This window comes from Bos javanicus, chromosome 4 (genome assembly GCF_032452875.1).
Source record: "Bos javanicus breed banteng chromosome 4, ARS-OSU_banteng_1.0, whole genome shotgun sequence".
In the NCBI taxonomy this organism is placed as follows: Eukaryota; Metazoa; Chordata; class Mammalia; order Artiodactyla; family Bovidae; genus Bos; species Bos javanicus.
Window position 1 is genome coordinate 66,282,868 of NC_083871.1, and position 60,948 is coordinate 66,343,815.

A 60,948-nucleotide genomic window follows, 5' to 3' on the forward strand; every position below is an offset into this window, starting at 1 on the left:
CTGGACCCAGCCCGTGACCTGGACCTCACAGAACAATCCACCCTGAGCCGAGGTACTCTTCTCCTCCTTTCACAGTATCTTTCCTCGGCACCTAATAGATTCAGTGAGCGTTTCCTCTATGAATGGCTAATAACCATATGGAAGTATGCTCAGCCTCATGAGTAATCAAGGAAATGCAAATTAAAGCAAGAATGAGATTCACCTTCCTGTTTATCAGATTGGCAAAATGAAGACGGATATAAAGGCTCTAGACCTGAGTGGAGATATTAGGGGTCTTAGGCAGCGGGAAGCCAGCGATGTAGAGGACAATTTAACAGCATCTATTAAAATAGAAAATGTCTATCCTCCAATTCAGTATTCCCACGTTGGAGCTTGTGCCCCAGTGAAATACTAGCACATGTTACACGAAGAGGCGTGTGCAAAAATGTTCTCTGCAGTGTAGTCAAAAACTGTGAACCTCCGGAAAGGGAGAATGCCTCTATTAACAAGGCACTGTACCCCACTCTGGCACACAAGGCCACCATTACCAGGAATGGTATTTCCTGCCATTTTTCTGCCATAGGATTGATTACACACATATATGACATACACAAGTGACATTTACTACATCAGTGCTGACACCGAAAGACCTCTAAGACATGTGGTTAAATGAGAGTGCATCTTTGCAGTACGACTTTTGTGTAAACGACTTCAAAAGATAGTACAAAAATTCAAACGTAAATGCAGAATTTAAGATGTGAAAAGGAACTCAGAAAACTGACAAAATGTGTTCTCTGGGGATGTGACCTGGGACGGCCAAAGTAGCTGTTTGTCTCTTTTGGTTTTATTTCTTAATAATGGTAATATATTTGAGTGTTTCTTATGTTATGAAACACTTTTTAAAATTAGTGTCTATGAATACCCATGGGTGCAAATTAGAAGAAACCAAGCTGGGGAGAAGAGCCAGGGCTGCAGTCTGAGGCTCAGACTCAGGGGGAGCACAGGAGTGGGGAGATCACTAGGCCCAGGATGGTCAAGGAAGGCAGCTAGGAGGAGGGTGCCCCCAAAGGCTGTACAGTAAAAATAGACTTCGGGGGCTTCCCTGGTGGAAGGTGGTTAAGAGTCTGTCTTGTAATGCTGGTGATGGGGATTTGATTCCTGGTCAGAGAACTAGGATCCCACTTGTTGCAGAGCAATTAAGCCCACGTAGTATGGCTGGAACCTGTGCACTGCGATGAAGGACCCCACAGAGCCACAACTGAGACCTGGCACACCCAAATAAATAAATAATATATTTTTAAAATAAAATAAAAATAGACTTTGAGAAAAAATGAAATAAACCATAAAGATACACAAAATACACATCATATTTTCATTATCAGATTTAGCAACCATAAAATTACTCTGTTAATTGCTGAAAAAATTTCCATACGCTTACTCTCAATTTCTGTACTCACTGCAAGACGATAGTCCAAAGTTTACAAGCTGACAGCATCCATGGACCCCCTCCCCACTTTGAGAAGCCCTAAGATACACCGTCTAACTCTAAGGGCTAGTCCCAGTCAGACGAAGATGACCAACAGCCTAATGCTACCTTCCCCTGGAGAGTCACCTCTCTCTCCTCACTGTGTCTATAGTTTTTAAACCTGGATGAGCATCATATCCTCTTTCCTCTGTCTACAGACTCTATCTTTGATAAGGGCCAGAACTGGGAGATTTTCTGCAATATTTTTTAAAGCATCATTACTGGAACTATCACTTAGAGGGGGCTTGCTAAGAAGCACTATTTTCTTGAGTCAGATTCCTGGTTGGGAAGTTAGAAATTCTGGGTTCTGGTCTTCAACCTATCACCAACTAGCTAAAAGGCAAAAAATATTTCTCTTGGTGTCACCTTCTCCCCCACCCCCATGAGCTGGACAGAAAGGCATCTCTGGACCCTACAATGTCACCACTGTGGTTGCAATGATCTAGAAAATGCATATGGCCCCATAGGTTCAGACCTCAATGGACAGGACAGAAATCATGGTGAGACCCTCTTGGAAAGAAGTCTCTGGTTAACTAGTCACACACACGGGTAATAGGTCTTATTAAACCAATGGCCTCGGTCCCTCCCTAGGTGAATCCTGACACCACTACAGTGCCAAACATGCTAACTTGTGTTTGCCCTTTCCCAAAGGCAATCTGCCAATTCTTTGACCTTCAAACCTCTGATCAGTTCAGAGTCATGGACAGAGAAGTGAATCTGGAGAAGCAGTGCAGCCCCCCATCCAGGGGGACACAAGTTCTGTCTCTAGCAGAGCTTCACTGAGGAGGCTGAGCACACCTCACCCCTCATTGAGCCTCAGGTTCCACATCTACGAGGAAGGGAATCAAAGTAGATGTTCTCTGAAGTGTTGAAAGTGTTAGTCGTTCAGTCATGTCCGACTCTTTTCGGCCCCATGGACTGTAGTCCACCAGGCTCTTCTGTCCATGGGATTCTCCAGGCAAGAATACTGGAGTGGGTAGACATTTGCTTCTCCAAGGGATCTTTCTGATCCAGGGATCAAGCATTGCAGGCAGATTCTTTACAATCTGAACCACCAGGTTAGCCTCTCTATTTTGTATATGAATTTTCCAGTTATCACTAGACTTTCATCATAACAGGAGTCTTTGTAAAAGATCAATGTCACTTCTGGTCTGGATCACCTGGGTGACTTCCTCCATCTTGATCACATTCGAGTTCACTTTCCTATGTAAAGCCTGTCATAGCAGCTAGACTCGTTGAGAGTATACCACAGTTCAGGCACTGAAGTATCTTCTGCTTTGATTAATCCATGTCACCCTCTGAGCCATCCCAGGAGGCAGAGACTCTAATAGGTCCTATTCTGAGCTCCACTGCTGCTGCTGCTAAGTCACTTCAGTCGTGTCCGACTCTGTGCGACCCCATAGATGGCAGCCCACCCTGGGATTCTCCAGGCAAGAACACTGGAGTGGGTTGCCATTTCCTTCTCCAATGCAGGAAAGTGAAAAGTGAAAGTGAAGTCGATCAGTCATGTCCGACTCTTAGCGACCCCATGAACTACAGCCTACCAGGCTCCTTCGTCCATGGGATTTTCCAGGCAAGAGTACTGGAGTGGGGTGCCATTGCCTAGCTCCACTATACAAAGAGAATTGTGACCCAGAGTACTGAAGCAACACACCCACGGTCACACAGCTAGAATACAGTGGACTGTCCAGCTTTAATCAGTGTCTACTGAGCCCCTTTGAGGCACACATAAGACCTTGCACAGAATGAAAGTATGGGGCAGCCTCTGATGGTATTTATGTTATGTTCAAAAATCAATTTCTCCTCCTTCCTGAGCAGCCAAGGGAAATGCAGGACAAATATGAATTTCCTTTGTCAACATTCTATATACACGCCAAAGAGAACATTAGCAGATTGTGCCAAGAGACGCAGTTCTCCGAACAAACACCTCCTATTATCACTGAATAAATGGCTCCAGTGCTCAGTTTGAGAGCACCATCCTTAAGGGAAGAAAAGGCTTTTGAGTGAAATTCCAATTCTCCCTTTACAAGCAGCCTCCTGGTCGGACCAGCCAAGGGGCCAGGTCATTGATGCCCAGGTGGGCCCTGAAATGCAGGAGAGCTGGGTACGGGGAGAGTTCTCACTTCATAGAAAACAAGAGTGACGTTTCTAAAAACCTACAGACCTTAGGTGGCCCTACCTGCAGAAAGACACCTTAGCATGGTAGCTAAGATCATGGCTTCCTGACCCTCACTGCTTGGATCCGACTCCTCGGGCCATTACCTATTGGCCCTGTGACCCTGGGCCCACTGCTTAATCTCTCTGTGCTTCAGTTTCTCCATCCTTAAAACAGAGACAACAGTAAGGTTTTGTGAGAATTATGTAAGTCTATACTGTCTATGCGGAGAAGGCAATGGCACCCCACTCCAGTACTCTTGCCTGGAAAATCCCATGGACGGAGGAGCCTGGTAGGCTGCAGTCCATGAGGTTGCTAAGAATCGGACACGACTGAGCGGCTTCACTTTCACTTTTCACTTTCATGCATTGGAGAAGGAAATGGCAACCCACTCCAGTGTTCTTGCCTGGAGAATCCCAGGGACGGGGAAGCCTGGTGGGCTGCCGTCTATGGGGTCACACAGAGTCGGACACGACTGAAGTGACTTAGCAGCAGCAGCAGCAGCAGCAGCAGCAGCATCATACTGTCTATGTGAAGGGATTAGAGTCATGCCTAGCAGGGAACTCAGCTATGTATGCCTCAGTTGCTATTATTTTAATTTCTGGTAACTCACAAAGTTGACTACTTGGAAATGCAGAAGTCAAGAATTTAAATGTGGGATTTCACTTCCTCATGAAAATACTTCCTTACAAGAAAAGTGTGATTACCTTCCCTGAAGGCAATAGGAATGACTCTTTCCCTTCTTCTCTCCACCGACTACGTGCATGCATCCTTGGGTTCTCATCTCCTCTCCTCTGACTGTTCCAGCACCCATGGCCTCCACCCCTCCTCAACATATTCGCAGCCTCCAATACCCCATTCTGGGCTGTTCCTTGACTGGGGCGGACTCAAAGCCCCAGAAAATGGGGCCTGAATTTTTCCTCTGCTTCTCCTCTCATCCCCCTGGATCAGCCTGGTTCACCTCTTCCCATCCTCCCAGAGACAGGGTGACAGAGGGCTGGGTCCACAGAAAGGGCTGGAGAAGGACTAACTCATACCAAGTGACCACGGGGCAGAGGTTGCTGAGAAGACAGTCTGGGGTGAAATGCTGGCCACAAGCTCATCTGCAAGCTATCTATAGAGCATGGCCTTCAGTAGTCCTAAGGGGCTGGTCTCTTCTCTGACTCCCACCAGGACTCTGCAACGCCTGGCTGGAGTTTATTTGTGCACTGTGTCCTCGTCTGACCCAAAAGCAGCTCTCTCAGTATTCCCTCACCCACCACTCCCTGGGGGTTTGTATGTGGGGTAGGTGGAAGGTCAGGGAAGCCTGTGTGCTGCAGTCCATGGGGTCGCAAAGAGTCAGAAACGACTCAGCAACCGAACAACAATACAGAGGGGGAAACTAGACACCCCAGGCTCCAGGCCTTGAATTAACCCAGGGGTCGCACCCTCCTTGCAGCCCTTGGCCCCCAAATTTCCAACTAGAGCCAGAAACCATGAGCCTGTTCAGTGTGATGGGGGAAGACTCAAGCCTAGGGTTCAGGACCCCTGGGGTCTCCTCCACAGTAGCCTTGCTTAAATGCCCACATGAACCCACCCAACCTGAGAGGTCGAGAGAAACCCTTTCTCATTCCCCAGAACAAGCATAACAAATTCCTACATTTTAAAATAAATTTTTCTTAGTATTAAAAAGGACTGGGCTTCCCTGGTGGCCCAGTGGTTAAGAATCCACTTACAATGCAGGAGACATTGGTTCAAACCCTGGTCCAGGAAGACCCCACATGCTGCCGAGCAACTAAGCCCGTGTGCCACAACCATTTAAGCCCATGCTCTGGAGCTTGTGAGCTGCAACTACTGAGCCCAGGCACAACTCCTGAAGCCTGTGCCCCAGAGCCTGAGCTCCACAGCAGAAGCCACCACAATAAGCCCGCACATGGCAGATAGAGGGTAGCCCCCACTCACCACAGCTAGAGAAAACCTGCGTGCAGCAACTAAGATGAAAGAATTTCCCCAAGTGGGGGTGATGAAAGAACTTTTCCCCAAAGATGAAAGAATTCGGCCTCAAGACTGCCACCTGGAAACCCTGCCTGCATTTCCAGTCTATCTGCCTTGCCTGGCATATTTCAGACTCAAGACTGCAATACAAACTCTCCCCTGAATTTCCAACCTGCCAGTTCATCTATGGATTTCAGACTTTCTAGCTTCCACGTCTGTGTGAGCCAATTTTTCAAAATGAATCTCTTTTTGTGTATACATATCTTACTGGTTCTGTTTCCCTAGAAAGCCCTGATGAACACAGGCAAAGTCAGGTAGCAGAGTAGCTCTGAGACCCATAAGGGTACGTCAGGGTAGACCAGAGGCCAGAGGGAAGGAGTACCCTGAATGCACCATGCTGGTCTCAGTCTCGCCTCTCTGGTGGCTTCTGGGCACACCCACCCATGAAGGGCACTGTCCACTACACACACCCAGGCAGTCAGTCAGTCATTCAGTTGCTCAGTCGTGTCCGACTCCTTGCGACCCCATAAATCACAGCACAGCAGGCCTCCCTGTCCATCACCAACTCCCGGAGTTTACTCACTCATATCCATTGAGTTGGTGATGCCATCCAACCATCTCATCCTCTGTCATCCCCTTCTCCTCCCACCTTCATTCTTTCCTAGCGTTAGGGTCTTTTGCAATGAGTCAGCTCTTCACATCAGGTGGCTAAAGTATTGGAGCTTCAGCATCAGTCCTTCCAGTGAATATTCAGGACTGATTTCCTTTAGGATGGACTGGTTGGATCTCCTTGCTGTCCAAGGGATGCTCAAGAGTCTTCTCTAACACCACAGTTCAAAAGCATCAATTATTCGGTGCTGAGCTTTCTTTATAGTCCAACTCTCACATCCATACATGACTACTGGAAAAACCATAGCTTTGACTATATGGACTTTTGTTGGCAAAGTAATGTCTCTGCCTTTTAATATGCTGTTTAGTTTGGTCATAACTTTTCTTCCAAGGAGCAAGCATCTTTTAATTTCATGGCTGTAGTCACCATCTGCAGTGATTTTGGACCCCCCCAAAATAAAGTGTGCCACTGTTTCCACTGTTTCCCTATCTATTTGCCATGAAGTGATGGGACCAGATGCCATGATCTTAGTTTTCTGAATGCTGAGTTTTAAGCCAACTTTTTCACTCTCCTCTTTCACTTTCATCAAGAGGCTCTTTAGTTCTTCTTCACAGCACCTCCTTTGGGGCTTCTAACAGAAGACTACTCTCCCTCCCTATTTCCCAGCAGACAATGCACTGGGCTCTGCACATCCTCTGTCCCCAGGCAGGGGTGAGTGGGGCCAGGGCCTGGCAGGGGTGAGTTTCAAGGCAGCGGATCCAGGCACAGCCAGCGGGAGCAGGAGGGTCTTGACTTAGCAAGAGGAAGAAGGGTCTCATGGTTGACCTTCCACATAGCTGGAGTAGCGGCACCCGAGTCCATGGTCAAGGGCCCAGGGGGAATGCATGTGTGGGTCTATGTAAGCCAAACAGAGAGACAAGGGCAAGACAAGAGGCCAGCAGAAGCTGGGACTCTGACCAGAGGTGACCATGAGAACATGAGCTCCCTGGAATTCACGACCCCCCAGAGAGGTCACTGAACCTCCCCTGGGATGTGGGATAACGTGCTTACACCAACTTGAGCTAAACCTCCAAGGACAGCTGTTGTCACATGGAAAGAGCTATGGATGGGCAAGGCCCAGGGGAAAGCAGTCCCCTGCCCCTCCACGGTTGGGACGCAAGCATATTGACCGGAAGGCAGGGCCCAGGGAGACCCAGAATCCTGGTTCAGGACTTTCTTAGAGCTCTGACTAAATGTTTCTTGTTTCTGGCCTAGCTCTAGCCTTCGGTACAGCTGATTTTTCTGTGTATCTTGGGAAGATTAAAGGGGGTGAATTAGGAGGTGTAAGTCTTCAGCTGTCATAACCTTCATGGCCTGTAATTTGTCATTGTCAGGTTATGTTCCAGCAAGGGCTGAGGACTGTGGAAAAGAGCTCAAAACGGAAGGAAGCGGACTTTACCCCACAGCACTGACAGACTGGCGCTGGTGGATGAAACAAGGCAGAACCACCACCCCACCTCAACTGTACCCCGGGCCAGGAGAGTGTCTGCCCAGAAGGCCATCAAACAAATCCCACATGGAGAGGGCCCGAGCAGAGACCAGGGACCCTGACAGGGAGACCAGGCCCCTGGGAATCTGAACTTCTCCAGCCTCTTCCATGACCCGGGGTATGATGTAAGGCAGTCTAATCACAGACATCCTTATCCCCATTTGACAGATGAGAAGACTGAGGCCCAGGGGTTGAAGCTTTTTGCCAAGGGCTGACAGCTGGTAAGTTATGCTGCCAAGCTGCCAGTCACTGGGCCTGATATTTTGCCAGCAAAGGGCTGAATCCAGGCCCCACCAGCCTCACAGAATACTCACCTTTTATTGAGCTATGTCTTGGGCTCTTGCCATCTGGGATACCCACATGTTACCCCAAAGCAGAGGGAGTCTGGCCCAGGAGAAGGGAGGGACCAGCCAGAGGTGCAGCCTGGGAGCAGCCTTCAGGAGGGAGGCCTTCCCGCACTGCCTTCACTGGTCTTGGCTTCTCATCTGCAAAGTGGGGTGGGAACTGAGTGACTATTAAGGTCCTTCTAGCCCTGATGTTCTCTGGGGAGCTGCGTCAGGACCAGGACTCCGGCCACTGGCACTTCCGATCCTTAGAGCTTTCTGACTTGTCTCCTGCCTCTGGGGCATGTCCCAGCTAAGCCCCTGACCACTCTGTTCTCTCTGCAGTGCCCATGTGACCCTGTCACTGCCACAGCTAGTTCCTCCACTACCTGCTTTATCCGGCCCACGTGCCCCCTGTTCGGGACTCTGCCCACTGCTCATCCTCACTTCAGTGGTCTCACCACCTCCCCATCCCCAACCACGACTAACTCCACCCCCACCTCCCAGCCATCCCTCCTCCTCCCCCAGACTCTCGCTTTCTCACTTTCTCTGGGAGGCCCTCTGTCCTCTCTGACTGCCCCTCCTCTGGCCTCCACACTTCCACCCTCACCCAGCTGCGCTCTGCTCATCCTCTGACAACCTGGGGGCTAGATGGTATTAGTGACCCACACTCACTGACCCTCACAGCCCTGGCCTGTTCACTAGTCTGTCTCCCCACCACTCTGGGACAACCAGTATGTCTTATCTCCCTGCATCCTGCACTTGGCAGATGCTCCATGACTGCTGAATTCATACTAAGGACAGTCCTCCTCCTTCCTGCCCAGTGTGCTTATGGGAGTCCAGGAAAGGCAGACTTGACTGGAAACATTCAGAGTCTGCCCATTGTGCCAGGGCCTTCTCAAATCCCTCTGTCCCTGACTGCTCCAAGCCTCTTCCTCCAAGACTCCTGTAGTTATCCCCAGTCATCTGCTAGCTTGACAAACACTTGTTAGGAACCTACTCCATTCTAGGCACCCACATTCACGCCTTGCATAGGACCTTGCACATAGTAGGTCCTCAATATTTGTTGATTTTGAACTGAACAAGCAGAGTGACCATAAAGATCTTCCCTTGCGTTTCCAGGAAGTGGTTATGCTCCTCCAATCCTATTGAGAATAGGCGCTACTATTTCATTTTACAGGTATAGCCACTGAGGAGAAAGGTAGAGAGAGTTAAGTCATAGGGGCCACGGCAGACACTGGAGTGGAGCAGACACCAGAGACCAGACCCTTTCCCAGAGGGTAGCAGCAGACTGGCCTGACCCGCACTGCCATCAGCATCCCTTCCATGGGTTTCTGCTCAGTCCAAACCACTGTGCCTGCCCTGGGAGGAGCCTGCACAGGACACAGGGGCAGCTGTGAAACCACAGACACGACAACCAGGAGCCAGACCCCAAGTGCCACTCAGCCCAGGAGTCCAGGCTATTCTGGAAAGTACAAGTCCCACAGCTGTTCTCCAGGCACGAAATTCAAGGCTCTTTGGTGAGTCGGTAAGAACTCTGCCAGAGCTGACTTAATCCCCATTAATCAAACATGAGGACTTGTTTTCCTTTAGAGACGAGTGACAACAAAGCTGATCACAACTCAGACTTGGATCTGGCTTCCCTGAACCAGGATTTGGGAGGGGAAAAAAGACCAAGAGAGAGACCAAAGTAATGGCCCACAGAACCCACAGAAAAAATAAAAGCAAATAGTGAGCAAAATCAATGCCTGTTTTTTCAGCAACGCTATAACACTGTGTTCTGAAATTGCATCACAAAAGCATACTCTGCAGTCTGAGGCTAAATGGGTGTGAGGACAGCTAAAATAAGGAAATAGCGTCATAAATGGCTAGGCGGCAAGATGAGAGATGGTGTCAGGGCAGTGGCCCCACAAGGCAGGACAAGGAGCCTGGCCAACGTCCCCTTCGTGGTGCAGGCCCTGCCTTCCCAACAGACTTGGGACTGAGATGTCCTCTTATCTCTTGCCTGGGCCAATGCCCCCAGCCACTCTGCTTTCTCCTTAACTTCAGACTTGTTGCTCTGACCCAAGACCAACCACCCTGCTGCTCAAGCAAGTGTTCTAGAAGCCCATCCAGCTCTGTCCCTCCCCTGCTCAGAGACACGTGCAACCCAAATGTCCTCCAAAATCACCTTTCCTTTCACAGCCAACACCATGACCTGACTGTCCCTGCCCATTAGACTTACAGAAACTCAGGCTCTCCCTAACAATTCTGGTTCCCAGACATAGGGATGGGGTATTTTCCATTTCCTTTCTCACTTTTGTTCTAAACTCTACTGTTCAATTCTTTTTATTCATTTATCTAGCTGTGTGGATGAGGCCTTAGTTGCGGCATACAAACTCATAGTTGCAATATGTGAGATCTAGTTCTCTGACCAGGGATCAAACCCAGCCCCGCCCCACCCCACCCCATCCACATTGGGAGCTTAGAGTCTTAACCACTGGGCACCCAGGAAAATCTCTATGTTCTGTGTTGATCAGAATTCCTTGGATTGTCAACATAGAAAGACACTTCAGATTAGCTCAGGGTATCAGGGAAGATTTACTGAAAGTTCCTTTCTGGGGGCAGAGGCACAGTGGGTTTCTGGCTGGACTGGAACCAGAGACTCAAAGGTTACCAGGACCTTCTCCCCTCCTCTTTTCTCTGCTCCTCTTTCCTTCAGCTTGGCTTTCCCCAGACAACAGTCAACATCCTGCAGTTGCTGCAGTTTGCATCTGTCAGTTTCTCCAAGAAAGCAGTAGTCTTTCTCTTATATGCAAAGTTCAAAAACCCAAGGGAAGAACTCCGATTGGGTCAGTTCACACCAGCTGCCCACTCTTGCACCAACCAACTGTGCTCAGTGGGGTGAAGCCCTCTTGTCTGTCTGGCCTGATGGATTGCATTGGCCCAATTCAATCACATGGCTGAATTAGAACTTGCACTCTGGGGGAAGGTGGAGGAGAAGAATCATGCTCCTAAGGAAGCAAAAAAGTGGTTCTTGGAAGGCAAGATATTATAAGGGTTGATGGCCCACCAAAGAACTATAGTACATAAACAGACACACAATATGTCTGTGGCATTAAAATTTCATAGCAGGGAGGGAAAATAGGAAAAAAGAAATCTAAAATGGCCTCCTTTCGGAGGGAGGAGTGATAATGAAAAAAGTACATTGAGAAACACTGGGACAGACAATGGAGCATTGCTCAGAAGGACAAGACCATTCCAGACAAAATGTCCAATACCCTCCCACTTCCTGCCTCTGCTGACCCCTCTCCAGCTCTGTCCACACATGGGCCCAGCACCTGGCCTTGTTCTCCAAACACCACTGGCACCTGCTCTCTCGTGGGGTGCACTATTTCTAAAGGTGAGGGTAGCGGAGGAGGAGGGTAATTACAGCCCCGTCGCTAATGTTCACTGACCATTCACACTGCTAGGAGGCCCTTCCAGCCCGCCCCTCCCCAGACCTGCCTTGCCCTGCGGTCCTTGTCCCCCTTTTCTCTCTGAGCCCCTGGGACAACCCTCAGCTCAGATTCCAGCCCTTCTACTCCTTTCACTGTCTCAGATGCCAAACTGAGCTAAATTTCAGAATTTCCACTGCTTTATTTTACAAAGAAATCACCCACCTCCCTTTTAGACCACCCTCAGTTCATCTTTCATAATCAAAAAAGGGCCATATAGGCATTTTCATAAATAAAAGTGTCTTCTGCCCCAGTTTTCCCTTAGGAACAGAAAGCTTATAAATGACACTTTGTATTAGCCTTGCCCAGATCAATAGCTTCAGGCAGGGTCTCTTCTGCCACCAACAATCTCTGAGAGCAGAGAAGAGCTGTCCAGGGGACAATTTAGGGGCTCAAAAATGTGTGTCTTGTATTGTTGTTGCTATATGTTTTTAAGCCATTCCATTTAGGAGGGCCAAGTCCAGACTTTCCTAACCTTCTGGGCTCCTGTAGGTCCCCAGCAATGAGATGAGAATTCCCATACAGCACTCATAAGGGAGGTGCTCCCAGAAGAGACTGGTAAGAGAGAGGGGACAGCAGGACAGAGAGGGGAAGGGAGACCCGCAGCAGTGAGATGCCTGGGAGCCCCAACTGTTAATTACGTCTAGAGTTGGTTCACCTCCAGGCAAAGGAGCACCAGCCAGTCAATGGCAAAGCAAGCCCTTGGGGGTTGGAAGATGTAAACTCCTGGGTTCCTGGGGATCAATTCCTATGTTGGTGCAAAATGTGGCTCTAGTTGTCCAAGAGATGCCCTCCAATGAACATTCAAGGCTGCGGAAGGACACCGATTTTGAAGCACACACAGAATCCCTGGCCAGAGAGGAATCAGGACCCAGCACCCTGTCTGCTCTGCAGACCCTCCTAGGACTAGAGCAGATCTAGCTTCCTTGCGGCCTGTCCTCCACTGCCTGGCCCTCCGCTGTCCCCACCCCAGCCAGACACCCAGGCCAGCCAGCTGTGCTTGCATACCTCCTAGCTTCCGCCCTCCCTAACCCCACTTTAAATCATTCAAAAGTCTCCTGTAGCACATTTTCCCTGGAGTCCTCCATTACTCCCTGAGCTGCCATGCACCTTGTACCATCTCTCAGCTCCCTTCACAGTTACTTACACCCAGATCTCATTGGCTCCACATCTGCTCCCTCTGCTGGCACTCTCTGCACAGGCAACGAGGCTAACCTTGAGGTCAGAGTCTCTGCTCTCTGCTCAACAGCACCCACTGTGAGTCTGGCCGCGGAGGTGCTACTCCAGTAACACGGCTGAAAAGGACTGGTGATACTCATGATGACCCATCAACTCTCTTTCTGAGTCTCCCCACCCTTCAGTCAAAGTCCTGCTGAGTGGTCATCTCCTGCCAGGAGCCCTCTCTGACCAAGCCTATCTGACTGGGTCTGGTAAAGCCATATCCTGTCTCAGGGGTTTCCCCCTGTCACCTTCAAATGAACGGGGAGATCTGGTCGACTCTTGCTTTGCTTTCCCCATAAAGATGTCTCTGCACCACAGGAGCTAGACTTGGACAACAGAGGAGAAAGAGAAGAAGAAATAAAAAGAAGTGCCTCCAGCCTCCCTGCCAAGCTGGTTGGAGACAAACGTCATTCAAGGGCCTTCAGCAAACAATGTACATCAAGGAGGAGCCAGAGGCTCAGATTTAGACCCTAAGATTTCAGGGGAGGGCGATGTGGAAGCTGAAGGCACAGTCAGGAAGGGCTACCTGGAGGAAGAGGGTAGAGGATGGGAGGACTTGAGGGACAGAAAAGTGTCCCAGGCAGAGACCAGCATGAACATAAACGGTCTAAGTTTCTTGAACTTGGGCTGCACCCTCCCAGGAAAGCTCAGTGCCTCACTAATCACATTCCTCAAATGCTTTCCCCTCAGATCCTAACAACATTGGAACTGTTGCTTAAGCTTTTTCAACTCTGCACACCAGGCCCACCTGTTGGGACAGTTCCAGAAGCTGCTTCAAGGGCTCCCAGAGAACTAGTCTCACCTCCAGCCCCAGTCTGGACCTGTCCCTATCTGAGACCAGCATCACTCAGCCCTGCCTGGTATCAGGATCCCTGTAAAATCTACTGAAACATATCAATACCTGGGCCCCATCCCAACCTATAAAAGCAGAGGCTCTGGGCGGGGCCTGGCATCACTGCATTTATTGTCCTTGTTTTTTTAATACAGTTTTTAGCCTTTTATTTCGAATTTACAGAATACTTGGAAGAATGATCCAAAGAATACACATGTAGTTGCTCACAGTTCCCAATTATTTACATTTTGCCTCATTTGGTATATTGTTCTCTTTATCACTATGCATGTATTTATGTGTGCATGTGTATGTGTATTTCTGAAGCATCTGAAAATAAGTTTGAGATATGGTGCCCCTGTAGCCCTAAATATTACTCCATAAGAACAAGACTCCACAGTGCAGTCATCAAAACCAGCAAGTTGAACATTGATACAGAGCTATTATTTAATTTGGCCTCCACATAGGAATTTCAATTGTCCCAATAGCCATAGTGTTAGTCTCTCAGTCATGTCAGACTCTTCGTGACCCCATGGACTGTAGCCCAGGAGTCTCCACTGTCCATGGAATTCTCCAGGCAAGAATACTGGAGTGGGTTGCCTTTCCCTTCTCCAGGGGAATCTTCCCAACCCAAGGATTGAGCTTGGGTCTCCTGTATTGCCGGCAGACCCTTTACTGTCTGAGCCAACAGGGAAGTCTCCAGTAGGCATGGTGCCTGTTAAAAGTTCCCCGGGACAATTAGAAGATGCGGGCAGGGCTAGAAAGCCTAGTGGGGATGCGATCTACCCAGCCTATTCAATGCTCTGGCCACAACCAAGACCCCCTCCTCCCTTTCTCAGTTCCTCTCTCCCCGGAGCAGGGAGCTCCAGCCCTGGCAAAGGTGCCAGGCATTAACCCCTTCTCCGGGGGCAGAGACTGGGCTCTGGCTGCCTAAGCAGAAGCCGCTGCCCGGCGCCGTTATAAATAACCTGGAGGGGGCGGGCCTTGGGGCGGTGTCCCTGCGGGCGGGGGAGGCGGGAGATACCCCCAGTGCCCAGGGCCATACCTCGGCCGCCGGCGCGTTGGGGAGGGAGGGGCCCACTCCGCTCTGGCCGGTAGCGGAGGACGGTGGGAGGCACCGGAGTCAGCGGGCGGGGCGGGACGGCCGCGCTGGGAGGTGGGCTCCTGTCCGCGGCCGCACAGGGCATGGGGGGTCCCGCGGGGCCCCCAAGCCTCCTCTACGTCCCGCACCGTGTCCTCTGTCTGCTCTGCCTTCTCCCGCCACTGCTTAAAGTAAGTGTCGGGTGTGGCGATGGGGGACTGTTCTCCGGGTGGGGGTGCTGGGAGCTGGAGCTCTGTGCTCTCCTGACTGCGAGGGGGCGAGGTGGAGGGTGGGGGCCTCACTGCTTAGTTACTGGGTTTAGTTTCGCTCAGCCCTGTTAGCAGATGGATGGAAAAGGTCTTAGGACTTGGTGGCTGGCATGGAGTTGGGGATCCCTGCATACGGTGATGGGATGGAGATATCCTGCCTAAATGAGGGGGAAGGGGAGGGAGATGAAACTCTTAACACCAGCTAGGATGGGATTTAGCAGCCCTTGTGGATGAGCAGAGCATGCGGGGAGATGCCCTAGTGCGGGGAGATGCCCTAGTGTCTAGGACGTGCCCTTTCCTTAGGTCCAGGAATTCCTAGTCTCTGTCCACTTTGTCCCCTCTTCCATGGATTGCACTCCCCCTTCCTTGTAGGAGCCTCAAGTCCCTTCCTTACCCCATCCCGGTTCTGGTCCTTCCCCGCAAGGGATCCCCAGAGAGCTGTCCCCTATCTCCTGCAGGCAGGCCAGTCCCCACCCTCGTCTCAGTGCCTGAAACCAGGCATCCCTCAGTATCAAATGAGCAATGGAGCAAAGAGGACACCTGGGGGAACCAACCTTGCCAAGCATTTCTCAAAGCTTTAAGTATCTCCCCATGCCCAAAGCTGTGGGTGTGCACACTGGCCAAAGTCAGGGTCTGCAGGTGGGAGCTGGGGGTGTTGAGATGGAAAAGAGCTGCACAGAAAGAGCTGAAGAAGTAGGGGTGAGGTTGGGAGGGAGTGATACCCAGAAATGGATGTGGGAGGAATTGATCTCTAACTCTTTCCCTATTTTACAGATGGGGAAACTGAGGTTCAGAGAGGGAGGGCCACTCTTTTCATGAAGAGCCACGACATTAAAAGTGTTCGAGGCCATGCAGGGCAAGGGTCAGAGCCAGGATGGAGGTCAGGAGGCCTGGTCCCATCCCCATATGTCACAGAGGACTCCTTGAGCGTCCACTGTCTGTGGCAAAGTGGTTTTGCCAACAGACCTGATCAAATCTCTGCTTTGCTGATTAGTGTTGTCACCTTGGGCAGGCTACTCACGTTTCCCCTCAGTTTCCTCCTGGGTAAAATGAGGATGGTTTTGGTGCTTAATGAATAAGGTTGTCATGAGGAATGGTTGTGACTGTGCCTGGCACGGAGTTAGCACTCAGTAAATATAGCTGGGGTTTTGTACCAGGCACTTGAGATGAAGACACGAGGGGCCCTGCCCTTCCAGGGGGTCTGGTTAGGTGGAAGACAGGACGGGGCACTGTGCCAAGTGTGGTCAGGGCCCCAGTGGTCAGATAGTCCCTGGACCTGCCAGGTCCTTTTAACAACATTGCAGGGAGGGGTGGAGGCTGTGGAGTAGATTCACTACTGCCCACAACCTCTCATTCCTACGCCTGATGTCTTCTCTGAGCTCTTTTGCCCCCTAGCACTTGTTCCCTGGGTGGGTGCCTTCTAAGAGAGCTGGTGTTAGGACCAGGGTTGCCCTTTGGCCCTGCCCCTCTGGGAGCCATGATTCCAACTGCCCAAGCTGGTTAGATGGAGAGGGTTGCTGGTTGCTGCCCCAGACTCCAGAGCAGGTGGAAGAGTCTGTGGGAGGTTACCCTGGGTCCCAGGGACGTAAGGACGGGGAACCTCAGAGGCAAGAGTCTGCTCTCCCCTTAGAGTCCACCCAGGCCCTGCCCCTAGCCCCACTGGATGGCCTGAGATTAGAAACTAGTTATCCACCCAAAGTTATCACTGCATAACTGCTAAAGAGCACTGTGGTCTCTCTAGCCCCAAAGAGCAGTCTTCCTTGCTCTGGGTCTTCGTAGTAATGCTATTTATTTCTGGATCCTTTTCCAGCTATTCTGAGATTTCTGTTGTCTATGAAAATAGAGTAAGTGACCTGGAGCAGGTGGTGGGGAAGTAAGGGAACCCAGGAGGGAACTGGCCTCCAGCCCTCTCATTTATTCAGTAATACTTTATTCAACCAGTATTTAAGGAGGATCGTGTGTGGTAAAGACACAAGGGTGAAAACATCAGCCTTTACCCTATGAAGTTGATAGCCTAGAGCAGACATGAGCAGGAAGAAAATAATGGTGAAGAATTGTGTATTTACTACCTGGTCATGGGAACTGATGGCTCAGCAAGTAAAGAATCACCTGCAGTGCTGGAGACACCAGAGACACGGGTTCGTTTCCTGGCTTGGGAAGATCCCCTGGAGGAGGAAATGGCAACCCGCTCCAGTAGTCTTGCCTGGAGAATCCCATGGACAGAGGAGGCTGCTGGGCGACAGTCCAAAGGGTCTTAAAGAGTCTGATGTGACTGAGCGACTAAGCACACACATGGGAGCTAAGAACAAGTGTGTGCAGATATAAGAGCCTCTGCCAGAATTGGGAGGAGATCTAGTGGGAGGTGGGCAGGATGGCGGGGTGGAGATGGGGTGGTCCTAGACAGGGACTGAGAAAAGAGCAAGCTAGAGGGAAGGCTCCAGGGTCCCAGCCCTGAGAAGAGATGGTATGAGGCTCCAGGGAGCATGGTGGTCCTGAGGGGACCGGATTTCTATCCCTGGGGAACTCAGAGCTCGCTGACCTGGGGAGGAGCCTGATCTCACAATTGCAGTTGTGAAAGTTCCAGCAGGCAGTTGAGTAGTGAGGATACCCTGGGCCAGCCCCCACTGCAAGGGCCTGGAGGAGCCAAGCCTTCACTCTGGTGCTGCTGACTGCCCTCTGAGCCCTTGAGAAGCTACTTTGAAAGTAGGGCTGAAATCATACAGCCTTCTTGGGCACCAGACGCCATGCCAAGCCCTTTACTAAAACACTGGGAAGGTGGAGACATTTATTTACAGACGGAAATGGAGGGCAAGTAAGGCTAAGGAATATGCCACTGGATTCCAAAATCCTTGATTAAAACCGCCTCGCCCTCTGTGACACACTGGTAAAGAATCTGCCTGCCAATGAGGGAGACACAGGTTCAATCCCTGGGTCAGGAAGAATCCCTGAAGAAGGAAATGACAACCCACTCCAGTATCCCTGCTTAGAGAATCCCATGAATAGAAGAGCCTGGCAGGCTACAATCCGTGGGGTCACAAAGCCAGACACGACTTAGCGACTAGACAACAACAGCATCGCCCTCTGTGAAGATCCCAAGAGTCTTATTTGGGTCCAGATCCTCAGACATCTGGGCAACAAGACACTCCCTCAGGACCTCAGAACAACTTTTCTTGCTTCCTGTGGGGTCATCTGTCCCAAGAAGGCTCAGCAAAGGGGGAAAACACAGAGTCCAGAAGCCTGGACCCTCCCTAACCTGCACAGCCCTCCCCAAGACCAAGACCAGGGCCCTGCACACCCCCGCCCGCCCCCCATACCCAGGGTCTACAGCATGGGGGTGGGGAAGCTCAGGGGCCATTTACCAGAAGCTAATTTGTCTAATAACTCTTCTCCCAAATTCAAATACTCTCTGAGTGTTTTCTAACCTAATCAGCTAATTTAGTCTCTCCATTTTGGCCATTTTGTTGATGTTTTAGGATGTTTTTAAAAAACCAATTTGTCTGAGGGCAATGCCCATTTAATTTCATATTCCTAGTCAGTCTCAGATTTGCAGCACTTTATGAATTACAGGACTATTCTGTATTCTCTTAACTGTCATTTTCTACTTTATCTAATTTTCAGCATTTTTAGGACTCCTCAGTCAGTTTGTCTCAGGTCATTGTATCCAAAATTTTATTTTTATAAGATGTCATTTCAAATCTTCCAGAGGGAGGGGTATATTATTCCATAAGCTTATTTTGTTTATTCTCTTTAGCATCTGCACCACGCTTACCACATGCTCGGTTCTGTTCTAAGCCCTGACACACATTACTGCTTTTAAGCTTCACAACCACCCTGGGACATAAGATCACCATTTATGCCCATTTGACAGATGAGAAAGCTGAGGCAAGTTCACGCAGTCAGTCATCTACTGGTAGTAGGGCCAGGACTCAAAGGAGATAGACTGACTGAAGATTCAGTTCTATTGATGAAAATGTAAGATATTCAGATACCAACACAATCAGAAAAAGGTGACTCTTAGGCAAACTGGCATTAGATGAGTTGATCATAAGAGATCATTTTAGGCCTTGTGGCCTGTTATGAGACCTCTTCCTGCAGCTCCTGCCTTCCCTCCCCTCCCCCACCCTCTTTATCTCTCCCTGCTGGTCCCTCAGACATCTGTGTGCAGAGCCTGGCATGACACGGGACAGGGAAGAGGGACAGAGGTGAGAGAGGGACCATGAGCTTTCAGAGACCAGGGAGAACACTTGGCAAGGAGAGGCCTGGAAGTTTCTCCAGGCAAGCTGGTGGACTGGATGGGAGAATGGGACATCTTGAGCAGAGGTACCTGCTGAAACATGCGGGGAAGGGAGATCTGGCTGGAAGGCTGCTGTGAACTCCTGGGCTCTTCACTCAGAGGTCTGGGCAGCTGATTTTTTAGAACAGAGCACCTTCCAGAAAGCCTGCCCAGATACTCCAGAAAATAATCACCAGAAAAGAATCACTTCCTTCGTCTGACTGCCAGTCCCTCAGCCTCTGCCTCGGCCAGCCTCAGCTCCAGTATGGCCTCCACTGTGTCTGCTCTCCCCAACCTTTCTTCCCTCCCTTCTGCCCCTCTGTCTCCCTCTAGTCTTCCTCTCCTCCTCTCCCCTTTCTTCCCTCTCTCCTCCTTCCTTCCTCCCCTGTCCCCCAGTGCCCTCATCTCCTCCTCCTTCCCCGGGACAGGGACTGAGCTTCTCCTGCCTCTATTCTTAGCTCAGGCTCAATGAAACCGGTGAATGAAAGAGAACCCTGGGGAGGACTCCTCCCCCTCCCAGAGGAGTCCTCTCTGACCTTGGGCAGAGCGGGAAGAGGCAGGGTGGGAGCTCACCCCGTTCCCCTCCAGTTACTGGCAGCCTGGCTGCAGGACCTGTGGTCCCAAATCTCCCAGGCTTAGACCAGTGGCTAATTTTAGAGGAAGCCTTGTCACCAAGCCAGGAGGGAGCACTAGGCCGGGCCAGACCCCCTGGCTCCAGGGAGATGGCACCTTTCAAGCCCGCCTGACCCCTGGGGCACAGGTTCTGCCTGGACAGGGCCCAAGGGTGGAGAAAGAGCAGCTGGCATCTTGGCTTCAACCCACTGCCTCCTCCCCCTGCCAGGGCGACTCCCTTGCCCTCGTCTAAGGTGAGAGCTTCCGACTCCAGACACACCGAGACTGGGACTAGGACCCCAGCCATTCTCAAAGGGAGAATTCAGAAAGAAGGCTGCCTGGCAAGCAGGAAAACCCCAGAGCCTGAGCTCCCAGAGCTGGGGGTCAGGGTGCCACTCTACCTGGTGGAGGGGGCCGTGGTCTCATCCACACAGACATTTATTGAGCACCTGCTGTGTGCCAGGCTCTGGACTGGGAACTGTGACCTGGATGTGAGTCAAACAGACATGGCCCTGATGTCCGGCAGCCTGTAGCTTCATGGGGCAGGACTGAGGTGTAAGGACAGCTCTCTGCTGCTGTAACAGCCAAGAGCTAATCAGTACAGAAGCCCAAGGTGTCCACCACACAAGAGATAAAGGGGTCTCCAGGGGGCTCAGAGTCAGTTCCAGAAGCCAGACTTCTTGTCTCTCTTGAGCACAGCCCTGCCCAACTGACTGGGTCTGCCTCCTCTCCTGCCATGACCTAGCTCTCTGCCTGAAGCCCCCCACTCCAGTAGTGAGAGCAGCTTCTTACTCACTCTGTTTGGAGCCAGGGTCCTCCCAGCATCCATGGAGCACAGGCCTTTACTTTCTTACCCAGCTCTTCCGTGTGTATCTTAACCTACTAGACTGTCTGTCCAATCCTGCCTCTGCCCCTTACTTACTCATTGTGTGGCCTTGAGCGGTGACTTCACCACTCTGGCCCTCAGTTGCCTGACCTGTAAAATGGGATCATTACAGAGACCTCAGTGGCAGTTGTGAGGATTAAATGGGATTTGCTGAAGCATTCAGAGCTTAATCTAGGACATAGGAAATGCTGACTACACATCAAGGAAGCCTCTTTCCAACCCTCTGCTTTCTTTTTAAATTTTTATTTATTTTTGGCTGCATTGGTCTTCATTACTGGGGTGGGTTTTCTCCAGCTGTGGTGAGCACAGGCTAGTTTCTTGTTGATCTGTGCCGGCTTCTCATCATGGTGGCTTCTCTTGTTGCAGAGCATGGGTGTCTAGGACAGGCAGGCTTCAGTAGTTGTGGCCTGTGGGCTTAAATGCCCCGTAGCATGTGGAATGTTTCTGGGCCAGGGATCGAACCTATGTCCCCTGCATCGGCAGGTGGATTCTTAACCGCCAGACCACCAGGGAAGTCCTGCCCTCTTAATAGCATCCCTAGACCAGAAGCTCGCTGCTTCCTGAGCAGGCCATGTGCTTCCCTGCCTTTCAGCCTTTGCTTGCCCAACTCCTGCCCCTAGAATTTCTTTCTGCTCTTCTTACCCTTCCTCCTCCCTTGGACTCAACTTCCATGCCCAGTTTCCTCACCCAGCATCCACTGAGCACTTCTGAGCAGTGAGCCTGGTGAGGGAGGTGCGGATGTAGTTTCAGGGGCCACTGTCTGTAGAAGGGGCCTGCTGAGAGCTGAGGGGGAGCTGCACTGGCTGGAGAATGTGGAAGGTGGAACACAGGGTTTCCAGGAGGTTTTTCTAGAGGAGAAGGGCTTGATCCAGGCCATGGGACTCCCTCTAATGGGGTTTGAACCCTCTATCTCTGAACTCTCTAACTAGACCCCTCCTAGAGTCCATGGCAAGGGCTACCATGGAACATGTGCCTTCTATGTGCCAGCTCTTGACATTCAGCAATTTGTTTACTGCACACCAAATCCCAGGGGCCTGTATTATCCTCATTTCAAAGGAGGAGGCCAGGACTCAAGGAAGCTAGATAACTTGGCCAAGGCCACAGCGCTGAGGAGCAGCAACCCCAGAGCCCTGAATGTGGGCGTGTTTGCAGTCTGCCGCCTCTGACAGCTCATCACCCAGCCCTTGCGGGTATTTATTTGTGGCTGTGTCTCTGCTCTCCCTGGCCCACTGTGTGCTTTCTGAGGGCACCAGTCTCTTCTTCCTCCTGCCTGCCCACCTACCGCTCACCACCACCCACAGCAGCGGCTGTGTCCAAAATAGGCACCTCCAGAGTATGCTGCAGGTTTGAGCTGAGTCAGATCCACCCAACTGGCTCCTTGAAGAGAATGAATGTCTTTGCCAGCTTAGAAGGAGAGGGAGCCCAGATCTGGGAGTTATTCCAAACCCTTTCTGATCTGCTCACCATTTTGCCCACGCTTGAACAGCACACATCGATACTGAGCATAGCGGCTGTGCCCCGCTCTTTACTCAGCAAGAAGACTCAGCTGTGGCCTCAGATCACAGCGACTGATGCAAGGACAGCCCCACAATGCCCGAATCCCACTGGAGGATGTCCTGCGTCCCTGTCCGTGAGCTTAGCACACGTGTTCAGACTCCCACCTAAAGCTGAACATGAGATGCCTGAGTGACTGGGCCATAGTGTGGCCTTTGGGGGCTTTGAGAGAAGGAGCTTGCATCTAAGATGCAATATCTGGTCGGTCAGAGCCCACCATCAATGCCGAGCACCTCTGCATTGAGCATTGCTCCTCCAGTGACCTCCAGAGGTTGGTGGCTTCCTAGGAACTCACCCCATCCCCCAAATAAACTGTTACCAGCTGCTTCTCAAACAAAGAGAAGGGGGCTGGAAAGGGGTAATGGGTCAGGCCTAGCACCCGCACTTCCCCAGACCAGCTGAGGGTGGGACACCAGAATTCTTGGAGGATGTTGGGACCCAGAGTGTCCCTCCCCAGCCCACCTCACCCCTGGCAGGTGGCTCTCTGGGCAGTTGGGCCTTCCTGATGCCCAAGAAGCTGACACTGGGTAGCTCCTGGCATCCCTGGGATATGTGAACAAGACCATGGTCCCCAGTGTCTGTCCTGCAAGCCAAATGGCCAGAGCTCCTGGCCGACAGCTCAGAGAGCTCCCTATAGTGCACTCACACTATATGCATATTAGTCACATACACAAGCACACACCCTGCACAGACATATACATGCCCCGCACACATACCCCTTATGCACACTAACCTCACACACAGGACTTGTGCTCCCCAGCAGTTCCTTCTGCCCTTAGCCCTGTGGAGCCAGTTGACAGAACCCAGGAGCAGTGAGTGCTTGTGGGTGCTGGCTGTGCCGCCCTCACTCTCCCATCTGACCAAGCGGGGTCATTAATTAGGAGCTCCAGGCCGGTGTGGTGAGGGTGAGCGTGTGGCCTCCAGCCCCAGCACAGGAAATGGACTAAGCCTGATGTGAGGAACGTGATGTTTGAGGGCTGTCCGGCTCTGGTCCTGGGAATATTGTAGGGCAAACATTGACCCAGCTGCCAGGGAGGGAGCATCTGACAGGCAGGAGAAAGGGGAGGGGCTGCCCACTACAGGGGCAGTCCTTTCTAGAATCAGGAATATCAGTGTTGGGGTGGTGCAAAAGTCATCTCATATACACACATGCAAGTGCACACACTCACACACACTGGTCATAGGATAAGAACAGTGGTGGTCTTGGAAAGAATGGGAGACAATGGTTAGAACTGTAGAGGGCATTGCTTTTGTTCAGTCTCACACCATGCATTTCCCAACCTGTTTTTTGCACATGTGTTGTTGTCTATCTATGACACCACCCTTACCCTTACGGCACCACCTCTATCCCAGCACCACCGTTATCAACTGGGCGAACTCCTACTTAACCTTCAAAGCCCACATCAGTGTGACTTCCTCTGTAATGCTACCCCATTCCTTTTAAGCAAATTATAGACACTGTAACAAGTTAGTTATCTATCCATCTTTCCCACCAGAAGATGGTCCCCTCGAGGACAGAGATAACCACATCTACTTTATCCCTCCATATTTAGCATTCCCTCATGACTTTTTCAGGAGATGTGATCCTGGGTGGTTTCTCTTTTGGATGGGATTGCCGTTGTTACAACAACCATATTTGTTCCCAGGCAAGTCTCTACAATGGCACCGTGGTTCCTTCCTTTCCCCCTACTCTTCCTTCTGGCTGCCCCCAACATGCCACCTCTTCCAGGAAGCCTCCCCTGTCTTCCCAAGTTCAAGTTAGGAGTCTCTTCCACATATTAACCTTTGTAAATTTCTGTTTACCTGTGTGACAGGGAAACAAACTATCCACCCTTCTCCCATCTCTTCTGAGCCTCCAAGTCTAGGGGGTCCCTACCTGACCTGGGACTACTTTGAAGACTCCCACTGTGTCCCCCAGCCAGGGCCTGACACATGTCAGGGTTGTACAGTGTTTGCTGGGGGATTAAAGGGCTGGTGGACACCCCCACTCCAGCTTTGCCAACGGAAGAGCACAGGGCACATCCCATCCTGGGGAGGAAACCTTTAAGGGCTGAGGGATGGACAGAGCATGTTCTTCCCTGGGACACCAAGCCTCACTAGACCACCTCTAAGGCTTTTTCAGGGTTCCAGGCCTGGCCAGGCTGCTGGTCTGCTGTGTGGGGCCTTGAACTTTCCCTCCTCTTTTTTTCTCTGTACAATATAAAGGAGTAAGGGACAGGACAGGGCGGGGCAGGGAGCAGGGAGGGGTAGACATATGCTGTCACTGTCTAGCCAGAGCCTGACCTTCATCCCTCTTGTCCTCTAGGTGGGGTCCAACCAGGCACCCAGAGACCAGCCTGTGTGGGCACTGCTGGAACAGTACTGCCACTCCATCAAGACCCTCACCAACCTCTCAGGTATGCCAGCCTCTTGCCACCACCTGCAGCAGACCCTGGGAAATGAGGGCGAGCCTCTGGTCCTGGAGGAGAAGCGGGCCAAGCCAGGCTCAGCAGGTGGTAGATAGAGACAGGCTTCCAGGCCTGGGCCTTGGGTCTGTCCTTGGGCAGCCCCCTTCCCCACTGGGGGCACAGGTCACTGATGAAGAAGGGCTTGGCCGGGAGTCCTCCTCCAGCTCCTGGCTCCCTATGTCTGTGCCTAAGGAAGTGGCTGGGCTGGCATTCAGGTGCCCAAGGAGGGGGCACCTCTCTGCTTCAGACTCCAGCAGAAGGTGTAAAATACATTCCCCGTTGCCGTGGCTACAGGTGTCACCTCCTGGTAAGAACCTGTGAAGTAGCAGCTGGGTCCCTGAGTTCTGACCCCTTAGAGTTTCCTGGCAGCTGATTCAGAGTCAGGGGCAGCCACTGCAGAGCTCAGAAGAGCCCTGGGTCTTCACAGGCTCTGGAAAGACATCCCCAAGGCTCCACCCAATGTCCCAGCCTTCTCGGGGCTGCATCTACAGAGGCAACAAGGAAGGAGGAGGGCTGCAGTGTCCCTGGGATCTGGAGCTACTGCCAGAGCAAAAGGAGACAAGAGTGCTGGCCAGAACTGGGACCCGGCACCAAATGCAGCTCGAGTCACGCATCAAGGGGAAAACCCTGTCACCTGCCCTCCTTACAATGGGGTGGTCAAGAACCCAGGTGCTTGGGTCAGACAGACCCGATCCCATATCTGGATCCTAGCTCCTCCACCTAACAGCTGCGTGACCCTGAACAAGTCACCTGACCCATCGTATTAATTTGCTTGTTAGTCACTCAGTCGTGTTCAACATTTTGTGACCCCACAGACTATAGTCCACCAGGCTCCTCTGTCCATGGAATTCTCCAGACAAGAATGCTGGAGTGGGTTGCCATTTCCTCCTACAGGGGATCTTCCCCATCCAGGGATCAAATCCCGGTCTCCTGTACCGCAGGCAGATTCTTTAGTGTCTGAACCACCAGGGAAGCCCATTAATTTGGGCTGCCGTAAAATACCACAGACTGGTTAGTTTAAACAACGCAATCACAAGGCCTCCCCTGGTTGACTTGTAATATCATTCATCCAATTTATAAATGGAATATGTAATATATGTATATATTTAATTTCGAAAAAGATATTTTTAAAAATCGAAAAGGACTATTAATGCCCATTATCCCACAACCCAGGAATTTTTTAATGTTTCTATCTGCCAGAAGTTTATCACACCATAGAGTCTCATGTTTTTTCTTTTTTCTTTTTCCACAAAACCAGGATGATCCTGTGTCTACAGTTCTGTAACCTGCTTTTTCTTCTTGTAACTCAGAGTGAACATTTCCCTGTGTCATTAATTATTCATCCACCACATTGCTGGTGGTGCTGCCTAGCAGCCACTGTGGGGACGCATCATCCCTCATTAACCACGCCCCTGCAGTGGGCGGTACTGGCTGTTAGGATGCCCTTGAACTTCAGGAATAGTTTCTCTGGTCCCCACATGATAGGTATCTCCTTTTAGGTGTCCACCAATTGAGAAAATGCATATTGACTAACCTAAAGCTCAGAAACAAGTAAAACCAAACAACCTATTGTTTAGATATATGTACATGTGATAAAACTGAAAAAACTAAGAGCAAAGGAATGATAAATGCAACATTCAAAAGAATGTTCCCTCTGAGGAAGGAGTGTATAGATAAATTTGTAAGTGATTGGTAATGATCTAGTTTTGGATTGGGCAATAGATCATTATATGTGCTACTACATACAAACTTCCATAACAGAAAAGACTAAAATGAAATAAAGTTGGGCCATGTATAGGCTAATGATGACAAAGGGTCATGAATCAAAGACTATGATCATTTAAATTGCATGACCCTAAGGTCCAAATAAAGAAAAAAAAACAAATAATCACAAGAGACTTCAGGCAGGCTTTAAATGGATTATTTCTGTTTTATTCATCACAGAGGAATCTAATAGAGCATATACTGTAAGTTGTAAGGCATATTATTTTTTTAGTCCATAGGCAATGTAAGAGTGCAAATGGAATCAAGGATCCTTGGAAATAACTCCCTAATCACTCACACACACACACACACACACACACACTCACACACATACACCAGGACTGGTCATATGTGAAGAGACCCTTGGATCTCAGGAGACAGGGCTTCTGCCAAAGCATCCATTCCTTCAGTGTTGATTTGCTGAGCACAAGCATGAAGCACTCTGATGGGTGCTGGGACTGGTTAGTGAACATGACCAGCCCTGCCTTCCACAATAGAGAAACTAATAACCTTGATGTGATATAGACTAGCCCCCAGCAGACCAAGGCATGGAGAAGAGCCACTCACCCCAGATAAGACAAAGGAGGTGGGGGCTAAGCTGAACATTAGAAGGGCAGATGGGAGTCAGCTGGGTTAACTGGAATAGAGCGGTAAGGGCATTCCTGGCAGAGGGAACAGCACATGTGAAGGAATGGAGGTAGAGAATGTTCCAAGGGAATGGCGAGTGGACCCAAAGGGCATCTCAAGTTAAGCATGAGGAGAGGATGGGGAATAGACAATCATGAAGAGCACTGTTTGCGGTGCTAAAGAGCTGGGCTTCGTCCCAAGGGCAATGGAGAGCTGCTCTTGCAAGAAGTCACACAATCTTAGAAAAATCACTTCCTCTGCCCAGTGGAGGAAGCAGGGAGCCCAGTCTGGCTGCTGTGGAGAGGAGGATGGCCTGGGAGGGGTTGGAGGGGGAAATTCCTTTTCTTCCTCTGGGCCTCCATTTGGCCATCTATAAATGAGAGTGTGGGGTTGGACAGTTGCCAGGGGCTCTTCCTGCTCCTCAGCCTGGTCCTGTGACTCCACTTGAAGACACCAGGCCATCTCCCCTGTGCCAAGGTGAAGTGAGGTGGGATGGAGAAGGAGTGTCTGGCCTGGCCTGGGGCACCATCCCCAGTGCCACAGGGCAAGAGTGGGGCACCTTCTGGCCTCTCCCAAGCCTTCCATGCCCTCAGAAGCCCCACTGTAACCACAGTGAACCCCACAGCCTGTCTCAGTTCTGTATACTCTTCAGCCTGACTGAGCACAGCCCTCAGACATGCAAAGTCTGTCCCCTTAAATCCTGTTTTCTAGCGGATACCTGATGGGTGGTGGGATGAGTGAGAGAAAGTGTGTACTGTGCAGACTCATGACTGTGTGAGATGCCGTGTGTGTTTCCATTATGCTCTGCACACCTATCCGGTGTTCAGCTGAACCCTGGAGCACCTGGATTGCCACTGCAGCTGCCATCAGAGGTGGGCCAGAGGTACCTGCCCCCACGCTGCCCATGACACACAGGTGTCTCCTCCAGCACCTGTCACACTTCCCTATAACTTATTTGCCACCTCTCCCACCAGCCTAGGGGCATACAGACTGTCCCGAATACCTCTGCCCCAGTGCCTGGCCTGGGGGCTCCCCTCCATCCCAGGGACCTCCCACCCACCTCTGCTTCCTTAGCTAGCAAAAAGGCCCAAACTTTAAGGGTAGTTGGAGCTCATCTAGGTGAGGAAAGTTTTTGCTCTTTACAATTTCTTCCTCATTTGCTTATCTGTAAACACTAAAATGAGCTGTAAAATCCATTTGTTCCAAAGCTGATCCTTTTTTCATTTTCCTCTGTCACATCTAGAATAGTAGACAATCGTGCTGGTGATAATAAACTCTACGATGAAATGGCACTGCATTCTGGAGGCCAGGGCCTCTTGGGTCTCTGGGCCTGTGCTCAGGTCCCGACTGTCCCATCAAGATGCAGAATGGTCTTTAGCTCTGCCCCTGAAATGGTCACTTCCCAGAGGAACCTTTATCACATGTGCTCTCCAGTTAAGAGCAGTCCAGGTCACCCAGGCCAACCTTCCATCCTGCATGTGAGACATTAAGTCCTTGGCCTCTGGTCACTGGGCACTCACCTCCCCTTGAGACAGCTGCTTTTCCTGTGCGGTGGCCCTGGTGATGAACAGGTTAATAACTTTAGCTTGGGCTCTCCTTTCCCTCTGTGCTTCGATCACTGTGTGGAGCACCCTCCTTTGTGCATGAATGAGACTACTTCACAATGAAGAAATGGGCTGATCCTGCCAGCCACAGTCTAGCCTATGGGGGACAAGTCCTGTGCAGCAGGGCTTGGTCTGGGACCCAGGCCGAGTCTCAGCCTGGCACTGGCGACAGGACTCTGCCTAGGGTTGGGGTTGGGACCCAACTGATCCTCGCCTGTTCCTGGCACTGGTTATTAGGGACAGTAAGGGATCTCTGCCTCTGCAGCTGCCCAGAGCTGAGCCAAGGGCTCTGTCCATTTAAAAGGCAGAGGATAGACCTGGCTGGCTGATCTGAACCTCGTACCTGCCAATCAGCTGGCCCCAGAGAGATTCCCGAGCTTGCTCCCTGGCTCTGCCTGGGCAATGAGAGCAGCATTAATATGGAGGCTGGTGAGACTGGAGCACACAAACACAGCCCACTCTGCCTCTCCCCTCTCCCTGCTCAGGGAATAATGCTGGCTCAGGATGCTCTCAGCCTTCTCTTGCAGCTTTGTTCCCAGTGAAAGATGGCAGGAAGGACTAGGACTAGCCACCCTGGGGCTTCCAGTCCAGCTGGGACTGGGTCCCAGCTCTCCCTGCCCTCTAAAGATAAAGGCACACACATACAAATTCACACACATGTACATCTCCCTCAGTCTTTGCATCTCATAACTCAGGACCAGAGTCTCAGGGCTGGGAGGGGCCTTTGAGAACATTTCACTGATGGAGAAACTGCCCCAGAAGAGAGGGTGAGAATTGGGGTAACATGCAGGAGAGCAGAGACAAAGGCAGGCCTGAATCCAGCCTGAGTTGAGGTGAACCACATCTCAGGCCCTGTGTCTTGAGCCCAGATCCACCCCCACCCCCCTCAGTAGACCTGAGCAGTGGACCTGCCCTGGCACTCAGAATGGAGCCACAGGGAGTTAAGAAGCAGGCAGTCCTGAGGGGCCTGGGCAAATTCCAGATAAAGGTTTTCAGCTCCTCCACACTTGCTGTGGGGTCTGATCTCCCCTCCACACTTAACTTAAACACACACACACCCTGCTGTGGAAACCAGTTTCAGGTTGTCCTGCCCAAGCCAAGAGGAAAAGAGGTTCTCACTTCTCGTTTTATTCCCTCTGAAACCCAGGGCAGTAAGACCTGGGTGTTTGAGGTTCTTCAGATAATTTCAGTCAGTTTCTCCCCTGGACTTCCCCATTTCAGTGAATGGCAACACAACTCCTGCCCCCAGTCACCCAAGCGGGAGACCTGGCATTACCCCTGCCTCCTGGCTCCTGTTGGAATCCACCCACCCACCCCTCTCTCCAGTCCTGCCTCACCAGGGCTGGTTTTCCCGGAAATCCCTCCCCACCCTAACCCCCATGGGCTGGTACAGGTCTGCACCTATTCAAGCCTCTTGATCTCGCCAGCCTCTTTCGTGGCTCCCTTGATTCCCTCGATGCCCCTCCAATCCACTCCTTTCCCAGAGGCCACGGAGGCTTTTCTAGAGAGCAGATCTGCTCGTGGGCTCTCCACTCCCTGTCATCCCCTCCAGTGTCCTCGCTCAAGGAGAAGAAACAAATGGCGAGACACCGAAGGAGAAGAAACACGAGGCAAGCTTCTGGGGCGGGCGGGCGCGCTTTCCTGCCCCCTGCAGCCCCCGGAACTCGACCCTCGGCCAGATCATTCCGCCACCCAAGGCCCACACTGTCCATTCCCGCCGCCCTCCTCCGGACCTGGTATGAGCCGGAGAAGGCGGATTCCGGGTTGGACTAGTGGGCCGGGGGCGGGAGCCTGGGCCCGGCAGAGAGGAGCCGTCCGGCCCCGCCCCCTGGTGCAGCCATTGGCCGCGACTGAGCGGGTGGACCCGCAGCCGGGTGCGTTCTGCGGCTCCTCTCCGCTAAGGTCCAGACTTGGCAGTTCCCGACGTTCGAGCGCAGTGCCAGGAGGCTGTTGGCAGGTCAGGGCTGGGCGAGAGAAGCCAAGACTCTGCGCTGTCTCAGCCACTCACTCTCGAACCCAGCCCCTGGCAGCCACGCTGGGCGCGCGTGGCTCCGGGGCGCAATGGACGCGGCACTGCTCCACAGCCTGCTGGAGACCAACTGCAGCCTGGAGCTGGCCGAAGAGCTGGTTTTGGACGGCTGGGGGCTGCCCCTGCACCCCGAGGGTAGGCGAGAGCCGAGCAGACCCGGGCGGCGCAGGCTTCTTGCCTGGCGCGTTGGGTGCGCCCGGGTCCCCGCGCTCGAGCGCCTCGCGCCCTGCGGCGCCCCGCGGGCCCCAGCAGCCCCTCTGATCCCCGCTCCGCTCTCTCCCATCACCAGGTCCCTACTCCTACTGCAACACGACCTTGGACCAGATCGGGACGTGCTGGCCCCGGAGCTCGGCCGGAGCCCTGGTGGAGAGGCCGTGCCCCGAGTACTTCAACGGTGTCAAGTACAACACGACCCGTGAGTGTTCCTGGGACCCTCCGCCGTGGGCTCAACACCTGGCTCCCAGGAGGGCGGTTTAGAGGGTAGCGAGGGCTCCGAAGCCAGCGTCGAAGACCTGAGAGCCGCGGCACGGTCATAGCGCCGGCGTTAAAGACATAATATTAGGGGCGCTCCCTCTGCCCTAACCTCGTTAAGCTTCAGACCTCGTTAAGACAGTGATTTGCCCACGATTCCCGTGCTCCATGCGCTGAGAACCCAGAAAGAGGAGAAGGAAATCCTTCCCTTTGAAAACAAATATCTTTCCCACATTATATACTCTGGTGTCTGAAGTTTCTCCGTTAGGGTTTCTCTTTGTTTAGCCGATTTCCGCCCCGCATCTCCCCGGGGCGGTGGGGAGGGATGGGGCGCCCAGGATATGTTCCCAAACCCCAGGGTGAGTGCGGTGGTCAGACTCTGCTGTGGGAGAAGGGGAGAGCAGGAGGCAGGGAAGATGGGGTGAGGCTTGTGTTGGGGCTGGGCATGCAAAGTGTAGCTGTTTCTGGACCAGAGTGTGGGGTGTAGTCTCTTCCCTACCTGGATGCCCTGGGACTGGCTCACTGGGCTGTGAGTCAGGGGCAGTGGTCAGCATTACTCCTGCCACCCAGCGTGGTGTCTCAATCAGGCCCACCCCCCACCTCCTGGGGAGAACAGCCTGTGCCCCTCTTCCTCCTGGCAAATCACTGGCTAGCTTGCCACTCTGGAGGACAGCAGCAGATGCTCCAGGAGTCACACAGCATCCAGGTGGGGTGGTTCTGTATGGGCTCTGGGAGGGGAAGGGGGTGCCTGAGTCTACGCCCTGTGGAAGGTCCAATGGGAGCCAAGTGGCAGTGTCTTGTGAAGCTGTGGGACGCAGCATCACTAGCCCACCCTGAAGGGCCACTCACATCTCCAGCCCCACCCACACCAGCAAAGAGCCTTCTGAGATGCTAGGCAGCAATGGAGGGCACCTGTTTGTCTGAAGCCCCTCATCCTGGAAACATCATAGCAACCTCTGTGTGTCCGAATAGTAGCATAGCTCCCCCACCAGCTCACTCATACACGCTCTCTCGCGCTCTCTCTCTCTCTCTCTCTCACACACACACACACACACACACACGTATGTCTGTCCAAACTCATACCTTCACCCAGAGAGATGGTTAGTGGGCTAGACTGCAGCCTCTGCATCTAGTGCTAAGCAGCATTGCCCTGTCTGCACCAGCGGAGGGCTCTGGTGGGCCCAGAGAGCAGCTTGCTTGGAGGAGTCCAGTGGTAGTGGTGCTCCTAACGGAAGGGGGTGGGAGACCTAGTGGGGCTGCTGAGGAAGATTTCTGAGTCATCTGACCACGCTTCCTACCCATGATTAAGATAGACCTTCCAGGGAGGAGGTGAGGTCCCCGATCCAGGAGATGCACAAGCAGAAGGAACGGCTTCCATGCTTCCAGTCCTGAGATTATAAAACTATGTTTTTAGGATCCTATGAGCTCTGTGGGGTGGGGCAGTGGAAATCAGGGTCCCTGATTCAGTCTGAGCCAGAGATAAATGCTAAGTGAGGTGATGCGGCTCTTTGCCCCTCAGCCTGTGGATCTGAGGCAGCCCTGCTCTGGTTCCCACCCCGGCCTGGGCTGTCCCCTTTCTCTCCAACCCACCTGGAGCCCCCGAGGACAGGGCCTGGGTCTCTTCTCTTCAAACAGTTTATTAAACAGCTACTGTGTGCCAGCCACTGCACTGGCATTGAGGCCCTCACTCACAATTGCAACAGACAAAAGGATACAGAGTAAGAAATGCCATGATAGGGGAATGCAAAGGGACTGTGGATGAGGAGGAACGTGGGAGGGGAGATGGGGAAGGCTTCCCAAAGGGGGTGTTGCAGCACCTCCCACACCACTCACACCATGTCAGATGAGAAGCCAAGAAAAGGTCAGGGTGCCACCAAGGTTGGCACATGTAGTGCCGATTAGCCCCTGGTACTAATGAACCACTGTCTCCATTTGGACCAAGTACTGCCCACAGTCTGACTCCTGGTGAATGGGAGAAGCATGGGGGCAGAAGGAGCATTGCTATTAATCAGTGTGATAGCTGAGGTGTGAAGAGCTGAGGCAGCTAATGTCAATGGCGATGATTGATTTCTCTCCTCCCCTGCTTCCTGGCCACTGCTTCCTTCTGCTCTGCTAAAGTGGGATCTTTCCTGGACAAAGAAGGACACAGGGAGGAAAAGAGGTCCTAGAGAAGCCTGGGGGAAGAGGTACAAGGGTCCTGGCTCTCTTCCTGCCCAATTTTGTTATGCTGCAGCCAGATCCCTGCTGAAGCCTCATAGTTTAGAGGGCAGGCATTGTCCAGGTGGGACAGCAGCTTAGGCATTAGTCCTTGTGAACTTTCACCCACTCAGCTGAGCACAGAGAATCGGCCACCAAACTCCCAAATGTGGACTATGGTCCAGGTGCCAGCTACCACTGAGAGAGCTTGGCATACATGACCTCCCACGTTCCCACCTCCCTAAGGCCCCTGAGGTATGGCCTGCTCTTGTGCCCATATTGCAGATGAGAAAGCTGAGGCTCAGAGATGTGAATGGGATTTTAGCAGGTGAAAGAGTCGTAAGTCTAGGGGAAGAGATGGGAGCATGCTTTGTGCCTCAGGACTGGCTGGTGTTATGTGGAGTACAGGTAGTAGGAGAAAGAAGCAAATGAGAGCAGACTGGTGGGTGTTGGTCAAGTGATGTAGGGCATCGCATAGGACTTCACCTTTGGTGTGGCAGGGAGCCTGGGGCCGCTTATAAAGGGAGGAGTTCAGCTTCAGGGCTCAGAGTCTCTGGCCACAAGAAGAGGGGTTAGGAGCCACTGTAACTGACCTAGGTCAAGTGGAGGCTGCAGAAGCAAAGGAGGACACATCTGTAACTGACAAGACTAGCGTGGGACAGGAAGGGGGAGGAGTCAGGGACCACATCAGGAAATCAATGAGCACAGATAAGTATATGTGGACTCTGGGGAGCTGGAGGGACATCTGAATGAAGATGCAGCGGAGAAGGCAATTGGCTGGACGAGGAAGCCCAGGCAAGTGCCTTGGGCTGGAGACAAGGTATTCGAGAGTTCTTATGTGGTTAGCAAACAGCCACAGCAGTGAGTGTGGGAGGCTTGATCAGAGCCTTGTTATTCTTACCCAGAGACTATTTCTGGATGCAGCAATGGCCAAGGGAAGAGAAGAGACTTGTTCAAGGCCACTTACGGTAGTCTGTGGCAGAACTGAGTTAAGTGTCCGTGTGTCTGAGTCCCCTCCCGTGTTCTCCCCACCTCCACGTCACTGCTTCAGCGGCCCAGGTTCTGCACTGTCGTTTGACCTGTTAACACATTGATCTTTACAATCAGCCAATGGTAGAGACATAGTCTTATCCTCATATTACACATGAGGAAACTGAGGCACCGAGGAGTGACTTTGCCAAAGTCACACAGCTTATAACAGGACAAGGATTCTAGCTAAGGCTCTGCTGCCTCTGAGGAAGCAACTCTGACGGACTAAGCAGAGAAGGGATTTGTTGACAGGATATCGGGAAGTTTATGTAATTATTGGATAGGATGGAAAATCAGATATGGGGTCCCCAGCCAAGAACTGAGAGCAGAGCTGGCCTAGTGAGGGAACCCCCACTCTCTCTGAGTGGGCCTTGACAATGCTGTGAGCCCTGGTCACCAGAGGGGCCTCAGCCCTGCCGTCATCACTGCCTTAGGATCTCCAGCTTCCTGTAGTGGTCCTCAGGAAGCCTTCTCCCCATCTCCATTTTGTGGGCTCCCAGCTCACTGATTTCCTTGGTGCCAGAGCATCTGAGGAAGTAGGGGAAGGGGGGACTGGGGTTCCCCAGTCCAGCTCTGGCTACAGGGGAGCCTAGAAGGGGAGGGCCTTTCATTTCAGCTCTATGGCAGGAGGTGTTCTCTGCACCCCACCTCCCAGGTTCCCTGTGCCCATATGGGAAGCAGGTTCAAATTCTGGGCCACCTGAAACTAACATAATATCCATACACAGTAGAACCTGGAGCAAGCCCCACTGCCTTCTCAGGCCCCAGCGCCCCTGTCCCAGGGAGAAGGCACATGGTTTACTCAGCGGTGGTTTGGCCGGAGGTGGGCACTCTGTTCCATTGTCCTCCCACCTCTCACCTGTGTTCACTCTGGTGCCCATCTCTGTGCACGTGTCTCTCTCAGTGTTTCTCTCTTTGTCTCCATGACTCTGTTTTTGTTTCTATGTTTGGTTCTGTCTCTGGGTGTATATTCTCAATGTCTCTTTCTGTGTGTATGTCTCTGTGTATTTCTCAGTCTCTCTTTTGTTTTCTATCTATGTGGTTCTCTCCCACCTTAGCTCCATCTTCCCTCTCTGTACTCCCCTCCATCTCCCCACATCCTCTGTCTCTCCCTCCTCCCATTGCTCACTCTACCTGCCCTGCTCTGACACCTCCTCTTGCCTGTCACTGTGGTCCTCGTGGCTGCAAAGGAGGGTCCTGCAACCACATGGGCAGGGTCATTTTCCTCCTGTGGAATCTCTAAGCCCAGCCTGGCTCAGCCTCAGCTCCTTGACCTCAGGCTCCCACCAGGTCCTGTTGAGAATGGTAGGCCCATCAATACTGAAGGATCTGCCACGGTGGGGAAGAGACACTCCACCTAATTCAACCCCATGGGGAGGACTGGGGTCCCCACCTCCCAGAACCCCACTCTAGAGACATGCTGAAGACCTGGTTGTATTAAAATGGAAACACATAAACTAGATGGTCTCCAGCCACAGGGGTCTTCCCCCTGGGTCTGCCTGCTTGTACTTGGGAACCAGGGGTGATGAAAAAGGCTAAGCCCTGTCCTCAGAGAGCCCCAGGGTGCTTAAAGACCAAGCTCACCCAAATCAGCCATCAGGGATTGGAAAGATAAGCCTGATGGGCACTGGAGCATTCCTGGAAGGCTTCCTGGAGGTGTGGGGGCGGGGGCAGGACTGGTTCTTGAGATCTTGAAGCAGTGGGGACACCACATTTGCTTGAGAACAGGCCTGGTGCCAGGGTGGACCCTCAGCTCCAGAGTCCCAGGAAGATGGCCCTCTGCATTGAGAAATAGAAGCTGTGACTCCCAGGAACTCATGTCTGCATTCCTAGTCCCCAGTGAGACCCAACCACACCCTGAGCCCTGAAGCCCAAGGGTCAGCAGTCACCCTTTTGAGAACTGTCCCCTGCTGGGAGAGATGGAAAGTTGGATGCCTCATCACTGAGGGTTTGGCTGAGGGAAGGAGGAGGAAAGAAAGATAGCAGAAAAGGACGCCTCTCTGGCCATCCAAACACCTGAGAATTTCTGTGCTGAGTCTAGTACTCCCCTCCCTTGCTGCTTAAGACTGGGAGATGCTTGGTCCAGAGAGTAAAAGATACTTACCCAGGGTTCCACAGAAAGCCAGGGCTCTGAACAGTCTCTGCTGGCTCTAAGAGCTCTTGGCCCACACTCCACATCTGCATGCATGGGGCCTGGACTACTGAGAAGCATTAACAGTGGACTCCCAGCTGTCCCCCTGCCTAAGCACCCTTCATCTCAGGCAAGACCAAAGGTGCGGCCTCCCGTGAAGTTCCTTCACCCCCTCACCAGGAATCCTCCACTTAATATCCTTCACTGGGTTTATATGTTTCCCTTTCTCCACTAGAAACAAGCTCTTCAAAGAGGCATAAGACCTGAGTCAGCCTTCCAGGGTCTCCTGTGTTAGAGAGAGAGATGTTTAAAGAGAACTATTTGGTATTTGCTCTTCAGTGAAATAGCACAGCCAAGGCTGTAGGAATACATGGAAGAAAGTTGATTCCGAAAAAGAAGGGAAAGCAAGTTGGGAAGACTTCATGGAGCAAGTGCTGTGGAGCACACCCTGGATAACTGGGCCAGTGATGTGTCAGGTGGAAGGGAGAGTGGGAACAGAGGGAGAGAGGGAACGGGGCCAGGTCATGGAGGCCTTGAATGCCAGGGCATGGGCTTCAGTTCTGTTCACACTACTCAGACCCCAGATGCTCATCCACAGCGTCATGAGGCAGGACTGGAATACTCCCAAAGGGTGCCGCTTGATGTTCAGGATGTACCTTCTAAATATTAATCCAGATTGGCTGAGAACTTTGAACTTGTCCCTCTCCCTCTCCTCCCTTCCCTCCTGCTGTTAAGTCAGAAGCTGCAGCGTCCCTCACTGTCCACTCTCCCTCCACCCTGGCAACCCCAGCAGGATCGGGAAACGCCACAGCAAATTCCACCCCTGGTGACTCTCAGGGACCACCCCAAAGAACCCTAAAGGCAGCCCACCCACCTCAAACCAGGTGCTCCAGAGTCTGGCCGGAATTTCCCTTTACAGCAGGGGTGGGCCTGGGGATGATGAATAGCAGGAGGAACCCAGACACAGCTTCAGGGGAGCCCACTAAGTCCTGGCTGTGCTGGGATTCACTGAGTGAATGGAGTGGGGGTCCACCCCATCTGAGTCTCAATTTCCTTATCTATGTGAAGGACACAGGAAACATACTGACCTCATGGGCCCCTGTCATGAGCAAGAGACACCACTGGCTGGGACTCCCTGTGCACAGCTAGGCTGTTTCAGCAAGGGGAGTAGAGTGTGGCTTAGGGTCTGGAAGGAGGAGCAATCGTGTCCTTGAGGGTCCCACTCACACTAAGGATGGTTGTCTTCCTACTGGGGTGGTGTGGCCTTCTATTGACCTTGAGAGGCACCAAGCTGTGTGACCTCTGGATGGTGTCTTGGGGCACCAAGAAGGGGCAGTCTGTCTACACTAAGAGGATCTGATCCCCAAAGGTCTCCAGAGAGAAGTGACCCCCTGGCCCCCAGAGACCCCTGTGTTAACAGGAGAACAAAAGACTGCCAGCCAGAGATGCCCTGCCCCCACCCCCCATCAGTTCACAGAAACGATGGTTGGGAGCCAGTTCTAATTCTACTTATCTCACCTTTGGGCAGGTTTTTCTCCTCTTTGAGCCTCAGTTTCTCTGTATGAGGTGGGTGGGGAGCTGGATGAGTTCTCGGGGCCCCCTTCCCCTGACATCCTCCTCTCTACAGCAGCCTCTGCCTCGAGGGTCCTTCTCCCAGCCTCCCTCTGCTGGCCGGCGTCATGGCGACAAGCCGATGGAGCGTTGCTAGGCATGACTGGAAGGAGGGAGCCTGCACAATAGCGGCCCGAACAAGGGTAGGCGCCTCCTCCCACTTGCCCTTCCCTGGAGAGGCCAGTGATCTCACACAGTGAGCTGGATTCTACTCATACCTCTTCCCTTTGTCATGGACCCAGAAGGGTCTGCGTTGTGCCTTCCTGACTCAGTTTCCCCACTCTCTGCTGTAGGTGTGGACATTTACCCCTCCCACACCTACTCAAGGACAGAAGGCAGAAATAGAGAGCTGGGGGTTTGGGGAGGTCCAGAGTGATGGTGGGGTCTGGAGAGCAGTGTCCACACAACACTGAAAAAATGGGAAAGAAGTTCCCTTCCCCTCTGTCACAAGCAGGTGGCCCTGAGAGGCCCTTCCTAACCTGATGACTGGGTTGATGATGGCAGATTCTCAGTCTCTCAGTGCGGCAGGTGGGCTCCGAGTTAGGGTCAACATCACCAGCTGCCCCCACCTCTACCCCCACCAACGTGCAGTAATCAGATCAAGACAGGAAATGTGCAGGCTTAACTCAGGGAGACGCACATTGTTCGGGTAGCTCAGGGAAACTGCTGTTGGCACAGGGCTGATGGTGAACGTGGGATGGGGGTAGGCTTAGGGTTAGATCTTAGGAGCTCTCCAGTTCACTGAAGCTGCATCCAGGGTGAGAAGTAGCGAGTGGTAGCGTTCTGCTATCCGTGGTACTGAAAGTTTCAGTCCCGCACAGTGACCTCATTCCTTCAGTAAATACTGCTTCTGGCCCTTCCCGTCTCCCTGTCAGCACCTTTCCACCCTCACTTCTTGTCATTTTCTTTCCACACAGCCAATGACCACATTGCTGCTCCTCCACCACAGTCTCACTCATCCCACGCCCCGCCTGACTCTTGCACTCTGCTTCATAACTACCACTCAAAAAATGGTCCCTCATGGTCCCCATCTCCCATACACTGCTGGTTCAACTATCAGAGATAGAAGTGCCAACCTCAGGAGTGCTTAAAAGTGACATATGGATGTCTGAGGTTGTTACACTGGCTTGAGGGTACTACTGGCATTTAGCAGATTGAAAAGTCCCATGCAGCAAATGCTTGACCCCCCTGAAATGCCAATATAGCATCACTGAGAAGCAGTTTACATTACTTTGCATGAGTGGGGAAGCTGAGGCTGAAAGGGGTAGGACTTAACCAACATCACTTAATCAGCCAGAGACAAAACTACAGCTAGAATGTAGGCTTCCATCTTCTCCCAACCAGGCTCCTGGACCACTCAGGTGACTGCCCAAACCAGAAACTCTCATCAAAGTGTCGGCATCTGAAAGGGAGACAGCATATTGTAATGAGAGCTTTCAACAGGCCAGGGCCACTCGGGGCAGAGTCCTGTCATGCTGCCAGGGTTAGAGTCCGGGCTTCCCAGACCACAGAGCCCTGGAAGAGAAGACCTTGCCTGCATCATACAGACCCTGATGCCCCTGGAAGACCACACTGCACACCACTGGCATCTGTCTTTGGTGGGGCACCTGTATTGCTGTGGTAACAGGCACCCACCTTTCTGCCTCCATCCCCACAATTCTGTCCTGACCACCTGCCCTCACACTTTCCGTGCCCATCTTCCTCTGGTTCCCAGTGGGGACTCTTCCAGTCTTCCTTTCTTCTGTCTGAGGCTGTGCCTGAGGGCTCAGTGTCCTCATTAGCCAACTCTCCCGAAGTGCTGGGAACATCTGTCTTCCAGCCTCCTGGTACTCATTGTATATAACCAGAGCCTTATTCCCAGGCATGACTGGGTCCCCAGAGGGGAAGCCCCCTCCCACCACTACATCCCACATCTCAGACCCTACTTCCCCAGGTTTGAGTTAATTTGATTCAGCCCACATGTACTCAATGGCTCACCCCCGAGGCAGGATCTGTTGACTCCAACATGGTTTCTGTCTACTTGTCTGTCCCCAGGGAGCTTAAGTTCAGTAGCAAAGAAAAGAAGGATCAATTCTAAAGAGATTAAGCCCATAGTGATGATGTCAAATGCTCTAGAAGATTTTTCTTTTTCAAACTGTGTTGTACCATAGCAGATTGTGAAGTAAATTTAGGGGGTCGTGACTAGCATTTGGGTATAAAATACATATAATTCATTAGAAAAGAATAGAAAGAAACTATTATAGCTGTGGTAAGATAAAATTTGCTTTGTGAAACTGGATTTAGTCATGTGAGGGATATGTGTGTGTGCTGGACTATGATATGAAACGGATGTGCTGCTGTAGTTCAAGGGCAATAGAGTATGAAGACCTATGTTTCAAAAAATGGGAAGACATAAAGGAGGTGTTTAGAGGGAAAAGGAAGAGATTAGTACCCTGGGTACTGGGGAAGCCTCCAGGAGGAGGCGGCATTAGAGCTTGGGGTTAAAAGAGAGGTGGGAGTTTGTCAGTGGGTATTGGGTGAGAGTCTCGAGGGGTGGTGTGTGCCAGGCCTGCTGGTGCAAATATCACCAGCCACGTGGAGAGGTAGTGAGGGGTCAGGCAAGTTCTGCTGGGGCCTGAGTGTCAAGAGCCTTGATTAGCACACCTGGAAAGTTGGACTTTATTCTCCAGAGCAGTAAAAAGCTGTTCATGGCCTTTATTGGGCTTCCTAGGTAGCTCAGTGGTAAAGAATCTGCTTGGCAATGCAGGAGATGTAGGAGATATGGGTTCGATCCCTGGGTTGGGAAGATCCCCTGGAGAAGGAAATGGCAGCCCACTCCAGTATTCTTGCCTGGAGAATCCCCATGGTCTGAGGAGCCTGGTGGGCTACAGTCCATGGGGTCTCAAAGAGTTGACATGACTGAGCATGCACGCAGCAGCAGCAGCAGATGGCTTTTATTTAGATATTAACATGAAATGGGGCTAAAGGACAGAGGTCAAGGGGGACAAGCGATGAGGCAGGGAGGCGAGAGAGGAGGCTGCTGTACCAGTCCAGGCAAGATGACCAGAGAGGAGGTGGGTGGGGGGGACAGGAGAGGGGTGGACTCCGGGGGGCGGCGGAAATAAAGGAGGAGACAGAATTCCATAGAGCTTGGTACCCCAAGGGCATTGATGTAGAGGACCAGAAAGGTCTCAGATCTGCAGCCTCTCTAGCCTGACCCCTCCCATCCTCAAGCCCACCCATGGTCAGTACCACCACAAGATACCGTACTTGGGAGATGAGTGTTCTCAGCTCAGGGGTAGGAATTGATGCCTCGAACTGTGGTCCTGGAGAAGATTCCTGAGAGTCCCTTGGACAGCCTTAAACCAGTCAATCTTAAGGGAAATCAACCCTGAATACTCGTTGGAAAGACTGATGCTGAAACTCCAGTATTTTGGTCATCTGATGTGAACAGCCGATTCATTGGAAAAGTCCCTGATGCTGGGAAAGATGCTGGGAAGAGGAAGAAGGCATCAGAGGATAAGATGGCTGGATGGCATCACTGATGCAATGGACGTGAACTTGGGCAAACTTTGGGAGATGGTGAGGGACAGGGAGCCCTGGCACGCTGCAGTCCATGGGGTCTCAGAGAATCAGACATGACTGGGCAACTGGACAATAACAACATCCTCAGGGAGCCCCACACTGATCTGAGACACCAGACTCATGCACCTGAACAACTCAGGTCCGGGTCATATGTAAGTGCTTAAGTGTGGGGCTCAGGCTGTCAGGACTGAGGAGCATGGAGGTATTGGAAGACGCAGGAGAAAGAGACTGTTTAGATGGAAGCAATCAAAAAGGCCTTCCTGGAGGAAGGAGCTTAGCACTGAACTTCTGAAGCCTGGATAACATCTAAGAACACATCCATAGAAGATAAAATTTTCTGCCTTTTGGACTCTAGCCAGAATCAGAGTCTGTCTTATCTCACCCATGTCTTTTGAGAGGGACTCTAAACCCCTATCAGGGAGGGACTGTTTATTTGATAAAGCACTCACCCTTCCCAAATGCCTTTACATTGGTCCTTTTGGCTTCACCCTTTGCTCTTACTTAGTTCAGTGCCATCACTGATCCTATGCATCACATTCTCTGCACATACAACTCTTCTGTATATAACAAACCTGTAGGGGGAGAGACCCCACTGGGGCTGGGTGCCACAGTGAGGGGCAAGGAGCTGATGTCCTTGCACTGGGTCAGAGTTGGTGTCAGACCAACACTGGCCTAACTGACTCATACCCTGGCCGGGGACCTCGCTGACAGGTGACAGGCCCAGGAGTCAGGAGTAGGCCACTAACAACCCCAAATTTGAAAAACTTATGAGCTCAAATTAAAAAACAATTAGGCTAATAGAATCTCCGCCATTGTTTCTGCTCTTCAGCAAGTATGCCTTCATAATTTCATTGCTTTTAACTCACTGTTAGCTCAGCGGAAGTGGATTTTTAAGGTAACTTAATTATTTCAGAATTCATTGCTTCCAAAAACAATCTAAGGTTCCCCCCTCCAGCTCTGTGACTCTGTGCTCTGTGAACCATTTATTTTAATTAGCTTTGTATTGTGATTCAAACGTAAGCGCAAAAGAAAAATCCACAAACAACTGCCCATTAGCCAGAGAGCAGAACCCTGGTACAAATTACTGCTGAACAACGGGTGGTTTAGAGTTTCTGAGTAAGCGGGGGAGGTAAGGTACAGAAAACAGCAAAATGCCGAGCAGAGGCAGCAGAGGGCTTTGGAGTGATCAGATATGAGAGGTTCCTCCTGGCTGGAGGTGACAGTGGGCTACCTCTGTCGCATGGAGAGGGTGGCTTAGGAGCTAGATCTTGACAGTCAAGCTAGGATTTAAAGAAAATAGGAGCATTCTTTGAACTTTGTGCATCCCCTTTCAATAAAGCCCTCCCTTCTGTGTATCAGACACAGATGTTCTGAAATGTCTTTTTGCACATCACACTCCAACTTGAACACAGAGGCGAGTTCTCAAACATTTAGACATCACGTGGTGGCCTCCCAAGCAGCCGCAGCTCCAGGTCAGCAGCAGTCTTGTTGCCCCACATTGCTGTCGTTCCTGTACCACTGCCCAGTGGCTTAGGGGTTAGGAACATAAGCCCTGAACCGGACCTTCTGGGTTGGAATCTTCTTATCTCTGTATCCTTGGCAAGCTGCTCGATTGCCTTGTGCCTCACTTTTCTCATCTATAAAATGGGTTAATCTTAGGGCTTCCTCCATCGGGTTGCTGTGAGGATCGAATGGGCGCATGTAAATGAAGCAGTTAGAAGAGGAGCTGGCACGGGGCAGACACCTGCGTGTAAATAGTGACTGCGGAGCACATGGAAGTGCCGGTGGGAAAATATGGATCTCAGGAGCATAAAATGACTGTGATAGGTTTGGAAACTATTCATCGTGCTAAAAGTAGTGAATCTTCAGCCACATCCCAGGGCTCACAATGGCGTTCAATCTTTTTTTTTTTTTTTTAATGTTTATTTACTGCGCCGGATCTTAGTTGCAACACACAGGATCTTCACTCTTCACTGAAGCATGTGGGATCTCTAGTAGTGCCATGCAGAATTTTTAGTCGTGGTGTGCAAATTCTTGGTTTCAGTGTGTGGGCTCGACCAGAATCAAACCTGGGCCCACTGCATTGGGAGCGGGGAGGCTTAGTCATTGGACCACCAGGGAAGTCCCTGGGGTTCAGTTTCGAACAAAATTAAAGGAAATGTACAAATTGCTAGTCAAAGATTGTGTCAGAAATGGGTTTTAATCATGCCTTTTAGCTACCCCGGTGGGGGGGGGGTAAGCCTTCTATGCACGTTTCACATTAATGACTTTCACGTGAATGTCAGGCGTGTTGTGTTTGCAGGTCTAGAGAGACTGAAATGTAGGGACCTTAACCTGTGGGTACCAGGGAGCCAGGGAGAGTTCTTGAGGAGAGAAGTGACCGCCGCCCCTGCTTGGTGCTTGACATCTTTTGTAGGGAATGCCTACCGAGAGTGCTTGGAGAATGGGACGTGGGCCTCGCGGATCAACTACTCCCAGTGTGAACCCATTTTGGATGATAAGGTGAGTGTCCCCACCTGCCCCACCCTTGGTCCTTGTGTAAGTAGTAGGACTCAGACTGAGCACAGAGGGTTCCAAGGTGGGCAGAACCAGCCCTGTGGCAACCACCCACCACTTTTTGCCCCTCTTGTCCCCGTCCTGTGCTCAGTGACGTTGTGGTGCGTAGAGAAGGGGACATAGAGCCCCACCTTCAGGAGAGTTCAGCTGGTGAGGGATGCAAGCAAGGTGGCACCGACACAGCAGGGAATGACCATGTGACCAGTGTCCCCACCTCTGACAGGCTGTGTGACGCCCCTCCTCTGGGCCTGTTTCCCCATCCGGCATTCTGATTCTGCGACCCCATGTGGAAACAGGCACAGTGCTCAGAGGGCTATTCCCTGCAGGAAGCTGGGTCCCCTTCAGACTTCACCCCTCCCCTTGCTCTGGAACTGGATTCCCTACTGTCTGTGGTGCCAACCTCCTCCCCTTTGAAGCTACTTCTCACTCCTGACTCCAAAAGACACATCCCACCTCCATCTTCCTCCTCATTCACCCATTACAGCCCCCAGTGAGGCTGTAACTTTTCCCCAAAAGAAGTCCAAGTTCAGAGAAAAAACATTTGTCTACCCTGAGAAAGTGATTCTACAAAATGTGAGCCAAAGGAGGTCTATAGTGAGGCCACAAGAGAGGCAAGCAGGACGGTCGTAAAGGAGAGAAAGTGGTCCCCTCCGGCCCTCCGCCTTCACTCTCCATCTCACAGTGCTTGAGATGTGAACACTGGTGAACCAAAGTGAGGGCGGGGTGTCGGGACAGTCTGCCCTGACAGGAAGGATTATCTTAATCATTGCCTCTGTTTAGAATTGCCAGCGAGTGGTGATAAAGCAGACTGACTTTTATTTGGCCTTGATACTGTTCTTAAAATCTCTACAGACAAGACACCCCCTCACAGCTGTACCCAGAGCAGACTGGTCCCAAGGGACCCCCAGACCTGGTACACAGTTCGCTGCTTCAGAGACGGGAGGGCAGGTTGGCTTCATTACACAGATGCCAAAACCGAGTCCCAGAGGTAGACGTCCGTGCACTCTGAGGCGCATCCCACTAGGGTGTGGGCTGGGACAAGACACAGGTGTAGCTACTTCCATTCCAGAATTACAAATAAAATAGAAGCGATGGGGAGGGAGGTGGGAGTGGGGTTCAGGATGGGGGGACACATGTACGCCCATGGCTGATTCATGTCAATATATGGCAAAAACCACAATATTGTAAAGTAATTAGCCTCCAATTAAAATAAATTAATTACAAAAATAAAATAAAACAGAGTCTACATCCCCACAATTCTGGCGTAGCTCAGAATACGTTGTGTTCAGATCTGCCCCAAAGTGCATGTCGGGACTCCTGACCACAGCCGTTTATACCAAGAGCCACGCAGGGCTGACAGGAGACAGCTGTGGGAGCCAGGTGTGCTGGTGACACTTGGAGCCTCTTCTGCCCCCCGAGGTCAGGACCCACTAGGTGGCCGTCGCTAGAGTAGCCGCGTGCCCCAGGCCTCCAGCTGCCTGTGTGTCTGTCTGTCTGTCCAGCAGAGGAAGTACGACCTGCACTACCGAATTGCACTCATCGTCAACTACCTGGGCCACTGCGTGTCCGTGGCAGCCCTCGTGGGCGCCTTCCTGCTTTTCCTGGCCCTGCGGTGAGTCCACCTCACCCCTGCTTTTTCTCCGCCCTCCCCCCCCACCCCACATGGCATCCCCTTCCCCATCCCAGACATTCTAACCTCCACTCCGGCGACCCTCGGGCCAAAGGACAAAAGAGGCTTGAGGAGGCACCAGAGCACTGACCGCTAGCAGGCATGCAGAATGCAAAAGGGGTGCTGGCCCTGGAAGACTGCCTTGCCTTCATCCCAGGCTAAGTCTCTCCCTCACCTCGGGTCAGAGGGAGGGGCACAGGCCCAGCTGACCCAACTGAGCTCTGAGCCCAGGTGCAGCCTGACCCGGCTGACAGCTGTCCTGGGTCTCGCACAGGAGCATTCGCTGTCTGCGGAACGTGATTCACTGGAATCTCATCACCACCTTTATCCTGCGGAATGTCATGTGGTTCCTGCTGCAGCTCATCGACCACGAAGTGCACGAGAGCAATGAGGTCGTGGGTGGAGGTTTGGGCTGGGCCTGGGGGGTTGGGGGGCTCCCACCTCTCTCACCCCATCTTCACCTGCAGACCTGAACCTGAGCTCACCTCTACCACATCATTGTCCCTCCAGAGCTGGGAGTGGGGGAATGGGGCTCCAGATGGGGTCTTGAGAGCCGCTCAGACCAGACACCAGACTTTGGTTTATCCTGTTCCACTCCCTGTCTCGTGCATTCAGCACCTCCCGAAGGTCCCTTAGAGGAAAGGGGGCTGAAATTAACCTCTATTGAGCTTTAGCTCACTTGATTCCAATTAGAGAGTTGTAGGAATTTTCCTACATGGAATTTTCCAGACATGGAAACCGATGCTCAGAAAGGTTAGATTACATTGTTATGATGCCTCTGCAGCTGGGCCATCAGGACATTGAGCAGAACAGCACGTTAGCTGCCCACCCTGGATTTGTGTCAACCGCTGTTGTACTGCATCCAGGTTGTGAAACCAGAGCCTAGAATGGAGCCATGCACAGAGCTCTTTTGTCCACTGTTAGAGACTGCTCAATACATTGTCTTTGGATGGCTAGTCCTGAGCGCACACTCAGCCCGGTTTGCCTTTTGACTTGGCCCCTCGTCGAGCCTTGCCTCAGCATCAATGGAATTCAGTCAGTTTGGGGTGTCGTGCAGCCCACTGTTGGCTTGTATTGACAAGGCATTGTTAACTTGGTGGAGGGGGGCGGAAAGCAGGGTTTGGAGGAGAGGATCTTTGGAGTCCCTCCTCAGCAGGACTTTCTCAGAACAAAGAAGACAGATGGCCACATGGAGTCCAAGATCAGGACTGGGATCATGGGGGGAAGCCACAGAGGCTGAGATTAGCTCAGCTGATGCTCTGACAGCTGAGGCTATTAGAGCCTGACAGAGAGGGGCTGAGCCGTCCACAGTCCGCTTCCCATGACAGGGCTCCTCTGACTGCCACTGCCCATGTTCTCAGCTCTGAGGGTGCCCTGGGGACAAATCCCCAGGAAAGATGGCTGGGTAGGGTCCATTGAGAAGAGGTCTGGGCTGTGGCCCATGGTGGCTCTGGGCAGGCTTGTCCTCTGAAGGAGTGGTAGTAACTCTGCTCAGAGGGACAAGGACAAATTCCCCTCAACTGAGAAGGCACGTGGCAACGGCATTCATTTCGTGGTGCCTGCCTTTGCCACCTCCGTCTCCTGGAACCAGCCTGTAAGATGGCATTATCTTTTCCTCTACAATGCAGTGAGGTTCAGAGACGTTAGGCCACTTGCCAGAGGCCCCAGCAATAGCGAGTCTCCCTCCAGAGACAGCTGCTGCTGCTGTTGCTGCTGCTAAGTCACTTCAGTTGTGTTCGACTCTGTGAGACCCTATAGACGGCAGCCTACGAGGCTCCCCCTACGAGGCTCTCCCTCCTGGGATTCTCCAGGCAAGAACACTGGAGTGGGTCGCCGTTTCCTTCTCCATTCCAGAGACAGCTGCGATCATGCTAAGCCCAGAATTTCCTAAACCCGGGAATCTGGGATGATCACCTCCAGAGCTGTGGCTCACCTTCACCGACCCTGTACTATTTCAATAGCAGTTTTCTTTTAATTGACTCACTAATTTTTTTCTGCATGAAATTTCATTGTCCATCCCTAAATGGAAACCAGGCTGATTTGCTGTGAACTGAAGGTGATCCTCGAGAAAATAGGCTTGCTAGGTGGCTTAGTGGTAAAGAATCCACCTGCCGAGGCAGGAGACATGGGTTCAATCGATCCTTGGGTCAGGAAGATCCCCCGGAGGAGGAAATGACAACCCACTCCAGTATCCTTGCTGGTAAAATCCCATGCACAAAGGAGCCTGGCAGGCTACAGTCTATGGGGTCTCAGAGAGTCGTACATTACTGAGCTCCTGAACCCAACGCACATGCTGGAGAAAATGACAGTGATACACAGCAGTGCTGTTCAGTTCTAGCCTCTCCCTGCAGAAAGCTCAGAGCCAGACTCCCACTTTCTTTTATGAAAAAGGAGATAAGAAATCACCAGGGAGAAGTCAGACACCGTGGTTCCAGGGGAGCCTGGCCCCTTAATCTGAAAAACTGAAGGACGAATGATGAAGGATGAAGTTTCCCTGAATGAGATTCAAGAGTGTTTAATTCCAGGTCCGTGACCTAACGCAAATGACTCTCCTCTGTCAGCACGCAAGCCATGCACCTGGGGGCTTGGCTCCAGGCGCCTGCTGAATGACTCCCCTCTGTCAGCATGCGAGCTGTGCACCGGGGGGCTTGGCTCCAGGCGCCTGCTGACTACCGCCTGCCCCATGCAGGTCTGGTGCCGCTGCATCACCACCATCTTCAACTACTTCGTGGTGACAAACTTCTTCTGGATGTTCGTAGAGGGCTGCTACCTGCACACGGCCATTGTCATGACCTACTCCACCGAGCGCCTGCGCAAGTGGCTCTTCCTCTTCATTGGATGGTGTGAGGGTCCCGGGGGGCCTGCAGGGTCTAGTGGGGAGAGGATTCTGCTGACAGGGTCACTTCCTTTTATCTTGGGTCCAAGGACGGGACCACATTGCCATCTACCATCCCCAGGACAGTCTGAGGAGGCAGGAGCTCTCCTCCACGTAGACGAGGGAGAAGCAAATAGTCCCTCCAAGAGGACAGTCCACAAATGGTCCTCCTCTTCTTGCTTGGAATGGCTGATCCAAAGACCTTTGTCTCTCACCTCAAAAGAGGAGCTGGCCAGCTCCACTTCTCTATCAAAAAATCTCAGAAAATCACACTGTCCTCTCATCTCTCTGACCTGCTTGGAGGGGATAGCTGAGAGTGGGGGAGGGGTGGGGCAGGGGTCTAGGAACAGGGCCCCCCAAGGTCCTAGATGGCCTGCAGTTGAATGATTGGAAACAATGTCCTAGCCCTTTGTGGTGCCCCGACTCTGTGCTCTACATGAGGGTCTCCTGACCATCTCTCTGTCCACTGCAGCTGTATCTGTCCTTCTTTCAGGCGTCCCCTGCCCCATCGTCATCGCCTGGGCCATTGGCAAGCTCTACTACGAGAATGAACAGTAAGTAGGACTGGCCAGCCGTGAGCAGGTAGGAACTGCAGCCATGCCAGGACAGATTCACTTTTCCATTGTTTTAAAATTGAAAAACTTTCCCCGGCACCCAGAGGTACTCGTGTGATAGTGTCAAGTCAACTTTGTGGAACTGAGTTAGGAATCATGGTTCTTTTAGGTGTCCAATGCATGAATCCCTTGGCCTTTGGTAAGGCCTCCTCCTAGATTTGGGTGTGGCGAGCCTGGCTTGAGCCATATGGAGGAGGCCAAGGACTCCCAGGTTTCAGGCCAGAGCACATCCAAGATTGTGGCATTGAGCCACTCACAGATGCCCCGGGTCAGGCCAGTGGACACTTGTTATACTCTGCATCCCAGTCTCTGCCTGGGGTGCAGTGTTCCACACTGGGGCCCTCTGCACCCGAGACTTTGAAATAGCCTCAGCACAGATGGTGGCAACAGGTCAGCCAAGGAATGGTGGGGAAGCTGGGAGCCACCAGCTGAGAGAAGAGAAGACAAGGAATGTCAGTCTCTATGTTCAGATCTTCTAGCAGTCTCCAAGGCTGGAGAGAACAGATGAGATTTAGGGGCGGGGGCAGGAATGGGGTAGTTTCCAGGCTCCTAGCAATAAAAGCTTCCCAAGAGTGAGAGGGCTGCCTTGAGAGGTAGTGAGCTTCCCGTCATGGGGGCATTTAAGCAAAGAAACAAATCCCTGTGCTAGGAAGCCAGCAGTGAGCGCACACACCTAGGCAGTGTGCACTGGGTGGCCTTGAGGGTTGTGGAAGACAGAACTTCCTGAAGTCTGCAGGGCCCTTTCTGCAGTCCACTAAGAGTTGCTGACAGCCAGACTGGGTCCTGGGCTAACCCTGCCCAGACCCTGAAGCTTCTCCACTCCTGGCATCCCCAGAGAATAACCAACCAGCATAGAAGCTGGCTTCCTCCCCTGAGTGCATGAGGCTGGGGATCCACTGGAAGAAGGCTCCCGCTTCCACACCTGCAGCTTTGTGTGGCTAAGTGCCTGGCACAGGAGTGGCATGTTCCAAGCAATGCGGGAACAGGTGGTGCAGGCAGCTGGGCTTTGGGCCAGCAAGGGGGAACCCAGCTCTCCATTCATGAGTCTCTTGTGGGTCTAGCCCTGGGCCCAGCAGTCTGGGATGGGAGTGGAGGAGTGAGGAGGAGACCCAGACCCTCCCGCAGTCTACCTGAGGAGACCAGACCCTCCACGTAGGGCAAAAGGCAGCTCAGGAGTGAGCCAAGGAGGTCAGTGGGTCTGGGGCTGTCCACCCAGGCTTTAGCGGGAGGAGCAGCCATGAAGATGGGGTCTCAGAAAGGATCAAGCCAGAGGGCCCTGGCTCCAAGGCTGCAGTGGTCCCAGGCTCTGGTTCAGCAGGCCACTTACAGCCACCCCATCTTTGCAGGTGCTGGTTTGGCAAGGAGCCCGGAGACCTGGTGGACTACATCTACCAGGGCCCCATCATCCTCGTGCTCCTGGTAGGTCCTCAGTGGGAACTGGGATGGGGCTGGGCACCCGGAGGACTGCAGAGGACCCACCACAGAGATGCCGGGGAAGGACGTGGCCTGGAGCAGCCGCTCCCCCCGCCCCCACACACACTCTGTGCACAGTACCACACTGCTTGGCACTCCGTCCTCTCTTTTCCAACACTCTACACCCTGATGCAGCCCCCTTCCCCTCTCTGGCCCTTGGGTTCTTTCTCTGGACAGAGAGTGGGTCTGACTGGCAGATTTCTAGTGCCTCTGACATCCCCTTGCCAGGTTCAATGTCGAGACAGCCAGGCCGGGGGAGAAGGGGCAACTGGTGACAAGAGAAGGGTCTGCAGGATTCAATTCAGCCCAGACCTGCCTCTCCCTCCACCCGCAGAGACCTCCTCCAGGGCTCAGCCCACCGCCCCCAGCCTGGAGCAGTGGGACCGAATGAAGCAGAGCATAATGAGCAATTGTTCCTTACCCAGCTCCCCGCCCTTTGCCAAAAGTATTCACATCTAAGATATAATTGCCGCCATGTCTCTAAACCACAGTGAGCTTTAATTAAGGTAGAGTTTAAGTAGAGGCTGCATTCTGCAAAAAAATGAACCCATTATATATCATACATTAAAAAAAAAAAGAAACATACAAAAGAGCCCCATAAGAAATTGGCATTTACGTAAGACTTATTTCAGGCTTGGTAATTTCAGGCTCCTGTATGTACCAGCTTCCTTAAAGGGCCACTCGCTCCCTGTGGGAAGCTTGAGAGGGAATGGCCATGCCCCTCTTGCTCACAGCAGGTGCCTAATGGGGGTTTCTTTGGTCTACCTTAGAGACAAAGATTGTTTATCTCTTTTTATCTCCTTACTCTTCACCCTTTTGTAACTTCCTCCAGGATTCATTTGACCCCGTCTTTGGAGTGTCCTTGATATATATGACTAAGAAGGTTTTTACCCACTGCCTGAAACTCTACCATCAGGGCTCCATTCATTTCAGAAATGGAAGCCATTCATTGTCAGCAGTCAGTTGGAGGGATCATTGTCCTTGGATTCCCAGCTGCAATGAGTCACTGATCCCCACCCCCTCCACAGTGTAAATGGAAACCCCATGAGACCCATCCCTTCCCCACCAGCAGCCAAGAGCCCATTCTGGAGGGAGAAGGCTTCTGATGAGCCTGAGAACCAGCCAAGGAAGGCTGACCTGGGTGGGGTGCGAGCCCCCTCTGCAAAGATGCTGGACAGCAGTGAGGAAATGCACAGAGAAGGGGGACGGGCTGGGAAGGCCCAGTGTGTGTGTGTGTGTGTGTGTGTGTGTGTGTGTATGTGTGTGTGTGTGTTAGTCACTCAGTCATGTCAGACTCTTTGCCGCCCCATGGTCTGTGGCCTGCCAGGCTCCTCTGCCCGTGGAATTCTCCAAGCAAGAATACTGGGATGGGTTGCTACGCCCTTCTCCAGGGGAATCTTCCTGACCCAGGGAAAGAACCTGGGTCTCCTGCATTAGCAGGCAGATTCTTTACCTTCTGAGCCACCAGGGAAGCCAGGAAGGCCCAATGCCAGGACCCGATTCCCACCTCCTGTCCACACCCCCTCCTTTGGTTCCACCCTCACTGAGGGCCCTGTGCTTGTCTTTCCCTGTGGACCCAGCCCACACTCTGCTATGTGCATGGACAGGGCTTCCAGGTTCTAAGTTCAACCCTTCCAGAAGCTCTATCTTCATTTCCGGTCCTCACATCCTTGAAGCCTGGAGGTGGGGATAATGCCCCCGTTTCACAGATGAAGAACCTGAGAGATGAAATGACTATACAGGGTTACCACTCATAGCTAGCTGAGCTGAGACCTAAGGGGTGGGTCACCCACCACCTCTTGCTGTCCCTTCCATTGAATGCGAGCTTGGTGCCCCTCCCACTGCTGCTGTCCCCTGGCAGCTCACTACTTTCTGAGAGACCCGTGCTTGTTTCTGGGTTCTGGGAAGTGAGTTGGCTTGGGTGGGTTTGCAGGAGGCTGTTGTCACTGTTGTCGGCGTGGGAAAAGCACAAGCTCAGTGCTCTCCGTGAGTATTTGAACGTGAGCGGACCTTCCCAGACAGGCTCGGTGGCAATCCCTGCTAGACCAGCAAGGAAGCAGAAGCTCAGAAAGGTTACTTAAGCAATTTGCCCAAGGCCACGCAGATTCTAGTTGGAATAGCTGAAATTAGAGCCATGTGTGTTTATGGAGGAGGAGGTCCCCGGAAGTAGAATGAGAGTGAAAGCAGAAGACAAGGAAGGAAACTGACAGAGGTGTAGTGATGAGCAGGCTTCCCTGGGGCAGCAAGTGGAAGAGTCTCAGAACTGACCCTCGGTTGGGAAGCCGGGTTACTTACCCACACGCTTCATGTCCCATCAGTGGAGGATGCCCTGGGGACCTGGAATCCCCTCATTTCCAGGCCCCTCTCTGTTTTCTGAGCTAGATCCCCTGGCACCAGAGAAAGCCCCAGCCTGGAAACTGCCCCCTGCAGCTACAGGTGAATGGTGGATGGCACGTGAGGTCTGTCTGGCGAAAGACTCGGCTCTTTGTTCCATGGATGGTGTCTTGCTCTGCAGCATCTCAGCTTCCCCTGTCCCAAACGCAGGTTCCAGGGCCCTCATCTGCCACTGGAAATCTCTGGGGTAGGTCCAGGATCTGTATTTGGAATAAGCACCTTTGATGTGCATACTCTAGTTGAAGAACTTGGTGTGTTCAGCAGCCTTGTGGTCAGGGATGTGAGTCATCTGGGCTTTCTCCATGGCCCAGACAGGGCCCTGCATGTAGTTGGACTCAGGACCTGGGCCTCTGAGATGCTATAGATCAGGCAAGACTAGCAGGCTGGCTATGTTATTTGAGCCAGTGAATGTGCATGACAAGAAGCTAAGGCTGGGAGAGGTGCGAAGAGGGAGCAGAGATGTGATGGCAGCACCCGAATACCCAGAGCTGAAGGGATGCAGAGGACACTCCCAAGGGCTGTGACTTCCTCTCCAATCATGTCTGAAGCCAAGAAGGAAGAGATGTCAGGCCTCCTCCCTCCCTGCCTGCCTCTGCACATGTGCAGACAGGGAAGGTTTGGGAAGTGGTGGGGAGGGTGGTGTCAGTGCCTCCCTGGGGAAGGGAGGAAGGTGCCTGCAGTTAAATGAGGTGGAGAAGATGTAAATGGGGAGGCTGGGAGCCAAGCTCAAAAGGAAAGAGTGACTTTGGGGCTGCACAGACCAGGCTGAGATGGGGTGGGAACAGTGTCACCAACTCCTGCCTGGTGTGAGGAGAGGGGATAAGGCCTTGTTTCCCAGACCCTCTGCAGCAGCCCCTGTCCTGCTCTTGCCTCACAGAAGGGGCCTTGTAACTCAAAGGTGCTCAGCAACTGCTTATTGGGTAGATGGGTGGGTGGTAGGTGGTTAGTGAATCTGTGTATGTTATCTGTTAAGTGAGTGAGAGGGTAGATAAATTGATGAATGGAATGTTGAATAGATACTTAGATGGATGGATGGATGGTTGGATGGATGGGTAGATGAATGTCACACTTTAAATAAGTGGGTAGGTGGTCGAGTAATATTTGGATGAATGGATTAAAGGAATGATGGATAAAAATGAGTGGATAATTGAATTGGTTAAGGGGTTTATGAACTGTTAGTGAATAAGGTTTAAAATGTAGGGAAATATGGAAGAAATGAGAATATATTTTGATTCCAGTAACCTCTCTTTTCAGAGAAGTTAGGAAGAATCAGAAAAGGTCAAGTGTTTTGTATCACTTGTATGAGAAAATTAGGATCTACCTATGTGTCAAAGTGACCTCATGATCCAGGAGAATATACCAGAAACCCAGGAGCTAGAGCTTAGATGAGCCTCAAGAGGAAGCAAGGTGCATTAGGCCATGGCAGCCCTGGCTGAAAGCTTCCACCACCCCTCACCCTGGGTTCACCAGGCTATGCCACTACAGTTCAAGAGCAGCAGGCTGTGACTGAGGAGGGACCCCCCACCCCCACCCCAGGCCCCTGGAGCATCCTCAAGCTTAGGGGTGATCCAGAGGCCACAGGAATGTCTATGTCCCCAAATTCCCTGTCTGGGGTCCAGAACTTAGGAGACTTCAGAAATGACAGAGTCTCAGGCCTGGGACAGGAAGGGCGTGTGCGTGTGTGTACACATACTCAGATGTGTGTACACACATGACCCAGCAGACACCCCTGGGTTAATATGTATCTCCCTCTTTCCTGGGGGAGATTCCTGGGGTGTCAGGCCTACAGTGCTCACTTTCTTGTCAACTTGTACTTGGAGATGGATGAAGAGGGACACAGGCATGTCCGTGTCCCCAGATACACACTCATACGTGAGCACACTCCCAGGCAAACATCCCGGCACAGAGCACAGACCCACATGGAACGTTGAGAGGGCAGCACACAGACAGGCCAACACTTGCACACCCACAGAGACTACACACAGCTTGAAGCTGCCCCGGGAGGCCACATGGGCAGGTCCTGGGGAGAGGCTGGGTGTGGCAGGCTCCGATGCTAAGAGAAGGCTCAGAATGAAGATAAATAAGGCCCTTCTAGGAGCCTCGGAGTCAGCCCAGGAGCCTGTTCATCCCCATGGCCTCAGAGGTGTCTGTGAATATTTTAGCGTTTTCCTCTAAAAAATGAATGATGACAGGGGACTGAGCAAATGGGGTACCTGCCTACCCTTAGAAGGGAGGAGCAGAGGCCTTGGGACCCCATGCAGGTGCTGGGGTAACAGGTGGAACGGGAGTGTGCATGGGACATGGATTTTCAGGGGGCTGCAGGGGAGAAGGCTCTCATCTCGTCCCCACCTCATGGCTCTTCTTTTTCTCCTCCCTGCCCTTCTCCCTCCAGATCAACTTTATATTTCTGTTCAACATTGTCAGGATCTTAATGACAAAGTTACGAGCATCCACCACATCAGAGACAATCCAGTACAGGTAAGTGATGGGTGCCTCGACCCTCAGCAGGGAAGGAATGAGGAGGCCATCTGGGGCATCCCCTGCCTCTGGGCAGGACCCTCTGAGTTTCACCTGGGGGCCTCACTCAGGCTCCCAGAAGAAACACCAGCCAGTGAGGACCCACCTGCGGTTTGGGCTCAGATGGGTCTTGTCACCTTTTCCCCCTCCGCCCCACAGGAAGGCGGTGAAGGCCACCCTGGTTCTCCTGCCCCTTCTGGGCATCACCTACATGCTCTTCTTTGTCAACCCTGGGGAGGACGAGCTGTCACAGATCGTGTTCATCTATTTCAACTCCTTTCTGCAGTCGTTCCAGGTGGGTCGCACGGTGGGATGGGGCCGCAGTGAGCCTCCCTGACCTGGCGTGCTCAGGCACCCCTGCCCTCATAGAGCACTTCAATGGGGCTGGCCCCCGCGGGGTTCACTTCATACACACTGAAGTACAAGTGTGTGCACACCCAGGGTCAGGTGGGCCCACCCCCGACTGGATCAGGGTCACCCTTGCCTGCGCCTACTGCAGGCCCCAGCCCCTGCTCCAAGGACTTAGGGCACCTTTTGGCTCACAGTGAACCCCAGTAAACCTGCTCTGTGATGGGGGTGCCCACCCAGCTCTGAGCCTCTGGGGGCCCGAGTCAGAGTGTTCCCCAGCCACCCCATCCCTGCTCCAACCCCCACCCCCCCAGGCAGAGCAGCTCCTCCAGCAGGCCACTGACCTCTCCCTCTTCCTTCCCAGGGTTTCTTTGTGTCTGTCTTCTACTGCTTCTTCAATGGAGAGGTATGACACCTGTCCCAGGTAGGCCTGGGCTCTGAGGTCCTCACACCCCACTCCAGGGCAATTTGAGGGGAGTCCCTGACTCTGGAAAAGGGAGGGCCAGAGAAACCACTCAGCTCTGGGGAGACAGGAATCCTGTCTCAGGGACTCCAACCAGTTTAGAAGGTCAACTCTGGAGGCAGAAACAATACACCAGCTCTCCACAATGTACCCGGAAAGCTGGGTGGGTTGGAGCCCAGGCCGCAGGGGCTCATGGGAGAGGAAAGCCAGAACATGGGTGATGGCAGGAGAGCGCATCCTGAGATGCGCTCAGGATGTGAGCTGTGCATCCAGGCTTTTATGGTCCAGGGAGCAGAAAGACACCAGTGCACCCTTCCATCTCCCTACTGCTTGAGGGACAACAGGCCTCCAGGTGGTTTCAGAGAGCCAGGCTCCAGCGAAACCTGGTGAGCTTTACAAAGCCTGGAATCCTAGCAGAGCAGACTTGCAGGAGAGAGGCTCACTCAGGCCTGTGGTCGGTGAGGACCCATCGTGGGTGCTGGGACAGAAAGGAGACACCCTCCCAGGGCTCGAGAGTTTCCACACACCCCAGAGGAATTCCAGTGGCATCCTGGGGCCCCTTCACTTGCCCGTGCATAGGGTGATAGTGGGGTCTGCATGCTGGGGTCTCGGTCAGTTAAAGCAGACTCCAGGCAGGAGAGTCCACAGTGGAGACCAGGGTGGGCTGCTAAAGGGCAGGGAGAGAAGGAGCCACTAAAGCAAGCAAACAGTGAATGCTTGCAGAGCATTTATTCTGTTTAGCCATGTGGCAGGCCAGCATGTGGGGGACATGATCCATTTTGCAGAAAATTCTTCCATTGCAATGCAGATGAGAATAGAGTGGCACCAGTAACAGTCAGGGCTTGAAATGAGTAGTGCTCCGTCTCAGCTGCATGCTGGGGTAAGCAGGGCATATCTTGCAGGGGCATAGAGAAGATCAGGGCTGCAGAGGACGTGAGAAGGACCCTGCTTTTGGAACCAGCCCGTCTCTGAGTGTGAGGGTGGCAGTCAGGTGGGCCACCTCAGCCTCCCGTGATGGCCCAGCAAGAGGCAGGGGGCAGGGGAGAGGACTGGCTGGGACCTCAGGATCATCCTTCCCCTCCCCTGCAGGTACGCTCAGCTGTGAGGAAGAGGTGGCACCGCTGGCAGGACCATCACTCCCTCCGAGTCCCCGTGGCCCGGGCCATGTCGATCCCCACATCGCCCACGCGGATCAGCTTCCACAGCATTAAGCAGACGGCCGCTGTATGACCTCTGAGTGCCCCCATCTCACCCATCACTTGACCACCAGGACAGCATCCCCATTTTCCTCCAGCACCTTTCTCTAGGTTCTTCCAGCCATGCAGGCCCTGGTGGGGGCAGAGAGAAGGGAAGCACAAGGGGGTCTCAGGAACCAGGGCCAGCAGGGCCCCAAGTCTCAGTGCGAGAGGGAGCCGAGCTGAGAAGTCACAGGAACCCCCAGAGACGAGCAGGTCACAGATCTTCAGGCATTGCCCACACAAGCCTCTGGCGGGATCCTTACTGTCACCCTGTTATAAGATGAAGACCTGAGGCCCAGAGCCAGGAAGGGCTTTCATGACAAACAAGGGACTCCTCTGCCCCCACTCACAGCTAAGGGTCTTCCCACCAGCAGCAGGGTGATGGCTGGCCCCTCCAAGCCTTCTGCCTCTGTGTTCAGTGGCGCCCCCTGCAGTTGGACGGAGGCACAGCAGCTGAAGAGATGAATTCCACTGGCTTCATCCCAGGGACTCTCAACCTAGAGAAGCCTCACCTAACCCCCACCCCTGACCCCATCCTCCTGCCCCTCGGGCTCTTAGAAGGATATGCTGCCTCCTTTCCTGAGGGGCCTCTTCTCATCCTGGTCCACAGATTCAGAGCCTGGGGGAGGGGCAGGTGAGGAGGAAGATGCTGCCAGGATGGCACATACTCTTAGACCAACCAGATACGTAGTACAGGACAAAATGGGGAGGAGAAGCCTGGGGTGGGGGGTGGGTTGGGAGAAGGAGGAGGGTAGAACGAACAGAAACCAAAGTTCGACTTTGGTGACTGGAACTAATCCCTCAGCCCCCACCTGAGGCTGGGCTTCAGTCTCCCATTCAGAAACATCTGTGCTATCTGAGAAATAAACCATGCCTTTGTGGAAACGCAGTCTCCCCTCAGGGGAAGGGGTGCTGTGGGCCAAGGACGGTGGGCCGGGTCCACCCTTATTTGCAGAGACTCTCGCCCTGGCCTGGGGCCGTTTCCCCCTCTCCACCGATGCCTGCGGGTCTGTCCCTTACGTTCACCAGGCCAGTGTCTGCCCTTCCGCTAATGCAAAGGCAGTTTAATTCTGCATGAAGGAGAGGTGCACCCCAGCAGGCTGCGGTCTGTTCCTGTTTCCTGTTCTGGAGTCTCGAGGGAGGTATAGAGCTGGCCCCTGCAGCCTCCATGGGTAATAACCGGGGCTGGCTCCATCTTGGCCTCCATCTGCCCTTCCCTCCAGGAGAGGGTGGGAGTCAAAGGGCAGGGAGAGCCATCGGGCAGGGGTTTGAAAGAGCTTTTGCTCTTGGTATACCGCCCCCCACCCCATATTTTTAAAATTATGTATCTCATCTTGCACATTTTTAAGTTGGCATCTAATATTTTTCACATAAATTTTAAAACTTGTGAAGGATGTGATTTCTGGCATTTGGTAAATATTTACATTTTAAAATAAAACTGCCACAATGCTTTACAATACATCATATAAAATCCAAACAGTGGTGATTTAATACTCTCATCTATTTAAAAAAAATGCAACCTGCTCTTCCTTAACAGCTGGAAATTTTAGGATGTTCCTTTTCTCTTGGAACTTGTACTTTCATCTCATTCCCCCTACAGAATTTCTTAGTAATGCAGCATTTTTTATGGTTGAAAGTTTATTTCTCACCTTATCATACTTCTCTGCCACAAATAAATATTTAGAAATTAGAATTGAAATAACTTCCTATGACAAAATATTCTAAGAGTTTTTTTAAAAAGTCTGGGTTGAGTTATTACAACTAATTTTTGACATAAAATATAATGTACAAGTGATTAAAACAATATAGATGTCTAAAATGTTTTATAAGTAATTGCTGAACCTAGAAAGGAAAATGTTGAAAACACATCTTAATGAAACAAATAAGAAATTATTTGTGAATCTGTGGATGCATCAGGACCCAGCCTCTTTATTTTCTTCCATTTTTATAGCTCTACATGCTGAGAAGCCTTTCACACAAATAAGTATAATAGATGTCACCCAATTCTCTGAACTCTTTTTGACATGTGTGCCAAAAATTGCACAGTGATTTATCATCAAAGGTGATCTGTCAACTGGCCACATGATTAAGTCCTCTGTAAATGAGGCTGCGAGAAATGAACAACCTTAGACTTGTCAAGGACTTTGCTGTGTGGAGAATATGCTTTTTGGGTGGTCCCAGAGCACCAGAGCACCTGGACTTCCTCGGCGCTGGGGCTGGGAGGGGTGGGGTTAAGCCCCGGGAGATGCTCGAATGAGATGCAGGAGGGGGACGCTCTGCTTCACACCTGTGCAGCAGAGAGAGATGGGAGGCCCTGACTCCCAGGTGCAGAGCCCTTGCAGGTCTTGGAAAGTCTCCCTGCATCCTCAGAGGTGTCACAATGGCTGCTTCCATTAGCATCATCGTGGGCCCTTGTAGAGCAAGGAGCAGCAAATGACTCAGGCCCAAGAGGCCACTTGGAGAGCCCTGCTGCTGGAGGAGCTGAGTGTTCGTCAGAGCAGCGTGGAGAACTCCAGCAGCTGCAGAGGCTCAGTGCCATGTCCCAGCCACTCATTATCCCGCCAGCCTGCTCCCTGGAGGGCCTGCCCTGGAGCACCCCCAAAGTTGCTAACACTTGTGCAGCAAGGTTAGCCAGAGGGACCGTTTAACTCAGCTCCCTCTGCAGTTTGGAGAGGCCCCTCTTTGGTCCTGCACAGACCCTGCAGCCCCTCATCACTGGGGCTCCTGGTCATGGCTCCAGTGAGCTCTGGCTTGAAATGCCACCAGAGCCATTAGGTCCTGTCTCTGGGTCCTCCATTCATTAACCTCGTTCAGCCCCTGTTCATCACAGCCAAGCCCATCCTTGTTAGCATCTACTTTAGTGTAGACAGCCCCTTGTCTGCTGGCCTTCCTGGAAAGAGGCCTCATTAGCAGACTCACATTTTGAGCAGGCAAGTTCCCAGACCCCTGTGCTCTTAGGCTCTCCTGTTTAACCCTTTCACCTCCCCTGATTTATAAAGCTAGGAAAGACTTGAGATCACAATGGTAGTCCTCA

At 52.3% G+C, this 60,948-nt stretch overlaps 1 protein-coding gene across 2 annotated transcripts; it reads left to right on the forward strand.

Annotated features, from left to right (window-relative positions):
* Positions 1 to 14,672: 14,672 nt before the first annotated feature.
* On the forward strand, positions 14,673 to 59,375 carry CRHR2 (corticotropin releasing hormone receptor 2). 2 transcript variants are annotated; one of them, XM_061414218.1, is made up of 13 exons: positions 14,673 to 14,892; positions 24,601 to 24,691; positions 31,056 to 31,181; positions 44,184 to 44,269; positions 45,826 to 45,935; positions 46,267 to 46,384; positions 48,682 to 48,835; positions 49,361 to 49,421; positions 50,828 to 50,900; positions 55,741 to 55,826; positions 56,025 to 56,160; positions 56,578 to 56,619; positions 57,766 to 59,375. In XM_061414218.1, exons 1-13 carry the CDS (start codon positions 14,806 to 14,808, stop codon positions 57,904 to 57,906), a joined length of 1,311 nt encoding a protein of 436 aa, XP_061270202.1. In that variant the 5' UTR covers positions 14,673 to 14,805; the 3' UTR covers positions 57,907 to 59,375. The 2 variants fall into 2 exon arrangements, with proteins under 2 accessions (XP_061270202.1, XP_061270203.1); XM_061414219.1 differs by lacking the exons at positions 14,673 to 14,892; positions 24,601 to 24,691 and adding an exon at positions 30,119 to 30,901.
* The last annotated feature ends 1,573 nt before the right edge of the window (positions 59,376 to 60,948 follow it).

Coding starts and splice junctions, on each gene's coding strand:
- CRHR2 (XM_061414218.1), top strand. CDS start 14,806: ATGGGGGGTCCCGCGGGGCCCCCAAGCCTCCTCTACGTCCCGCACCGT. Junction 46,385..48,681: donor AAGTGCACGAGAGCAATGAG/GTCGTGGGTGGA, acceptor TGCCCCATGCAG/GTCTGGTGCCGCTGCATCAC. Junction 55,827..56,024: donor TCAGAGACAATCCAGTACAG/GTAAGTGATGGG, acceptor TCCGCCCCACAG/GAAGGCGGTGAAGGCCACCC.